The 70,840-nt window shown below is 43.7% G+C and overlaps 1 protein-coding gene across 5 annotated transcripts; it reads left to right on the top strand.

Moving 5' to 3' along the window:
* Positions 1-14,066: 14,066 nt before the first annotated feature.
* On the top strand, positions 14,067-56,241 carry FAM177A1 (family with sequence similarity 177 member A1). Of its 5 annotated transcripts, XM_033188294.1 has the most exons (6): positions 15,248-15,456; positions 15,555-15,675; positions 22,771-22,944; positions 49,752-49,818; positions 51,513-51,610; positions 53,923-56,241. In XM_033188294.1, the coding sequence occupies exons 2-6, from the start codon at positions 15,583-15,585 to the stop codon at positions 54,127-54,129; spliced, it is 639 nt and encodes a 212-aa protein (XP_033044185.1). In that variant the 5' UTR covers positions 15,248-15,456; positions 15,555-15,582; the 3' UTR covers positions 54,130-56,241. The 5 variants fall into 5 exon arrangements, with proteins under 5 accessions (XP_033044186.1, XP_033044188.1, XP_033044185.1 ...); XM_033188295.1 differs by lacking the exon at positions 22,771-22,944 and having other exon boundaries at positions 14,067-15,456; XM_033188297.1 differs by lacking the exon at positions 49,752-49,818 and having other exon boundaries at positions 14,160-15,456.
* The last annotated feature ends 14,599 nt before the right edge of the window (positions 56,242-70,840 follow it).

Below are 70,840 nucleotides of genomic sequence, written 5' to 3'. Positions count from 1 at the left end.
CTGCCGTTGGTCTCCCGAAGTGCTGGGATTACAGGCCTGAGCCATTGCACCCAGTCAATCGTTGATTTTTTTTCTTTTTTCTTTTTTGAGACAGAGTCTTGCTTTGTTGCCCGGGCTGGAGTGCAATGACATGATCTTGGTTCACTGCAACCTCTGCATCCCAGGTTCAAGTGATTCTCCTGCCTTAGCCTCCTGAGTAGCTGGAATTACAGGCATGTGACAACACACCTGGCTAATTTTTTTTTTTTTTTTGAGATAGAGTCTCTTCCTGTCACCGAGGCTGAAGGGCAGTGGCATGATCTCTGTTCACTGCAACCTCTGCCTCCCAGGTTTGAGCAATTCTCCTGCCTCAGTCTCCCTAGTAGCTGGGAGTACAGGCACGTACCACCATGCCTGGCTAATTTTTTATATTTTTAGTAGAGATGGGGTTTCACCATGTTGGCCCGGCTGGTCTCGAACCCCTGACCTCAGGTGATCCACCCATGTCGGCCTCTCAAAGTTCTGGGATTACAGGCATGAGCCACTGCGCCTGGCCAATTTTTGTATTTTTAGTAGAGATGGGATTTCACCATGTTGGCCATGCTGGTCTTGAACTCATGGCCTCAAATGATGTGCCCACCTTCTCCTCCCAAAGTGCTGGGATTACAGGTATGAGCCACCATGCTCGGTCTGTTTTCTGCATACCAAAAATATACTTGAAGAAGTTGATATATTTGGATGATAATAGCTAGTGTATACATCTTCTAAAGGAAAAATAATTGCAAGTATTAGGTTGTCACTATTATATATTAAAAATAATGACCTGACAGGAGTTCAAGACCAGTCTGATCAACATGGCAAAACCCTGCCTCTATTGAAAATATAAAAATTTGCTAGGCATGGTGGCAGACACTTGTAATCTCAGCTACTTGAGAGGCTGAGACAGTGAGCCAAGATAGTGCCATTGCACTCCAGCCTGTGAGACAAGAGCAAAACTCTGTCTCAAAAAAAAAAAAAAAAAAAAAAAAAGGGCCAGGCAAGTGGCTCACGCCTGTAATCCCAGCACTTTGGGAGGCCCAGGCGGGCAGATCATGAGGTCAGGAGTTTGAGACCAGCTTGGCTAACATAGTGAAACCCCATCTCAACCAAAAATACAAAAGAAATAGCTGGGTATGGTGGCATGCACCTAGTAGTCCCAGCTACTTGGGAGGCTGAGGCGGGAGAATTGCTTGAACTCAGGAGGCGGAGGTTGTGGTAAGCCAAGATCGTGCCATTGCACTCCAGCCTGGTCAATAGAGCAAGACTCTGTCTCAAAAAAAAAAAAAATGACTTGAACCCAAAATGAAAGTTAAAAACAATTCATGAGACTGTGACAAAGTTGATTTGGTTTTTGGTTATCTTGGATTGCTGCATGGTTCATTTAGAACAATGGCTTTTAAATAAATTAAGGAATTGAAAATACTGAAATAATTTATTAATATGCCTATTCATTATTGACAGCAAGAAGATAATATATATGGTATTACAGTGTATTTTGAATTAGTATGAACTGATCTTCAGCAAGCAATTGATTTGTAGAAGTAAGAATGAAAGAAACAGTTTTTATGGTGCTAATTTTTTCTGACTCATGTATTTAAAAAAGATCTTGTCTCCAGTAATCCCAGCACTTTGGGAGGCCGAGGCGGGTGGATTATGAGTTCAGGAGTTCAAGACCAGCCTGGCCAACATGGTGAAACCCCGTGTCTAATAAAAGTTTTAAAAAATTAGCCGGGTGTGGTGGTGGGCGCCTGGAATCCCAGCTACTTGAGAGGCTGAGGCAGTAGAGTCGCTTGAATCCGGGAGGCAGAGGTTGCAGTGAGATTGGACCACTGTACTCCAGCCTGGGCAACAAAAATGTGAAACTTCATCTCCAAAAAAAAAAAGAATGCAATTGAGATTTTTTTTGTTAACTTGGGCAGAGATTTTATATCCCACTAGTTTTTCTGCTAAAGACTAGAATAACCCTGTGGAAAATTATATACCATGTTAAAATGATGTATCTTGTGTTCTGCAGAAATCTTATTAAGCTATAGACATTTGACAACAGAGAAAATACAGTTCTCCAAAGTAGTTTCTTATTAAACTGATGCATGCTACCTTTTCTAGGTACACATTTGTGACTCTGTTCTCAGGGTATCAATTTTGCATTTTGACCAAAAAAGGAAATTGAAACCTTTGGCCATAATAACCTTGATAGCTTCAGGCATAGTTTTAAATATTTGTGTGTCTGACACAAACTATATTTTTCAGAAGCAACAATAACAGTAATAAGACAGGCACAGTGACAAGACATTGACACACACCTGTAGTACCAGCTACTTGTGAGGCTGAGGTGGGCGAATCAGTCAATTGCTGGAGTCCAGGAGTTGGTGGTCACAACGAACTATGATCATTTATGAATAGTCACTGCTGGTGAATAGTCACTGCACTCCAGCCTTGGCAACATAGGGAGACCTCATCTAAAAAACAACTGAATGCAGTAGCTCATGCCTGTAATCCCAAAACTTTGGGAGGCTGAGGTGGGCAGATCACTTGAGCCCAGGAGTTCCAGACCAGCCTGGACAACATGGTGAAATTCCACTGCTACAAAATACAGAAATTAGGCTGGGCGTGATGGCTCATACCTGTAAAACCAGGACTTTGGGAGGGCAAGGCGGATGGGTCAGGTGAGGTTAGAAGTTTGAGACCAGTCTAGCCAACATGGTGAAACCCTGTTTTTACCACAAATACAAAAATTAGCTGGGCATGGTGGCCTGTAATCCCAGCTACTCAGGAGGCTGAGGCACGAGAATCACTTGAACCTAGGAGGCAGAAGTTGCAGTGAGCCAAGATCACAACAACACTGCACTCCAGCCTGGGTGACAGAGTGAGACTCTAATCTAAAAAACAAAAACAAAAAAAACCAGAAACTAGCCCGGCATAGTGGTGTGTGCCTGTAGTCCCAGCTACCTGGGGGGCTGAGGCAGGAGGATCGCTTGAGCCTTGGAGGTCAAGGCTGCAGTGAGCCAAAATCACATCACTGCACTCCAACCTGGGTGACAGACCCTGTCTCTAAAAATTAAATAAGTAAATAAATAAAGGACTACTAAAGGTCTAGGATACTTTGTTCAGCTTCCCTTTTTCTTTTTCTGCTAAAATGAGGAAATTGAAAATGTTCTTTAAAATTCTGATTCCATTAGGTCCTCAAATTGGCATTTTAAAAGCTATCCTTCAGTTCTCACAGTTTTTATTGAAGTGATGTTTCACAGCCTAAGTACTATATACCTGTATTAATCTGTTTTGATGCTGCCGATAAAGACATACCCAAGACTGGGTAATTTGTAATGAAAATGAGGTTTAATGGACTTACAGTTCCAGGTGGCTGAGGAGGCCTCACAATCATGGTGGAAGGCAAAAGGCACATCTTACATGGTGACGAGAGAAAGAACTAAGCAAAAGGGGTTTCCCCTTAAAAAACCATCAGTTCTCATGAGACTCATTCACTACTATGAGAATAGTATGGGGGAAACCACCTCCATGATTCATTTATGTACCACCAGGTCCGCAGACTCCCTGGTCCCTCCCAAATATCGTCCTCACATTTCAAAACCAATCATGCCTTCCCAGCAGTCCCCCACAGTCTTAACTGCTTAACTTGCTTAACATTTCAGCATTAACTGAAAAGTCCACATCCAAAGTCTCATCTGAGACAAGGCAAGTCCCTTCCACCTTTGAGCCTGTAAAATCAAAAGCAAGTTAGTTACTTCCTAGATACTATGGGGGTACAGGCATTGGGTAAATACAGCCATTGCAAATGGGAGAAATTGGCCAAAACAAAGGGGCTACAGGCCCCATGCAAGTCCGAAATCCAGTGGGGCAGTCAGATCTCAAAGCTCCAAAATGATCTTTGACTCTTTTGTCATACATCCATGTCATGCTGATGTAAGAGGTGGGCTCCCACAGCCTTGGGCAGCTGTGCCCCTGTGGCCTTGCAGGGAACAGCCCCCCTCCCAGCTGCTTTCACAGGCTGGTGTTGTCTGTGGCTTTTCTAGGTGCACAGTGCAAGCAGTTGGCGGATCTACCACTCTGGGATCTGGAGGATGGTGGCCCTCTTCTCACAGCTCCACTAAGTAGTGCCCCAGTAGGGACTCTGTGTGGGGGCTCCAACCCCACATTTCCCTTCTGCACTGCCCTAGCAGAGGTTCTCTGTGAGGGCCCCGCTCCTGCAGCAATCTTCTGCCTAGACATCTAAGTGATTCCATATATCCTCTGAAATCTAGGTGCAGGTTCCCAAACCTCAGTTCTTGACTTCTGTGCACTCACAGGTTCAACACCACGTGGAAGCTGCCAAGGCTTGGTACTTGCACCCTCTGATGCCATGGCCTGAGTTGTACCTTGGTACATTTTAGCCATGGCTAGAGTGGCTGGGACATGGCACCAAGTCCCAAGGCTGCACACAGCAGGGGGCCCTGAGCCCAGCCCACAAAACCATTTTTTCCTCCTAGGCTTCTGGGCCTGTGATGGGAGGGGCTGCTGCAAAGTTCTCTGACATGCTCTGGAGACATTTTCCCCACTGTCTTGGTAATTAACATTTGCCCCCCCCCCCCTTTTTTTTTTGAGACAGAGTTTCGTTCTTCTTGCCCAGGCTGGAGTGCAATGGCACAATCTTGGCTTACCGCAACCTCTGCCTCCTGGATTCAAGTGATTCTCCTACCTGAGCCTCCTGAGTAGCTGGGATTCCAGGTACATGCCACCACACCTGGCTAATTTTGTATTTTTAGTAGAGACAGAGTTTCTCCATGTTGGTCAGGCTGGTCTCAAACTCCCAACCTCAGGTGATCTGCCCACTGCAGCCTCCCAAAGTGCTGGGATTACAGGCATGAGCCACCACACCTGGCAGCTCCTCATTACTTACGCAAATTTCTGCAGCCAGCTTGAATTTCTCCTCAGAAAATGGGTTTTTCTTTTCTATCACATAGGCTGCAAATTTTCTGAATTTTTATTCTGTTTCCTTTTTAAAATGGAATACTTTTAACAGCACCCAAGTCACCTCTTGAATGGTTTGCTGCTTAGAAATTTCTTCCGCCAGAGGCTGGGCACAGTGGCTTACGCCTGTAATCCCAGCACTTTGGGAGGCTGAGGCTAGCAGATCACGAGGTCAAGAGATCGAGACTATCCTGGCCAACATGGTGAAACCCCGTCTCTACTAAAAATACAAAAATTAGCTGGGCATGGTGGCATGCACCTGTAGTCCCAGCTATTTGGGAGGCTGAGGCAGGAGAATCACTTGAACCCAGGAGGTGGAGGTTGCAGTGAGCCAAGATCATGTCACTGCACTCCAGCTTGGGTAACACAGTAAGACTCCATCTCAAAAAAAAAAAAAAAAAAAAAAAAAAAAATTTCTTCCACCAGATACCCTAAGTCATCTCCCTCAAGTTCAAAGTTCCACAAATCTCCAGGGCAGAGGCAAAATACTGCTAGTCTTTTTGCTAAAGATAGCAAGGGTAACCTTTACTCCAGTTCCCAGCAAATGCCTCATCTCCATCTGAGACCACCTCAGCCTGGATTTCATTGTCTATGTCATTTATCAGTATTTTGGTCAAAGCCATTTAACAAATCTCTAGGAAGTTCCAAACTTTCCTACATTTTCCTGTCTTATTCTGAGCCCTCCAGACTGTTCCAACCTCTGCCTGTTACCCAGTTCCAAAGTTGCTTAAACATTTTTGGGTATCTTTACAGCAGCACTCCACTCTACCAGTACCAGCTTACTGTATTAGTCTGTTTTCATGCTGCTGATAAAGACATACCCAAGACTGGGGAATTTATAATGAAAAAGGTTTAATTGACTCACAGTTCCATGTGGTTGGGGAGGCCTCACAATTATGGTGGAAGGCGAAAGGCACATCTTACATGGTGGTAAACAGGAGATAATAAGAACCAAGCAAAAGGGGTTTCCCCTTATAAAACCAAGGTAATAAGTCTCATGAGACTTATTTGCTACCATGAGAACAGTATGGGGTAAACTGCCCCCATGATTCCATTACTTCCCACCAGGTCCCTCCCACAACACGTGGGAATTATGGGAGCTACAATTCAAGATGAGATTTGGGTGGGGACACAGCCAAACCAAATACCAAAATTAAATCCTTTAATAATTTGAACAAGGGGTCGGACACGGTGGCTTGCACCTGTAATCCCAGCACTTTGGGAGGCTGAGGCAGGTGGATCACGAGGTCAGATCGAGACCATCCTGGCTAATACGATGAACCCTGTCTCTACTAAAAATACAAAAAATTAGCTGGGTGTGGTGGTGGGCGCCTGTTAGTCCCAGCTACTCAGGAGGCTGAGGCAAGAGAATGGCGGGAACCTGGGAGGTGGAGCTTGCAGTGAGCCAAGATCGTGCCACTGCACTCGAGTCTGGGTGACAGAGCGAGACTCCATCTCAAAAGAAAATAAAAATAAAAATAATAATTTGAACAGATTTCCATTTGTTTTTCACTATTGTTAAAATCGACTCCATTTTTTTATATACTCCCAACTTAGACAATACTGTACAACATTGAATTCTTCCTGAATTTTACTATAATGTTAAATATATGTAACCATAAAACTAGGTATAACTTCCTTAAGCTTACAGTACTCATGTAATTATAAGACAACAACGAATTGAGAAATTAAATATCAACAAACTACAAAATGAAGAAAGGGGAAATGAATGACTTTTTATTTATTAATTTTTTTTTTTTTTTTTTTTTTTGAGACAGGGTCTTTGCTCTGTCACCCAGGCTGGAGTGCAGTGGTGCAGTCATGGCTCACTGCAATCTTGACCTGGGCTTAGGCAATCCTCCCACCTCAGTCTCCTGAGTAGTTGGGACTATCAGAGTGTGCCACAACACTCAGCTAATTTTTTATTTTATTTCATTTATTTTTTGAGATGGAGTTTTACTCTGTCACCCAGGCTGAAGTGCAGAGGCACAATGTCAGCTCATTGCAACCTCCATCTCCTGTGTTCAAGTAATTCTCCTGCCTCAGCCTCCCAAGTAGCTGGGACGACAGGCATGTGCCACCACACCCAGCTAATTTTTCTATTTTTAGTAGAGATGGGTGACTGACGCCTGTAATCCCAGCACTTTGGGAGGCTGAAGTGGGCAGATCACCTGAGGTCAGGAGTTCAAGACCAGCCTGGCCAACATGGTGAAACCCCGTCTCTACTAAAATTACAAAAATTAACCGGGTGTGGAGGCATGTGCCTGTAGTCCCAGCCACTTGGGAGGCTGAGGCAGGAGAATTGCTTGAACCTGGGAGGTGGAGGTTGCAGTGAGCTAAGACTGTGCCACTGCACTCCAGCCTGGGTGACAGAGTGAGACTCTGTCTCAAAAAAAAAAAAAAAAAAAAAAGATGGGTTTTCACCATGTTGGTCAGGCTGGTCTCAAATTCCTGACCTCAAGTAATCCACCTGCCTCGGCCTCCCAGCATGCTGGGATTACAGGTGTAACCCACTGTGCCCGGCCCATTTTTAATTTTTTTTGAGACAGAGTCTCGTTCTGTCACCCAGGCTGGAGTGCAGTGGCGTGATCTGGGCTCACTGCAAGCTCCACCTCCCAGGTTCACGCCATTCTCCTGCCTCAGCCTCCCAAATAGCTGGGACTACAGGCATGCGCCACCATACCCAGCTAATTTTTTTTGCAGTTTTAGTAGAGACGGGGTTTCACCGTGTTAGCCAGGATGGTCTCAATCTCCTGACCTCATGATCCGCCTGCCTTGGCCTCCTAAAGTGCTGGGATTACTGGCGTGAGCCACCACGCCCAGCCCTAAATTTTTTAATTTTTTGTGGAGACGTCTCACTGTGTTACCCAGGCTGGTCTTGAACTCTCAGGCTCAAGTTATCCTCCTGCCTTTGCCTCCCAGAAGTGCTGGCATTACAGGCATAAGCCACGCTGCCCTGACAGAAATTAATGATTTAAATGTGATAGATGTCAGTGTTCTGAAACTATCATATTTAATAGTATATAAGATACAAAGGTATATCTATGCCCGATGCATCACAATTTTCTGGGGAAATTTTTTGGAAAAAATTAAGTTCTTTTTATCATGCAATAACTGTGTTATATAAACCATTATTTTGTTCAAGTAAATACAATATGTTACAATGTGAGAGTAAGTCCTAAGTTCTAATATGCAGTAATAATGTACTAATGTTATTAGTAATGTGAAACATAGTATCACGTAACTAAAAAGAAATATAATGTTATATATGAATAATGATAAACAGGTGGCAACAAAACCAGGAAATTTGCTGGAGCTAAAGCCGCATAATATGCTTATTAATATAACAGTAAAATTAATATATTAGTATTTTAGTGAATTTAGAAAATATAAACAGCAAACCATAATATAAAATAAATTTGAATGACTTTATTTTACAGGTAGCTCTGGTATGTATACACATACAAGCAAATATTTCAGTAAAAAGATGGAACAAAGTATTGAAAATTAAAATGTGAAGGAATTTCAACTTGATGCTTATGTAGAGTAAAATATTTTACTATTTGAATACAGAGAGCAGCCAGAGAATTTGAATGAGGTCTAATAAAAACAACCATGTCAGTGACAATCATGGTTAAATAACAATATAATTACTGATCTTCCTCAAGACTTAGGAATAGTTATTGATAAATGAATAGTTATTGGTAAAGCCAAGTAAATGATCATATCCAAAACCAGAAGGCCATCATCATAGCTAAAGTCTATATGATTTGATCTCCTTATCACTATCATTCTTTGGATTCACTAGATTAGTCATCATCCTCAAAATTCTGCCCCAAGTTCTAATTATCACGTTCCAAACATTTAGGGGTGACATGAAGCTTGAACCTAGTACATTCTTTGTTTTTGAGGCATGATTTGTAGGAATGATGAGTTTACACCTCACATGCTGAGGATTAATTTAGACTTTACCTTTAAGTCAGTTGGGTAGACTTTGGCTTATTTTTGTAGCTAATTTTGTAGTTAATGGATGCACTATGAAATCTTGCTATGATAGTTTTCCTCCACACTTTGCCACTAGGGGTAGGTAGGTACTCAGTGTTCAGTAATTCCTCACCTAAGACCCTAAACCCTATTTCTCTTGTACTGGCCTTTATCTGTAATATGGGCATATTTAATACAATATAATTTTTGGATTTTTTTTTTTTTTTTTTTTTGAGACGGAGTTGTGCTCTGTCGCCCAGGCTGGAGTGCAGTGGCACGATCTCGGCTCACTGCAAGCTCCACCTCCCAGGTTCACACCATTCTCCTGTTCAGCCTACCAAGTAGCTGGGACTACATGCACCCGCCACCACACCCGGCTAATTTTTTGTATTTTTGGTAAAGACGGGGTTTCACCATGTTAGCCAGGATGGTCTCGATCTCCTGACCATGATCCGCCCACTTCGACCTCCCAAAGTGCTGGGATTACAGACGTGAGCCACCGCGCCCGGCCAATTTTGGAGTCTTTTAAAGTAAAAATATGCCTTGTAAGCTGGTAACTATGGTATTATTTCCTTTTATTAATGCGGTGCTGACTGCCATACAGGTTCTTTTGAGTTTGACATGCATATGCTACTTTCTGCAGTCCTTTCATTACGTTTTTCTCTCTTCATTTGAAGAGCATGTTGTATCTTTTAGCTTCGCTTGGCTTAAAAGGTTCTCCCATTAGCCTAACACAGTGCATTCATGGTACCACTTGGATCATAAGTGGAAAAACAGCCAAGAAATTGCACAGTAATACTTGTTTGTAAGAAGGATGATTGAGTTGAATCTGACACTAAGAAACTCCCCTACCTGAGGTCTGAGATTCCTCTGACATTGCTGCATATAGGCTTTTCCTTTGCAGCCTGTGACTGTGGATCATTTTTCTTAAGCAAGATATGCTAAAGTTTTGTGAACCTTTTTCCAGAGAGAGGTCTCACATCTGCATCAAGTGAGAACATATAATATCTGCATATTTCCATATTTCAGGAATCACGTTTGCTTGTGTTTTATGCTTTTATATAGAAAGGGAAACTTGTTCCTCAGTTACCCAAAAGAGGTAGGAATTGTTATTGGATATCATCATTGGCCCATGCTTTCTGACCCTGGGAAATCAATTAAGGGGTTCATAATCTCAATTCTGTCAGAACTGGTATAAGAAATAACTGCATGTTTCTTGACATTCCACTTGGTAGGAAATAAGAGTGTGAAACTCGGCTGGGCGCGGTGGCTCAAGCCTGTAATCCCAGCACTTTGGGAGGCCGAGGCGGGCGGATCACAAGGTCAGGAGATCGAGACCATCCTGGCTAACACGGTGAAACCCCGTCTCTACTAAAAAATACAAAAAACTAGCCGGGCGAGGTGGCGGGCGCCTGTAGTCCCAGCTACTCGGGAGGCTGAGGCAGGAGAATGGCATGAACCCGGGAGGCGGAGCTTGCAGTGAGCTGAGATCTGGCCAGAGCACTCCAGCTGGGTGACAGAGCGAGACTCCGTCTCAAACAAACAAACAAACAAACAAAAAAAAACTAGCCGGGTGAGGTGGTGGGCGCCTGTAGTCCCAGCTACTCGGGAGGCTGAGGCAGGAGAATGGCGTAAACCCAGGAGGCGGAGCTTGCAGTGAGCCAAGATCAGGCCACTGCACTCCAGCCTGGGCGATAGAGCAAGACTCCGTCTCAAAAAAAAAAAAAAAAAGTGTGAAACTCTTCAGTTGATGTGTGTCCCTTGTTTTTTTGCAATTTCCTCTTACTGTGTTAAAAAAAAAAACCACGATCTTGCTCTGAGAGGTGAGGCATTCTTAATTATATCTTTAAAGATCAATAATACAATCCTTTCAAGGATTATGTCTTTATTATAATAATTTATCTTTAACAGAATCAATAATATAATCCCTTAAAGGATTATATCATTGCCAGGCATGGTGGCTCACACCTGTAATCCCAGCACTTTGGGTGGCCAAGGTGGCAGGATCACCATGTCAGGAGTTCAAGACCAGTCTGGCCAACATAATGAAACCCCATCTCTACTAAAAATACAAAAAACAGGCCGGGCGCGGTGGCTCAACGCCTGTAATCCCAGAACTTAGGGAGGCCGAGGCGGGCAGATCACAAGGTCAGGAGATCGAGACCATCCTGGCTAACATAGTGAAACCCCGTATCTACTAAAAATACAAAAAAATTAGCTGGGCATGGTGGCAGACACCTATAGTACCAGCTACTAGGGAGGCTGAGGCAAGAGAATGGCGTGAACTTGGGAGGCGGAGCTTGCAGTGAGCTGAGATCACACCACTGCACTCCAGCCTGGGCGACAGACTCCATCTCAAAACAAAACAAAACAAAAAACAAAAAATAAGCCAGGTGTGGTGGTGTGCTCCTGTAATCCCAGCTACTTGGGAGGCTGAGGCAGGAGAATCCCGTGAACCTGGGAGGCAGAGGTTGTAGTGAGCCGAGATCGCGCCATTGCACTCCAGCTCGGGTGACAGTGCAAGACTCTGTCTAAAAACGAACAAAAAAAAAGGATTATATCTTTATATTTGTTACAGATTCTTATTAGAAGACCCTTAGGGTTCTACAGATTTTAGATTAAGATGCATAGCTCTCCAACATTAAAATTACTGAGTCTAGGCAGAGTGTGCAAAGAAAGCTAGTATTTTATGCCTAATACCATACAGAAAATTCTAGGCCGGGCACGGTGGCTCACAGGCTGAGGCAGGTGGATCACTTGAGATCAGGAGTTTGAGACCAGCCTGGCCAGCATGGTGAAACCCCGTTTCTAGTAAAAATACAAAAATTAGCAAGGTGTGGTGATGTGTGCCTGTAGTCCCAGCTTGGGACCTGAGGTGGGAGGATCACTTGAGCCTAGGAGATTGAGGCTGCAGTGAACCAAGAGCATGCCACTGCACTCCAGCCTGGGTGACAGTGAGACTGTCTCAAAAAATATTTTGGTAGATATCATTGGTATATTCTCACCACACACACACACAAACACAAAACCTGACCAAATTTTAATTAACAAAACAAAAAGCTTACATAACATCAAATCTAAAAATTCACATGGTATTTTCATCTGCTTCTTACATATAGAGCTTTAAAGCTTACTAACAGACATTTTTTTTTTTTTGAGACAGAGTCTCGCTCTGTCGCCCAGGCTGGAGTGCAGTGGCCAGATCTCAGCTCACCGCAAGCTCCGTCTCCCACGTTTACGCCATTCTCCTGCCTCAGCCTCCTGAGTAGCTGGGACTACAGGCGCCCGCCACCTCGCCGGGCTAGTTTTTTGTATTTTTTAGTAGAGACGGGGTTTCACTGTGTTAGCCAGGATGGTCTCGATCTCCTGACCTCGTGATCCGCCCGTCTTGGCCTCCCAAAGTGCTGGGATTACAGGCTTGAGCCACCGCGCCCTGTCACTAACAGACTTTTAAAAAGAAACACACTTTACTCACTTCCATCCAAATCTTTCCAAATAACACTCACCTTCGGTGTAGAAATTTCTTGCCTTTCTAACACTTACTGGCCTTGTATTTTTTGACGTTTTCATTCTCAATGGGGCAGAATGGCTAAATGTGTAGGTGGTAGAATCAGACTGCCTGGGTTTCAATCCTGGCTCTGCTGCTTACCAGCTGTGTCACTGGAGCAAGTTGCTTAACCTCTCTGAGACTTTGTTTCCTCATCTGTAACATGTTGGTAGTTACAGTAAGATCTCAGAATTGTTGTGAGGAGTAAGAGTTAATACAAATTAATACAAAGTACCTGGCATATTGTGCTCCATAAGTGAAATCACTACCATGATTTTAGTAACTTCTTCAGCCTGGACAACATGGCGAAACCTCATCTCTACAAAAAATACAAAAATTAGCCAGGTGTGATGGTGCACGTCAGGTACTCAGGAGGCTGAGGTGGGAGGATCATCTGAGTCTGTAGTGAGCCGTGATTGTGCCACTGCACTCCAGCCTGGGTGATACGGTAAGGTCCTGTCTCAAAAAAAAAAAAACTTTATGCTTAGACTCAACCTAAAATGCATTTTTATCACCTTTTTTTCTTGTGCATTATTTTTGATGAAAATATATTGTCCTGTTTGACGGATAACTTAAAAAATATTCTCTATCAAAATATATATATGTAGCTATGTTAAAACCCTAAGAATGTCTTGATTATTTGATGAACATTCCTGTTTATCAAATTTTATTCAGATTCATTTTCCCAGCCTTAAGCAGAAATGGTTCAGTCCAAATTTACCTTTTTGGCTCTATATGTATCATTAAATGATAAATTTAGACTACATTATGTTTTCAAGTAGATAAATTATAATATTTGAATTTATTTTTGTCATAGTGCTACGATACAATTTATGTTACAAAGTGAAAGAAAGAAAAACTTGGCACACTGCCTTAGTGCCTTTTAGTTGAGCTATAACAGTTTGGAAATAATGACAAAAATATAAATGCCCAAAATAAAACCATTAGAATTTCTACGCTTTTATGTTGCTTTGAGTTGTTGATTTGTAATAAACTGCTCTTCAATTGCATATTTGTGTTAAAAATAACTTTTTAGGAAATACTTCCAGTTCAAGTTAGAATATAAGTTGTACTTTGAATTTTCAGTAAACGAAGAAATACATTTGTAAACTGCAAAAATATATTCTGCTTTGGCAACGAAAATTGTAATTTGAGGCCAGGCATGGTGGCTCACACCTGTAATCCCAGCACTTTGGGAGGCTGAGGTGGGTAGATCATGTGAGGTCGGAAGTTCGAGACTAGCCTGGCCAACATAGTGAAACCCCGGGTCTACTAACAATACAAAAATTAGCCGGGCGTGGTAGTGCACACCTGTAATCCCAGTTACTCGGGAGGCTGAGGCAAGGGAATTGCTTGAACCCAGGAAGCGGATGTTGCAGTGCGCCAAGATTGCGCCATTGCACTCCAGTGTGGACAAGACTCCGTTTCACAAAAAAAAAAAAAAAAGAAAAAGAAAATTGTAATTTGATATTTAAGTGCCATTTTGGAAAATAAAATCATGCATTTATGAATATTCCCCAAATTTTTAGTAGTAAAGATTGTTGATTGCCCTGCTTGCCAGTAAGAAGGAAGAGATTTTGAATACATATAATGCAGAACTGTGTTGTTTATGAATGCCAATTCATGAAGTCTTAACAATTGGTTCTTTTTGTTTTCAGTTTATGGCCGAATTTGGTTTTGCTGTTTTGGATTGTCTCAACTCCCTGCTGATAACACCATACAGTCAGATCATGTACTAACTTGTTTACTTCAGCAGCAGCCTAACTTGATTTTGTTACCAGGATACAGAACATTATGGATTTCCAACTAGTTTTTAAAGTGTAGATGGTTTTCAAATGATTATTTGTTTTTCAAATTTTTGTTTTTAGGTTCTAGTTATACAAAGGATAGGAAGTGTACAAGAACATTAGGCAGAGGATAAGGAGAAGAACTTTGACACAGAAGAGAGAGCAATATTTAATATTTGGGCCTGCTGTTGCTATGATGAAAAACATGTACGAGGTCATATAACTTTAGGGAGCATTTCTGAATTAACACTGGTATGAAAATGGAATTTAAAGTATCAAATGAAGGCTCCCATAGCCAAAATAATATATGTTTTGGTTTTGACCCCCACGTATTTGGGAAAACGGTCATGCTAAAACAACAATAAACCATGTACCTGCAGAACCTCAGACTTGTTTGATGTTGAAGTCATGCAGTAACTGCATGATTTTTTACTTTGGTTGAACATTGAGAAAGACGGAAAAAATCTTGGATGCTCCCCCTCTAACATACGCACACGACTTTAAGACACAGATAAAACACTCCTTTCATTTGTCAAGATGGAAGCTTACTACTGCCCTTTGCTCTCCTTCAGGTCTTTTCACTTAACATTTTCTACAGTTATACTTAAGTATTTCAGACAAGAATAAGCAAAAATCACGCCTGGGGCTCTTCTTTCGAGGGTATTTTGGCTGGACTGTCACCCACGTTAGGAATGGAAAGTGCAGCACAAGCCGTACATTTTACATTTTCGGCAACCACATCCCATCACTAGCCTTTGAAGTACGACACAGCTGTCCTCATTTTACAAATGCAGACACCGACGTCCTGCGGGGGTGACTGCCCCGGACGCAGCTGGTGAGGGGCTGCGCCGAGGTCCAGATGCCAGGCTTCAGGTACACGTACCAGGAATGACGTCACAGGCGGTGCCAGGCGGGGATCCACGAGCTCGGGATGCGTGCTTGGCCGGAAGCGACGCCTCGCAAAGCCCCGCCCCGCCCCGCGCGAGCCGGTAGTTGCGCCTCCCAGACTGCAGTCGGCCAGGTCTCCGGGTGCGAGGCCAGGCAGGCTAGGCGAGGCGCGGGCCGGCCCCGCCCCTCAGGCCGGCCCCACCCCTCAAGGCCCGCGAGTCACTTTCCCAGAGACTTGGCTGGGCGCGGCGCGAGGCGGGCGCGGCGGTGAGTCCCAGTTCCCGACAGCCGGGCTCGGCCAGCGACTGGGCGGGGAGGCCGAGGATGGAAGTGGGCTTATCGGCCATTACCCTCTTTCTCGCCAGCGCCAGCAGCCCTGTGGTGGCAACGACGATGGACCAGGAGCCAGTGGGCCGTGTGGAACGAGAAGCCGTCGCAGCTGCAGGACTTGCGGCCGCTGCGGCTTTCGGGGAATCTGCGGGGCAGGTAGGTGGGGCCGCCGACGCTGGCGTCTGGGGAGCCGAGCTGCCTCCTTGCCTTCTCCGCGGGCCGCTCTTTTGGCCTGCCTGGCCGTCCTCCGAGCAGGCCGCCCCCGTTTTGGAGTTCCTCCTCCCTGCACCCCTGTTGCTGCTCAGTGAGACCAGCTTGTGGGAAGGAGCGGCCTCCCACTCACTCACCAACCACTTGGCTGGCAACACAGCAGACTCTAGGGCGTCCTTAGGTTCCGGGGGTGATAGTCCAGCTTCTGGTCTACCAGAGGAAGAAGGAAGGTGTGTCCCCCAAAGGCTGTCCTTGCAGTAGCTGGAAGCCAGGTGAGGGCGGCTTCAACCACTTCTCAGTCTCTTCTAGTGCGAGCGCCTGCCTTGGCATCTGCCCTTTGCCTGGCATATGCCAAACGTTTACCGGCCTTAATTCACTGAATCCTTACAGTAACCGCTCGAGGTAGGTGTTATCCCCATTTCACCCCGAGGCAACTAAGTCTCCGTGCTGCGCCGTCCAACAGAAATAGAATGCAAGCTGCGTTGAAAATTGTGATTTCAAATTTTCCAGTAGCCACGTTTTAAAAAAAGTGAAACCGATGATATTAATTTTAATAGCATATCTTAATCTAATTTATCAAAAATTTCAATCTGTAATTACTATGAAAGTTATTTATTTATTTATTTATTTATTGAGACGGAGTCACTCTCTCCCGGGCTGGAGTGCAGTGGCGCGATCTCGGCTCTGCAAGCTCAGCCTCCGGAGTTTACGCCATTCTGCTGCCTCAGTCTCCGGAGTAGCTGGGACTACAGGCGCCCACCACCACGCCCGGCTAACTTTTTTATATTTTTAGTAGAGACGGGGTTTCACCGTGTTAGCCAGGATGGTCTAGATCTCCTGACCTCGTGATCCGCCCGCCTCGGCCTCCCAAAGTGCTGGGATTACAGGCTTGAGCCACCGCGCCCGGCCCCTATGAAAGTTACTAATGAAGTATTTGCATTCTCTTTTGGAGGGTTTTCTAAGTATTTTAAATCCTGGGTGCATTTTACACGTACAGCGTATCGCAGTTCTGGCTGACCACATTTCAAGTGCGCATTAGCCACATGTGGCTAGCGCTGGTTTAGAGAGTTAAGTCTTCAACTTTTCAGTATTAGACAAAAAGACACTTTGGGAGGCTGAGGCAGGTGGATCACTTGAGGTCAGGAGTTCGAGACCAGTCTGGCCAACATGGTGAAACCCCGTCTCTACTAAAAATACAAAAATTAGCCTGGCGTGGTGGCGCTTGCCTGTAGGCCCAGCTACTCGGGAGGCTGAGGCAGGAAAATCGCTTGAACCTGGGAGGTGGAGGTTGCAGTGAGGCGAGATCCCGCACTCCAGCCTGGAGACAGAGCTAAGACTCCGTCTCAAACAAACAAACAAACAAAAAGTTGCTTGAGTTGCTCATGTGTGTAACTCTTCCCATCCTCCATGAGTATGAAGCTTTTTCAGTAGCTTCGTTTTTGAGACTAAGTACCTGAATGTTAGTAAGAGATTTCCCCCAAACTGTGAGTATATCTCTGTGTGTCTCTTGTAAGATGTCATTTGCATTAACAAAAGCTTATCCAGCCTGGGCAACAGAGCAAGAACCCATCTCTTAAATAAAAAACTAAAAAAAAAAACCCAAAACAAAAAACACAACTTTCCTACATACCAGACTCTACATGGAATTTGTTTTTTCCCTCCTACTTAAGAAGGGATTCAGGGGAAAACATGAATTGATAGGGAAGCCACGTCATTTTCAGTTGAGTTGAGACCTGTTATTGGCGAGTACACTTACACCTAACCTTTGAGTCCACGGTGCTTCATATGTTTTTCAATTTGATTTTTCCTGTTGTTACTAGAATTGTTTTTTTTAAAAATCACTACCTCTGCCCTGGATCTAATAGCAAAGTAAACACACGTGTACTTACATACCAGCTAAGTGTTGTTTGAAGTGAGAGGCTCTTGGATTTGGGTTAGTGATATTATGTTGTTTTCACATTCTTGGTTAACAAATAATTACTTAAACAGTAAAGGAGGCTGTAGAACAAAAGATAAAAATGCACAGGAATACCCCACCACCACCCTTTCTTCATGTTGTCATTCCCCAAAGGTAACTATTAAGTTACCTTAAGTTTTGGTGTAGTCTCTCTGGAATTTTATGATTCAATATTATATATTTCTTATATATATTATTAAACATTAAATATTCTTATTTCTCATTAAACACCAATGAGTTCCATTTTCTCATTTGCCCTTTGTGCTTTTGGATTCACATTCCTGAATCAGAAACATATTTGGGAACTCCAGTTCTATGCCCAGGGGGTTGAGCACAGTAAGAGAGAAGAAGCCAGTGAAGTGGACATCTCAGGGGAGGGAGAGGCCGCTATCTTCCCAAGTTTGGCAGAACTGAGAAATCCCTAGTGCAATGTAGGGAAAGGGAGTAAGAGATAGGAGACAGGGCCAGGCGCGGTGGCTCAAGCCTGTAATCCCAGCACTTTGGGAGGCCGAGACGGGCGGATCACAAGGTCAGGAGATCGAGACCATCCTGGCTAACATGGTGAAACCTCGTCTCTACTAAAAAATACAAAAAACTAGCCGGGCGACGTGGCGGGCGCCTGTAGTCCCAGCTGCTTGGGAGGCTGAGGCAGGAGAATGGCGTAAACCCAGGAGGCGGAGCTTGCAGTGAGCTGAAACCTGGCCACTGCACTCCAGCCTGGGCGGCAGAGCGAGACTCCGTCTCAAAAAAAAAAAAAAAAAAGGAGACAGGATCTAGAATTAGGCCTCCAAACAGGCCATCCAGTACCTGTTGTGACATTCCTTTTTTGTTTTTTTTTTTTGTTTTTAAGACGGAGTCTCACTCTGTGGCCCAGGCTGGAGTGCAGTGGCGTGATCTCGACTCACTGAAACCTCCGCCTCCCGGGTTCATGCAATTCTCCTGCCTCAGCCTCCTGAGTAACTGGGATTACAGGCGCATGCCACCACGTCCAGCTAATTTTTGTATTTTTAGTGGAGATGGGGTTTCACCATCTTGGTCAGGCTGGTCTTGAACTCCTGACCTTGGATTCACCTGCCGTCTCAGCCTCCCAAAGTGCTGGGATTACAGACATGAGCCACTGCGCCTGGCCTTCTGTTGTGACATTCTATCCAGCAGCTTCTCTGAATAGACTTTTAACCAGAATCTCAGCCTCAGTGTTTTTAAACGAGTTCAAATTTCAGTACCACTCAGTGATTGATTTATTTGGCACCTCTGTTACCAAGCACAGTAATGTGCCAGGAACTCTAGGCTGAAAGATATAGCAGTACCTACCCCCCATGTTGCTAATAGCCTAGTTGGGGAAGATGACAAAGAATACATTCCAAGTCTAATATGTGTTTTAAAGAAGTCTGGGTGCCGTGGGAGTATATTTAAAAAATTGCCATTAAAACCAGATCCTGGGCTGGGTGGGGTGGCTCACGCCTATAATCCCAGCACTTTGGAAGGCTGAGGTGAGTGGATCACTTGAGGTCAGGAGTTGGAGACTAGCCTGGCTAACATGATGAAATCCCCATCTCTACTAAAAATACAAAAATTAGCTGGGCATTGTGGCTCACACCTGTAGACCCAGCTACTTGGGAGGCTGAGGCAGGAGAATCGCTGAAACCCAGGAGGTAGAGGTTGCACTGAGCCAAGATCGCGCGACGGCGCTACAGCCTGGATGACAGAGCAAGACCCCTTTTCAAAAAAGAAGAAAACAGATCCTGAGAATAAAGATAAGCACATTTATAGTTTGGTTAACTATAAAATGGAGTAAAATGTTAATTGACATGGTACCTCATAATTTCCTGGTGCTGTGAAACTATCTTTCAGATCTTTGGAGTTTGTTATGGAATTTGCATAATTGGCAGTGAAAATTTTCTTACTTGCAGATTTATAAAATGAAGCATTTGGAAAATTCACAGTGTAACTTTTTTTGTTTTTTGAGACAGAATTTCACTCTGTTGCCCAGGCTGAAGTGTATGGCACGTTCTTAGTTCACTGCAACCTCTGCCTCCCAGGTTCAAGTGATTCTCCTGCCTCAGCCTCCTGTGTAGCTGGGATTATAGGCACGCTCCACCACACCTGGCTAATTTTTGTGTTTTTTTAGTAGACATGGGGTTTCACCATGTTAGCCAGGGTGGTCTTACTCCTGACCTCAAGTTGTCTGCCCGCCTCAGTCTCCCAAAGTGCTGGGATTACAGGCATGAGCCACGGTGCCCAGCCACAGTGTGACTATTATTTGTAATTATTGGATTTCTGGTTCAAGTTGATGTTTGAAAAATAAAAAAAAAGAAAAATATTTAAAAAATATAATTGTTGGGAATTTTGTACCAAATGATTTTCTGGTTCGTTTTACCTGTTAGTGCTTCCTTCATTGCTCTCCACCCCCACCTCCCACGTAGAGGTTGGAATCATTATCCCTAATCTGAAATACTCTAAAATCTGAAGCTTTTTGAGCACTGACATCCCTTCCTTTGCCTGTGTCATAGAAGGAAAAAATTAAGCCAATGAAAGATTGCTAAAGGGAACAGTGAGAAGCCTCTTCTGTCCTGGGGGTGGGATAGGGTGGGGCATGGTGGTATATTGTGAAGGATCTGAGCTCTCTATTCACTGACTGGAGCTGTTGCATTGACATTAGATCCATCCAGTTAGTAGGATGACTGGAGATGTAACTTAGCTCATCTATCTTTCCTTTGCATAGGAAATTAAGGGATCCAAAAAGCAGAGTCATGGTCCAAAAGGAAACGTTGATGTCAGGACAACCATAGTCACATTTTATCTCAAGGGGAAACATGAGACTGGGTAGGGATGGCTATCAGTGCCTGGGAACTGGTGGGTGTTGGGGATGGGTAAAAGAAAGGTGTCCTGGGTGAACTACTTGTTTATTTTTTCATGGACACAATAAATGGCCTGATCTTCCCTTGTTAAGGGCTGGGATTTGTTTGAACCCTCAGGACAGGCTAGAGAGAATTGTGACTTTTTTTCATTTAATACATAGATAGCCTATGTTACCAAATTTTATTTTTTCAGATAGTTTATTATTTTTATTTTTTGAGATGGAGTCTCGCTCTGTTACCCAGACTGGAGTGCAGTGGCACAATCTCAGCTCACTACGACCTCCACCTCCTGGGTTCAAGTGATTCTCCTTCCTCAGCTTCCCGAGTACCTGGGACTACAGGTGCGTTCCACCATGCCCAGCTAATTTTTGTTTTTTTAGTGGAGACAGGGTTTCATCATGTTGGCCGGGCTGGTCTCCAACTCCTGACATCAGGTTACCCACCTGCCTTAGCCCCCCAAATTGCTGCCATTATAGGCCTGAGCCGCAGCACCCAGCCTTATTTTTATTTTTTTGAGATAGTCTGACTCTGTTGCCCAGGCTGGAGTGCAGTGGTGCGATCTCGGCTCACTGTAGCCACCACCTCCTGGGTTCAAGTGATTCTCATGCCTCAGCCTCCCAAGTAGCTGGAATTACAGATGTTTTACCACCATGCCTAGCTGATTTTTGTATTTTTAGTAAAGGTGGGGTTTTGCCATGTTGGCCAGCCTGGTCTCGAACTCCTGACCTCGTGTGATGCTCCTGCCTCAGCCTCCCAAAGTGCTGGGATTACAGGTGTGAGCTACCACGCCTGGCCTGTTACCAAATTTTCATGATCTGCGGTTCAGATCCTGGCTAATAACTAAACTTAGATTTGGGAGGTAAAAGGCAGAGAAGAATCATATCTGTTTTCTAAGAAGGACCTTAGAAGTCCTTCTTAGAAAGGGCTTTCTTAAGAGAAAACAATGTATAAAAATTGTTTTTTCTTTCTTAAGAGAAAACAATGTATAAAAATTTCTCTTAAGTCCTTTCTTAAGAGAAAACTGTATAAAAATAAAGTAGCTTATACTTGCATAACTGGGCAGTACGAGTTCACTATTTTTATCAGTATAATCCTTTCTTTGCAACAGCAATTCAAAGAGCGTTTCCAGTGGTTGAACAGCAGTCATGGGTTTAAATTATGTTTGCTTATAACCATAAGAATCTTTATAGAGAACAAAATGTTTGTACTCTGGACTATCCTAGAGAATTCTACGAACATAGACTCTAATCATGACAGTAGTCCTGTATATGCAAAAAGAATAAAAGCCCTCTTTTGACTACTCCCTTGCCTGCACCTTCTCCCCCATCTTAGTTTCTATCCATGGGGTAACCACTGTTGCCAGATTTTTCTTCACAATTGTGTGTAGTGTACCTTTTTGAAATCTGGAAGTTTAAACTTCAGTCAGTTTTCTTAGGAGTTTAAACTTGAGGCAAGAGGACAATGAAAAGAAGCTGTTCACCATCTCCCACTATATATATATACACACATACATATACATATATATACATACACACACATATATGTATAGTATAAATATATAGGAGTAAAATTTGTATTAGAATTCCAACTCAGGCACAGTTACTCATGCCTGTAATCCTAAAACTTCGGGAGGCTGAGGTGGGAGGATTGCTTAAGGCCAGTAGTTGGAGACCAACCTGGGCAACATAGCCAGACACTGTCTCTATAGAAAAAAAAAGTAGCCAAGTGTGGTGGTACGCTCCTATAGTCCCAGGTACCCAGGAGGTGAACGTGGAAGGATCACCTGAGGCCAGGAATTTGAGATTGCAGTGAGCCATGATTGAACCACTGCACTCCAGCCTAGGCAACAGCCAGACCCTGTCTGGGGGGAAAAAAAAATTCCATAGACTACTATAGTTTAAGAACTTGTGAAATCTTTTTACTATCAGAAATCTCTTTTGTTACATATGTATTACTGGCCAAGACATCTGGAAGTTCAGAGATAAAACACTGATAATCTGCTTTCCAGATTTGGTTTACAAATGGGTTTTATTTGGTCTGCCGTAGTCTTGCCACTGTACTCCACCCTGGGCAACAGAGTGAGACCCTGTCTCAAAACAAACCAAAACTTCTTAAAGATTTGTTTGTTTCTCTACTACAATAAACTTACCAAAAGTTTTTCACGTGTGATGAAAGAAAATTAATCTCACTTGAAACTCTCATTTTCTTAAAATATTGTCGATATAGATGAGTAATGAAAGAGGCTTTGAAAATGTAGAACTGGGAGTCCTAGGAAAAAAGAAGAAAGTCCCAAGGAGAGTCATCCACTTTGTTAGTGGCGAAACCATGGAAGAATACAGCACAGATGAAGATGAAGTTGATGGCCTGGAGAAGAAAGATGTTTTGCCTTCTGTTGATCCGGTAGGTTTGGTATTGATGATTCTTTCCTCAGTGGGCTTTGTTTGATTTATTTTTTTTCCCTAAACATTGAGTGGAAGGGACCTTTTGAGGTTTAAATCAACTATATTCTTATAAAATTATGTATGGTGATTTTGATAGAAAATAATATTTTTACATGATATGGATGGATATATTTCCAGCATTTCAGTAGCCTGAAACAGCTTGTTTTTCAGTGTCAGAGTACTTTGTTAATATGGGTAGATTTAAGATTGATCAGCTGGGCATGGTGGCTGACACCTGTAATCCCAGCACTTTGGGAGGCCGAGGCTGGTGGATCACCTGAGGTCAGGAGTTTGAGAATAGCCTGGCCACCATGGCAAAATACCATCTCTACTAAAAATACAAAAAAGTAGCTGGATGTATTGGTGGACACCTGTAATCCCAGCTACCTGGGAGGCTGAGGCAGGAGAATTGCTTGAATCTGGGAGGTGGAGGTTGCAGTGAACCAATATCGCATCATTGCACTCCAGCCTGGGGGACAGAGCGAGACTCTGTCTCAAAAAAATATTTATCTTACTAAATTGAGTGCTTGAATCCCAATTCCTTTGATCTAAGGACTGTACTGCCATGATAGTTTCCACCCAAAACTTAGGGAGTTGTCAGCTTTTTAAAATATTGCCTTAACAGGAGAATGGCATGAATCTGGGAGGCGGAGCTTGCAGTGAGCCGAGGTCACGCCACTGCACTCCAGCCTGGGCAACAGAGTGAGACTCCGTCTCAAAAACAAAACGAAACAAAACAAAATTTTGCCTCAAGTTTTGATTGGAAGATAGGAATATACATTTCTGAACTTTGTGTGCCTTATCAACTGACTTGGAGAATTTCTAAATTATACAAGATGTGACTATAAAATTATGAGACTAGCTATATATTTATAAAGAAATTTTTATTTATTTTTAAAGAAATGCCCTTCGAGTAATTATTTTGAGAGTCCAGGTAATCACATATTTACTGATTTTCTAACAGGTACTATTTTAGGCGCCAGTGATACAGCAGTGGGTGATATAAATTTCTGCTCTCATATACTAGTGAGAAGACAGGCAGTAAATAAATATGTACGATAATTACCAGGCTAAGAAAAGTGCTATAAAGAAAATTGAGTATAGTGACAGCATAGAGAATTATTTATATTTGACTTTAAAAATGTTATTCATTTTCATCAGATTTGGCTTTAAATATTTGGCTATTAGAAAATCATGCTGGGTGCGATGGCTCACGCCTGTAATCCCAGCACTTTGGGAGGCTGAGTCGGGCAGACCACCTGAGGTCGGGAGTTCAAGACCAGCCTGACCAACATGGAGAAACCCCATCTCTATTAAAAATACAAAAAAATTAGCCAGGCCTGGTGCCACATGCCTGTAATCCCAGCTACTCGGGAGGCTGAGGCAGGAGAATCACTTGAACCTGGGAGGCGGAGGTTACAGTGAGCCAAGATCGTGCCATTGCACTCCAGCCTGGGCAACAAGAGCGAAACTTGGTCTCAAAAATAAAAAATAAATAAAACATAAAAAATAAAAAATGATGAGCAGGTCAGGAGCAGTGGCTCACACCTGTAATCGCAGCACTTTGGGAGGCCAAGGTGGGTGGGTCACCTGAGGTCAGCAGTTCAAGACCAGCCTGACCAACATGGTGAAACCCTGTTTCTACTAAAAATGTAAAAAATTAGGCAGGTGTGATGGCAGCCACCTGTAATCCCAGCTACTCCGGAGGCTGAGGCAGAATTGCTTCAACCCGGGAAGCAGAGGTTGCAATGAGCCGAGATTGTACCGTTGTACTCCAGTCTGGTCAACTAGAGTGAAACTCCATTTCAAAAAAAAAAACAGATTTTCTACACAAAAAAATTCAAAGGATTGTGCAGTATACTCTGAAGGTAGTTCCAAATGCAGGTAGAATATTAAAGAGGTATTTCATGCAATGGAAGAATTGTTGGAATAAATGTCTTCTTTTTAATTACTTTGAAGGGTTAATTCATGTTTATCTGTATATATTTGTGTGTATTTGCTTATGTTTTTAAAAGTCATTGTCTCAAAAGGTGGCCTATATTTACATAGAAGCAGAATAAACACAGTTATAAAAAGAATGTATCTATTACTTTACTAAAGATTTACACCTTTTTTAAACCTTTATTGAGATACAGTTTACGTACTATATAACTCAACCATTTATATTTTACAATGTAGTGATTTTAATTATTCACAGATAATTATGTATGGATGTATATAGCACAACCGTTGCCATAGTCAATTTTAGTACATTTACACCACCTCAAAAGGAAACTTGAGATTTCTAATCAGAATAAGTGAAAGATAAGTAAATAAAAAGAAACCACATACCTTTTAGCTATCACCCCTTATCCTCCATCCCACCTGCCACCAGTAATCTACTTTCTGTCCATAGATTTTCCTACTTTATATGAATGGACTCATCTGTGGTCTTTTACTTATAATGTTTTTAAGGTTCATTTATATTATAGCATGTGTCAGTACTTCATTCCTTTTTATGGTCAAGTAATCCATTATATGGATATGTTATACATTTTATTTATCCATTTGTAGCTATTGGATATTTAGGTTGTTTTTGCCTTTTTTTTGAGACAAGTCTGACTCTGTTGCCCAGGCTGGAGTACAGTGGCATGATCTTGGCTCACTGCAGCCTCCGCCTCCCAGGTTCAAGTGACTCTCCTACCTCAGCCTCCCTACGAGTGGGTGGGATTACAGGCACCTGCCACCATGCCTGGCTAATTTTTTGTACTTTTAATAGAGACAGAGTTTCACCATGTTGGTCAGGCTGGTCTCGAACTCCTGACCTTAAGTGATCCACCCACTTTGGCCTCCCAAAGTGTTGGGATTATAGATGTGAGCCACTGTGCCTGGCTTATTTCTACCTTTTTTGAGTTGTTATGAGTAATGCTGCTATGAACAGTCTTGTACTGGGTTTTGTGTGGATGTGTATTTTCATTTTTTAGGGGTACATAACTAGGACTAGAATTGCTGGGTCATGCGATAACTCTGGTTTTTTTTTTTTTGTTTGTTTTTTGAGACAGGGTCTCTGTCACTCAGGCTGGAGTGCAGTGGCACAGTTGTGGCTCATCGAAGCCTCTGCCTCTTGGGTTTAAGCAATTCTCGTACCTCAGCCTTCCAAGTAGGTGGGATTGCAGGCATACACCTCCATGCCCGGCTAATTTTTGTATTTTTTTTTAGTAGAGATGCAGTTTCACCATGTGGTTAAGCTGGTCTGGAACTCCTGCCTCAGCCTGCCAAAGTGCTGGGATTACAGGCATGAGCCACCGCACCCAGCTCTGACTCTATGTTTAAATATTTGCGGAACTGGCAGACTGTTTTCCAAAGTGGCTACACTAGTTTAAATTCCTACCAGCAGTGTGTAAGGATAATGATTTCTCCACATATTCAACATCACTTGTTATTATGTGTCTTTTTATTTTTTTGTTCTCTTGTGCCTTCGGCTATGTATCTTCTTGATTTTAGCAATCCTAGTGAATGTGTGATTTCATTGTGGTTTTGATTTACATTTCCTTGATGGTCATTGATGTTGAGCATCCTTTCAGGTGCATATTGGCCGTTTGTATATCTTCCTTTGCTTATTTTGATTAGGTTATTTATTTGTTAGTTTTATTTTTATTTTTTGAGATGGAGTCTAGCTTTGTCACCCAGGCTGGAGTGCAGTGGCGTGATCTCGGCTCACTGAAACCTCTGCCTCCCCTGTTCCAACAATTCTCCTGCCTCAGCCTCCCGAGTAGCTGGGACTATAGGAATGCCCCACCACACCCAGCTAAATTTTGTATTTTTAGTAGAGACATGCTTTTACTATGTTGGCCAGGCTGGTCTTTCTTGACCTCAAGTGATCTGTTCACCTTAGCTTCTCAAAGTGCTGGGATTACAGGCGTGAGCCACTGTGCCTGGCCAATTATTTTTTATTTTTTATTGTTATTTTTTGAGATAGAGTCTCGCTCTGTGACCCAGGCTGGAGTGCAGTAGTGAGATTTTGGCTCACTGCAACCTCCGCCTCCTGGGTTCAAGCAATTCTCCTGCTCCAGGTTACCGAGTAGCTGGGGCTACAGGCACATGCCACAACATCTGGCTACTTTTTTTTGTATTTTTAGTAGAGATGGGGTTTCAACATGTTGGTCAGGCTGGTCTTGAATTCCTGACCTCAAATGATCCCCCGCCTCAGCCTCCCAAAGTGCTGGGATTACAGGTGTGAGCCACTGTGCCCAGCCTTCATTATTTTTTAAATGTTCACAAGACTTCTGCTGTGAAGCCTCCTTGGCTTTTCTTTGTGGGTAGTTTTTTTGATTACTAATTCAGTCTCTTCACTTGCTATAGGGCTATTAAGATTGTTCCTTCTTGAGTCAGTTGTGTATGAGTTTGTGTCTTTCTAGGAATTTGTCCATTTTATCTGTTATCTAATTTATTGGCATATAGTAGTATTTTGTTATGATTCTTTTTATTTTTCATAAGGTTTATTTTCCTTTTCTTTTTAGATTCTAGTAATTTTGGGTGTTTCCTCTTTCTTTTTTGGTCAGTCTAGCTAAAGGTTTGCCAATTTTGTTGATCTTTTCTGAGAACCACCTTTTGGTTTCATGATTGTTGTTTTTCTATTCTGTATTAATTTCTGCTCTTGCCTGTATTCTTTCCTTCCTTCTGTTTGCTTTAGGTGTAGTTTGTATTTCATTTTCCAGTGTCGTAGGGCAGAAGGCTAGGTTATTGTTCTTTCTTAATTGGGTGTTTACGAATACAAGTTTCCCTTTAAGTACTGCCTTAGTTTTATTCCATAAATTTTTGTTGTTCTTGTTTACAAATGGGGTCCTGCTATATTGCCTAGGCTGGCTTCGAACTCATGGGCTCAGGTGATCCTCCTGCTTCAGCCTCAGAAGTAGCAGGGTTTACAGATTTGCATCACCATGCCCTGCTTCCCATAAGCTTTTGTATGTTATATGTTCTTTTTTTTGAGACAGAGTCTCACTCTGTCGCCCAGGCTGGAGTGCCCTGGCATGGTCTTGGTTCACTGCAACCTCTGCCTCCTGGGTTCAAGCAATTCTTCTGCTTCAGCTTCCCGAGTAGTTGGGATTACAGACGCATGCCACCATGCCAAATTAATTTTTTGTATTTTTAGTAGAGACAGGGTTTCACCATATTGGCCAGGCTGGTCTCAAACTCCTGACCTTAGGTGATCTGCACGCCTTGGCCTCCCAAAGTGCTGGAATTACAGGTGTGAGCCACTGTGCCCGGCCTATACCTTCATTTTTATTTAAAGTATTTTCCTTTTTTTTTCTTTTGATTTTCTTCCTTGACCCATTGGTTATTTAGAAGTACGTTGTTTACTTCCCACATATTTGTGAGTTTGTCTGTTTTTTTTCTTTTATTGATTTCTGATTTCACTCCATTCTGATCAGAGAACATACTTTATGTTATTTGGCCCTTTAAATTTACTGACCTTTGTTTTATAGCCTGCCTAGTAGGTGGTCTGTCTTAGAGAATGTTCCATATGTACTTGAGAAGAATGTATATTCTTTTGTTGAAAGTATTGTTCTATAGGTGTCTGTGAGGTCTAATTGATTTTATAGTATTGTTCAAGCTTTCTGTTTTCTTGCTGATTGTCTGCCCAGTTGTCCTATTTATTATTGTTATTTTTCGAGACAGAGTTTCACTCTTGTTGCCTAGGCTGGAGTGCAGTGGCGCAATTTCAGCTCACTGCAACCTCTGTCTCCCAGGTTCAAGTGATTCTCATGCCTCAGCCTCCCAAGTAGCTGAGATTACAGGTGTGCACCTGGCTAAGTTTTGTATTTTTATTTTATTTTATTTTTTTTTTTGAGACGGAGTCTCGCTGTGTCGCCCAGGCTGGAGTGCAGTGGCGCGATCTCAGCTCACTGCAAGCTCCGCCTCCCGGGTTCCCGCCATTCTCCCGCCTCAGCCTCCCGAGTAGCTGGGACTACAGGCGCCCGCCACTGCGCCCGGCTAGTTTTTTGTATTTTTTAGTAGAGACGGGGTTTCACCGTGTTAGCCAGGAGGGTCTCGATCTCCTGACCTCGTGATCCGCCCGCCTCGGCCTCCCAAAGTGCTGGGATTACAGGCTTGAGCCACCGCGCCCGGCCTAGTTTTGTATTTTTAATAGAGATGGGGTTTCACCGTGTTGGCCAGGATGGTCTCAATCTCTTGACCTCATGATCCACCCACCTTGGCCTCCCAAAGAGCTGGTATTACAGGTGTGAGCCACTGCGCCCATCCGCTATTTATTATTAAAAATGAGATATTGCAGTCTTCAGCTATGATTGTTGAATTGTCTATTTCTCCCTCTCTTTCTGTCAGATTTGTTTCATGTATTTTGGTATTCTGTTATTAAATTAACTGCATATGTATTTATAATTTCATATCTTCCTGATAGATTGACCCCTTTATCATTATAAAATGTCCTTCTTTACCTCTAGTTACATTTTTTGTTTTAAAGTCTATTTTAGGCCTGGCATGGTGTCATGCCTGTAATCCCAGCACTTTGGGAGGCTGAGGCAGAGGGATTTCTTGAGCCCAGGAGTTTGAGACCAGCCTGGGAAATGTAGTGAGACCTTGTTTCTACAAAAGATAAAAAAATTAGCCATGCGTGGTGGCACACACCTGTGGGCCCAGCTACTTGGAGAGCTGAGTTGGGAGGATCGCTGGAGCCCAGAAGGTTGAGGCTGCAGTCAACTGTGATCTCACCACTACACTCCAGTCTAGGTGACAGAGTAAGATCTTGCCTCAGAAAAAATAGTCTGTTTTGTCTGCTACTGATATTGCCATGTAAGCTTTCCTTTTTTTTTTTTGAGATGGAGTCTCACTCTGTTGCCCAGGCTGAAGTGCAGTGGCGTGATCTCGGCTCACTGCAAGCTCCGCCTCCCGAGTTCACGCCATTCTCCTGCCTCAGCCTCCCGAGTAGCTGGGATTACAGGTGCGTGCCACCATACTCAGCTAATGTTTTCTATTTTTAGTAGAGATGGGGTTTCACCATGTTAGCCAGGATAGTCTCAATCTCCTGACCTTGTGATCCACCTGCCTTGGCCTCCCAAAGTGCTGAGATTATAGGTGTGAGCCACCGCGCCTGGCCAGTGTGAGCTTTCTTATAGTTTGTTTTGTATATCTTCTTCCATCCCTTTTACTGTCAGTCTGTTTGTACTTTTTAATCTCAATTATCTCTTGTAGGCAGTATATAGTTGGATCTTGTTTTTTTAATCCAATCTAACAATCTCTGTCCTTTGATTTGGTTGTTAATCCATTCATATTTTATGTTGATTTAGTTGGATTTACCTCTGCCATTTTACCTTTTATTTTCTATGTCTCATGTCTTTTTGCTCTTTTCTTTTCTACTGTTATCTTTAGGATTAAGTGAATATTTTCTACAGAAGCATTTACTTTTTTTTTTTTTTTTTTTTTTTTTGAGACGGGGTCTCGCTCGTCGCCAGGCTGGAGTGCAGTGGCGTAATCTCGGCTTGCTGCAACCACCGCTTCCCTGGTTCAGGTGATTCTTCTGCCTCAGCCTCCCAAGTAGCTGGGATTTTTGTGTTTTTTACTTTTTGTATTTTAGTAGATGGGGTTTCACCATGTAGGTCAGGCTGGTCTCGAACTCCTGACCTCGTGATCCATCTGCCTCAGCCTCCCAAAGTGCTGGGATTACAGGCGTAAGCCACCATGCTCCGTCAATTTTGTGGTTTTAATAGAGACAACCAAGCTGGTCTTGAACTTCTAACCTCAAATGATCCACCTTCCTTGGCCTCCCAAAGTGCTAGGATTACAGGAGTGAGCCACTGCGCCCGGCGGTTTTTTTTTTTTTTTTTTTAAGATGGAGTTTCACTCTTATCACCCAGGCTGGAGTGTAGTGACGCGATCTTGGTTCACTGTAACCTCTGCCTGCTGGATTCAGGTGATTCTCCTGCCTCAGCCTCTGGAGTAACTGGGCTTACCGGCACGTACCGCCACTCCCAGGCTAATTTCTGTATTTTTAGTAGAGATTGGGTTTCACCATGTTGGCCAGGCTGGTCTGGAACTCGTGACCTCATTTGATCCACCTGCCTTGGCCTCCCAAAGTGCTGGGATTACAGGCATGAGCCACCGCGCCTGGCCAGTTTTTGTTTTGTTTTTAATAATTTCTGTCTCTTTTTTGGTACTCTCTACTTGATGTGATACTGTTATACCTTCCTTTATTTTTAATTTATTATTTTCTTAGGTCTTCAAATATTTTTAAAAGCTATTTGATTTTTTTTTTCTGTTAAATCCAGCATCTTGTCACTCTCATAGGTATTTTTTGTTGCCTGATTTTTTTTTTCCTGTGTGTGGGTCATACTTCTCTGTTTCTTTGCATGTCTCATAATTTTTTGTTGGAAACTAGATATTTTAGATTATATATTATAGCAACTCCGGGTACTGCACCCCCACATCTTGTCATTGTTATTTGCCTATTTGTTTAGTGACTGCTGTGTTGTTTTAGTGAAGTCTATTCTCCACTCCTATTCTTTCCTGCAAATTAGCTAGCCTACAGTTTAGCCTGTATTTTTATTGAATCTAAGAATCTTCTCCCAGTTACAGTAGTCCCCCCTTTATTTGTGGTTTTACTTTTTTTTTTTTTTTTTTTTGAGATGGAGTCTTGCTCTGTCGCCTAGGCTGAAGTGCAGTGGCCAGATCTCAGCTCACTCCAAGCTCCGCCTCCCGGGTTTACACCATTCTCCTGCCTCAGCCTCCTGAGTAGCTCGGATTACAGGCGCCCGCCACCTCGCCCGGCTAGTTTTTTGTATTTTTTAGTAGATACGGGGTTTCCCCGTGTTAGCCAGGATGGTCTCGATCTCCTGACCTTGTGATCCGCCCGCCTCGGCCTCCCTAAGTGCTGGGATTACAGGCTTGAGCCACCGCGCCCAGCCGGTTTTACTTTTTGTGGTTACCCATGGCCAGTTGTGCTCTGAAAATATTAAATGGAACATTCCAGAAATAAACAATTGATAAACTTCAAGTTGATCACCATTCTGAGTAGCATCAGAAAATCTCATACTGTCACACAGAATACCTCCATCAGAAGAAGAAGGGTGAATACAGTACAACATGATATTTTGGGAGACCACATTCATGTAACTATTATTACAGTGTATTGTGATAATTATTCTATTATTAGCTATTCTTAATCTCTTACTGTGACTAATCTATAAATTAAACTTTATCATAGGTATGTGTATATAGGAAAAAACATAGTATAGGGTTCAGTATTATCCGCAGTTTCAGTCATCCATGGGAGGTCTTGGAACACAGCCCCTGCAGATAAAGGGGGACCACTGTACCTTTTGCTGCAATCTCCAGTGTTTTTGAGAACACCCTTAGCTTTGGACTTTTCTTAAGTGTGTTGCAAATGAAGTCAGTTCCTTTGGGAAGAGATTAGGAGTTGTCTGTTTTGTTTCCTGTCCTGGCTGGCTCCTCTACCCCAGCCCTGCCCTTCTGCCTCTCAGGGCAATCTCTGAGCCAAGGTTTTGAAGCTGGGGTTGGGGACAATGGCTCATTTCTGTCTGAATAACACCTTCACTTTAGGAGCTGAGCATTTATGGGAGGTGGGGTTAGTAGCTTTAAGTATTTTTGACTTGCCTCTGCTGGTGTAGAACCATTGCTTTATGAACTAGGTAAAGGTGCTCAGGGCCCTGGTGTTCTCAGTGGTGCCATGCTCAAGGTAGAGCCTCCATTCTCTGAGTGGAGCTGGTAGAAGAAAAGATCACCCCCTGTCAACCACACTTTACTGGAAATTGGCCTCAGTAATAGATGAGAAGTGCTGGTTAATATTCTGTTTCTCCTGAGAAGAAAACCCAACTGGAAGCTGAGGGGAGGGGGATCCCTGTATTCTTGGCCATACCAGTCTGAAGTGTAGTTTCTGCCTTCCTTTGCTGGGAGGGTGCTGAGAGGGAGTGGTCTTATTTAGTTCAGTTACCATAGACGTTTGCTTTTCTTACCAAAGTTTCATAGATTTTCTTGAATAGATGTTTGGTCATTTATATGCCATTAAGACCATTTCCAGGGGCTTTAAATGTTTATTTATTTATAAATTTCATTAGTTTTACTGAGAAGTGGGTCCAGAGTTCCTCATGCTGTTATGATAGAGATCTATATCCACTCTTAAAATCTTTAATGACCATGTATATAGCATATGCATGTTGGAATTTCCCTGAATTATGAAGCTCAATCCAACAGATCCCTGAGTGATAAGAAACCTGTTTATATTTTCTTTACTGAGAGGTACCATGAGACGTCAGAAACTTGATTTTTAGTTCTGGTTCTGTCCTGTAGCAGTCACCTTGATTTGACAGAGACTTAACTTTCATTGTAAAGTTCCGTGATTACAAAGAAGAAAGATAACTTGCCTCACCTATGTGTAGCTGTTTTTAAAGATTAAATTAGATAATATCTGTGAAAACTCACTGAAAAGTGACTTGGCTGAGCACAGTGCTTCATGCCTATAATCTTTGCTTTGGAGGGCTGAGGCAAGAGGATTGCTTGAGCCCAGGAATTCAAGGCTGCAATGAGTCATGATCATGCCACTGTACTCCAGCCAGGGCAACAAAGTGAGACCCTGTCTCAAAACAAAAAAAAAGAAAGAAAAGAAAAATAACTAAGAACTATATACATATATGGTAGTATTAATTAATAAAGCAAATAGAGCAAGTAGCACAAGAAATTTTACTTGAGGTTTTTTTTTTTTCTTTACTTGAGGTAATTTCAGAACTCCATTCAAGATTGAAACCTCATAACTTATTTTTAAAAATTTCTCTATAGTTCCTATTTAGTATCAATTAAAAAAAGAAAAAGGTTGGGCATGGTGCTCCACGCCTGTAATCCCAGCACTTTGGGAGGCCGAGGTGGGTGGATGAATGGCAGGAGAATGGCTTGAACCCGGGAGTTGGAGATTGCAGTGAGCCAAGATCACGCCACTGCACTCCAGTCCGGCAACAGAGCGAGACTCCATCTCGGGGGAAAAAAAAAAAAGATCTAGTCCTATATTCATATTTTAGTATCATTTTAGAGTTTATAAAATTGATTTGTTTTATGACTCCAGTTTTGAAATAGCAGTTTTAAAGCTTTAAAATTATATTTGCCCTTTGGGGCCAGGCATGGAGACTCTTGCCTATAATCCCAGCACTTTGGGAGGCCAAGGTGGGTGGATCACTTGAGGTCAGGAGTTTGAGACCTGCCTAGCCAACATGGTGAAACCCCATCTCTACTAAAAAAAAAAAAATACAAAAAATTAGCCAAGCATGGGGGCGGGTGCCTGTAATCCCAGCCACTTGGGAAGCTGAAGCAGGAGAATCGCTTGAAGCCAAGAGGTGGAGGTTGCAGTGAGCTGAGATCCAGCCATTGCACTCCAGCCTGGACAACAAGAGTGAAATGCCATCTCAAAATTAATTAATTAATTAATTAATTTTCTCCATAGTTCCTATTTAGTATTATTTTCTTTTTTTTTTTTTTTTTTGAGACGGAGTCTTGCTCTGTCGCCCAGGCTGGAGTGCAGTGGCCGGATCTCAGCTCACTGCAAGCTCCGCCTCCCGGGTTTAAGCCATTCTCCTGCCTCAGCCTCCCGAGTAGCTGGGACTACAGGCGCCGCCACCACGCCCGGCTAGTTTTTTGTATTTTTTAGTAGAGACGGGGTTTCACCATGTTAGCCAGGATGGTCTCGATCTCCTGACCTTGTGATCCGCCCGTCTTGGCCTCCCAAAGTGCTGGGATTACAGGCTTGAGCCACCGCGCCCGGCCTTATTTTCTTTTTTAAATAACAAATCTAGTCCTGCACCCAGATTTAGTATCATTTTAGAGTTTATAAAATTGATTTATTTTGTGATTCCAATTTTGAAATATCAAGTTTAAAGCTTTAAAATTTTATTTTTTCTTTTGGGCCAGGCACAATGGCTCTTGCCTGTAATCCCAGCACTTTGGGAGGCTGAGGTGGGCAGATCACTTGAGGGCAGGGGTTTGAGACCAGTCTGGCCAACGTGGTGAAACCCTGAAACCCCATCTCTACTAAAAATACAAAAATTAGCTGGGCTTGGTGGCACGAGCCTGTAATCCCAGCTTGGGAGGCTGAGGCAGGAGAAGGGCTTGAATCCAGGAGGTGGAGATTGCAGTGAGCAGAGACCGCCCCACTGTACTCCAGCCTTGACCAGAGGGAGACTCTGTCTCAAAAAAAAAAATCCCTTTTTGTACTTCATGCATTTAAGAGAGTGCAGTGGTGCAATGGGGCAGGTGCGGTGGCTCACACCTGTAACCCCAGCGCTTTGGGAGGCTGAGGTGGGCAGATCACTGAGGTCAGGAGTTTGAGACCAGCCTGGCCATCATGGGGAAACCTCGTCTCTATTAAAAATACAAAAATTAGCTGGGCGTGGTGGCACGAGCCTGTAATCCCAGCTTGGGAGGCTGAGGCAGGAGAAGGGCTTGAATCCAGGAGGTGGAGATTGCAGTGAGCAGAGACCGCCCCACTGTACTCCAGCCTTGACCAGAGGGAGACTCTGTCTCAAAAAAAAAAATCCCTTTTTGTACTTCATGCATTTAAGAGAGTGCAGTGGTGCAATGGGGCAGGTGCGGTGGCTCACACCTGTAACCCCAGCGCTTTGGGAGGCTGAGGTGGGCAGATCACTGAGGTCAGGAGTTTGAGACCAGCCTGGCCATCATGGGGAAACCTCGTCTCTATTAAAAATACAAAAATTAGCTGGGCGTGGTAGTGTGCACCTGTAATCCCAGCTACTCGGGAGGCTGAGGCAGAATTGCTTGAACCTGGGAGATGGAGGTTGCAGTGAGCCGAGATCGAGCGACTGCACTCCAGCCTGGGCAACAGATCAAGACTTTGTCTCAAAAACACAAACAAAACAGTACAGTGATTTTTTTTAGGCAAATATGAGCTGTTACTATACTGTCAGTTGGTAGCTTTATGTGAGAGAGGACATTTTACTTGAATTCTAAGTAAAATTTTCACAGAAAAACCTAATGCAGTTCATGAAGAATATATAATTAGGAAATATGACTATACATGTTGACTAAATTAACTGAGATAGAATAATAATTATTTAAGTGTTTAGCAAAAAGAGATACAATTTACAATTTATTTCTCTGATTTTTTTTTTTTTTTTGAGACGGAGTCTTGCTTTGTTGCCCAGGTTGGAGTGCAGTGGCGCCATCTCTGCTCACTGCAAATTCCGCCTCCTGGGTTCACGCCATTCTCCTGCCTCAGCCTCCCGAGTAGCTGGGACTACAGGCACCCGCCCGCCACCACGACCAGCTAAGTTTTTTGTATTTTTAGTAGAGACAGGGTTTCACTGTGTTAGCCAGGATGGTCTTGATCTCCTGACCTTGTGATCCGTGCGCTTTGGTCTCCCAAAGTGCTGGGATTATAGGCGTGAGCCACCGCACCCGGCCTATTTCTCTGATATTTTTTTTATAGCTGCCTGAATTGCAAATGACTTCATCTGGTTTATTTTTTATGTACGCCCATGTTAATATTAGTCTGTCATCATTTTTTTTTGTTGTTTTTTAATGCTGTAGCTTAATGTAGAATTATATTCATAAAGTAAACTTGCAGGTGGTTTTATTTCCCTTAAATAACCATAATATTTTTGGAGGGAAACCTTTTTTTTTTTTTTTTTGAGACAGAGTCTTGCTCTGTTGCCCAGGCTGGAGTGCGGTGGTGCAATCTCTGCTCACTGCAGGCTCCGCCTTGGAGGGAAACTTTAAATATTAATAGAATACATTATGGTATAACCATATTGTATTAAACCATAATGTATTCAGCCACTCAGGAGATTTTTCCATTGAATCTTTTTTTTTTTTGGCCAGACAACATTCTCATTTCTGTTCAGAAAAGACTTTCTTTTTTTTTTTTGAGACAGAGTCTTGCTCTGTCGCCCAGACTAGAGTGCCGTGGCCGGATCTCAGCTCACTGCAAGCTCCGCCTCCCGGGTTCACGCCATTCTCCTGCCTCAGCCTCCCGAGTAGCTGGGACTACAGGCGCCCGCCATCTTGCCCGGCTAGTTTTTTGTATTTTTTAGTAGAGACGGGGTTTCACCGTGTTCGCCAGGATGGTCTCGATCTCCTAACCTCGTGATCCGCCAGCCTCAGCCTCCCAAAGTGCTGGGATTACAGGCTTGAGCCACCGTGCTTGGCCAGAAAAGATTTTTAAAGCTTAAAACTAACCAAAGACTCCCACCTGAATAGTTTTTTCCATTTTTCTCTGGCAAGATAGGCACATCTTAAATGCCATTTAGGGAAGTTGCGAGCTAAGTATTTGATTACTTTTTGAATCCTTTTATATAGACAGAATGGTGCTCAGGCAGAATATTCTTTAAATAAAAATGTGTTATCTGCTATGCATTTCCTTCAGCTTCCACCAGCAATAGATGGCTGTTAATTTTGTTTTTCATTAATGTAGACTTTGTTTTAAAAGGTATAAGAAGCAATTTTTTTTTGTTTGTTTTTTTTTTTTGAGATGGATTCTCATCCTGTCGCTGAGGCTGGAGTGCAGTGGTGTGATCTTGGCTCACTGCAACCTTCACATCCCAGGTTCAAACGATTCTCCTTTATCAGCTTCCCAAGTAGCTGGGATTACAGGTGCCTGCCACCATGCCCAGCTAATTTTAGTATTTTTAGTAGAGACAGGGTTTCACCATGTTGGCCAGGCTGGTCTTGAACTCCTGACTTTGTAATCCACCCACCTTGGCCTCCCAAAGTTCTGGGATTACAGGCGTGAGGCACTGCACCCGGCCTAGAAACAAAGTATTAAAACCATTGTCTGATAATATGAAAATCGTAGGAATTCCAATCTTTTTTTTTTTTTTGCTTTTTGAAACAAGGTCTTGCTCTGTTCCCCAGGCTATAGTACAGTGGCATGATAATGGCTCACTGTAGCCTTAACCTCCTAGGCTCAAATGATCTTTCCACCTCAGCCTCCTAAGTAGCTGTGACTACAGATATAGGCCACCTCACCTGTCTAATTTTTGAAATGTTTTGTAGAGATAAGGTCTCATTATGTTGTCCAGTCTGGTCTTGGACTCCTGGGCTCAAATGATCCTCCTATTTTGGCCTCCCAAAGTGCTGGGATTACAAGCATGAGTTCCTGGCCTCAAATCCATTTTTCTTGTGTCATTTAAAGTAGTAAAAGAACATCTTGATGCCAACTTCATGTATATATTTAAATGCTATTGTTATAGTTAATGGAATGTATGGAATGTATACGTAGTAGAAGCTTTTGAATCATTTTTCTGTTTTTTTTTTTTTTTTTTTTTTTGAGGCAGAGTCTCGCTGTGTCTCCCAGGCTGGAGTGCAGTGGCGCTATCTCGGCTCACTGCAAGCTCTGCCTCCCAGGTTCATGCCATTCTCCTGCCTCAGCCTCCTGAGTAGCTGGGACTACAGGTGCCTGCCACCACGCCTGGCTAGTTTATTGTGTTTTTAGTAGAGATAGGGTTTCACTGTGTTAACCAGGATGGTCTCGATCTCCTGACCTCGTGATCCACCTACCTCGGCCTCCCAAAGTGCTGGGATTACAGGCTTGAGCCACCGCGCCCGGCCCTTTTTTCTTTTTTTTGAGACGAGTTTTGCTCTTGTTGCCCAGGCTGGAGTGCAATGGCGCGATCTCAGCTCACTGCAACCTCCGCCTCCCGGGTTCAAGCGATTCTCCTGTCTCAGCCTCCTGAATAGCTGGGATTGCAGGCATGCACCACCACACCTGGCTAATTTTGTATTTTTAGTAGAGACAGGGTTTCTCCATGTTGGTCAGGCTGGTCTCAAACTCCCGACCTCAGATGATCTGCCTACCTCGGCCTCCCAAAGTGCTGGGATTACAGGCTTGAGCCACCATGCCCAGCCCATTTTTCTGTTTTTATTAAACATATTTATTGCCTCAAGTACTTACCATTTATTCTTCCTAACTGTAACATTGAGCTCTTTGACCAGCATCTCCCCGTTTCCCCTTAACCCCTAGCCTCTGGTAACCACCATTGTGCTCTCTGTTTCTGTGAGTTCAGTTTTGGATTCCACATAAAAGTGAAAACGTGGTATTATGCCTTTCTGTGCCTGGGTTATTTTACTAGGATAATGTCCTCCAGGTTCATCCATGTTGCACAAATGACACAATTCCCTATTTTTAAAGGCTGAATTGTATTTCATTTTGTATATATGTCACATTTTCTTTATCCATTCATCTGGTATGGACACTTTGGTTGGTTCCATAATGTGGCCATTGTGAATAATGATATAACAAACATGGGAGTGCAGATATCTCTTTGATATACTGATTCCAATTCCTTTCAATATATATTCAGAAATTGAATTGCTGGATTATATAGTAACTGTGTTTTTAGTTTTTCGAGGAACCTCCATCCTGTTTTCCAAACTCCTGTGCTGATTTACATTCCCACCAACAAGTGTACCTGGGTTCCCTTTTCTCTACATCCTTGCCAACATTTGTTATCTTTTATCTTTTTGATAATATCCATTTTGACAGGTATGTGGTGATATCTCATTGTGATTTTAATTTGCCTTTCCCTAATGATTAGTGATGTTGAACATTTTTTCATATATCTGTTGACTATTCATATACCTTCTCTTGAGAAGTATCTGTTCAGTATCCTTAGCCTAGTTTTTAATTAGGTTGTTTTTTTGCTTTTGGGTTGTTTGAGTTCTTTACATATTTTGGATATTAACCCCTTAATCAAACGTATGGCTTGCAAGTATTTTCTCCCATTCCACGGGTGGTCACTTCACTCTGTTGATTGTTTCTTTTACTGTGCAGAAGCTTTTTATTTTGGTGTAATCCCATTAGTCTGGTTTTGGTTTTGTTGCCTGAGCTTTTGGGGTCAAATACAAAAAAGTATTGCCCAGACCAATGTTATATAGTTTTCCCCTATGTTTTCGTCTAGTAGTTTTACATGGATAGTTTTTCTAATACATATTTCAGAATCTCCATTGGTGGCAATAAATGTTTTTTATTGTATAAGTAGAAAATCTTTTACGTAGTGGAATATGTTAACAGATGATTGGTGTCTTAATGTTAGAGCATTTTGATAACAGGTAACCATAAAACTACTCTAATCACCATATCCTTTCTCGTGTTTGTGGACTAGGCATCATGTGAAGTTTCTGTTTGCTCCTGCAGATTTACTCTCTACTCTTCTGCATGCTGCATTGTACTTTGGCATGTATGCACTGTATTAGTAGACTCCTTTGTTTTCTGGCTTTCTGTTGAGTTTTGCCAATGTGAGCCACCAGCAGGAAATTAGAGGGCAGGGAATAAAATGAGGTTGTGTTATTTACTCTTCACCATTCAGATTCTCGGATTCCTTCCTTGTTATATGGCATGAGTAACTGGATTTTCTACTAAGGCCACAGCTACTATTGAGAAGCCTTCTCCATTTGGGTATTCTCCTGGGGTTCCCGGTAACTGCCCTCTCTTTTTACCCTTTCAGATATTGGGTTTGTGATAGTCCATTTTGTGCTGCTATAACAGAATACCACATACTGGGTAATTAATAAAGAACAGAACTTTATTGGCTTACAGTTGTGGAGGCAAGGAAGTCCAAGATTGAGGGACTGGCATCTGGCAAGGGCCTTCTTGCTGCATCATTGAACATAGCAGAAGGCAAGGGGTTGAGAGAGAGACAGAGAGAGAAGGGGACAGAGCTCATGATTTTATAACAAACCCACTTCCTTAATAATGGCATTAATCCATTCATGATGCTGGAGCCGTCATGGCATGATCACTGCTCATTCAGTCCCAGCTCCCAACACTGTATATTGTTTCCAACACACGTTTTTTAGGGGACACATTTTAACAGCAGCAGGGATATTAATGGTTTTTTCAGTGCCGCTAGCCCTGGGGTACTATTCTGTTCATTGTTGGAAACCCTGTCCACATCTTTGTAGATAATACCCTATTAGACAATTTAAAAAGTTTTTTTTAATGTGTATAGCCTAAATCTCACCACTGCTAGCCAATTTGAATGTATCGTTTGGTTTCCTGCCAAGACCAATACAACAGCCAATGCTTATACATTGGAGTACTTTTTAACAACTGAACACAAACCTGGCTTCACTTAATGTTAAGAACAGACTTTTTCTGTTTCGTTTTAATACATCATAAATATGGTAAGACAAAGGAATTTTGAAAAGGTCCTGTATTTACATAGTACATTTGTAAAACAGACTCAATTTTTAAAACCCTGATATTTAAGATAAATATCTAAGATTAATACTCCTGGCATATAATACTAATAGAGCATAAGAAGTGGAGGCCTGTGCTAGACGTGGTGACTCACACCTGTAATCCCAGCACTTTGGGAGGCCGAGGCGGGTGGATCACGAGGTCAGGAGTTCAAGATCAGCCTTGCCAAGATGGTGAAACCCCATCTCTACTAAAAATACAAAAATTAGCTGGGTGTGGTGGTGGGTGCCTGTAATCCCAGCTACTTGGGAGGCTGAGGCAGAGACTTGCTTGAACCCGGGAGGCAGAGGTTGCGGTGAACCGAGGTTGCACCACTGCATTCCAGCCTGGGTGACAGAGCGAGACTCCATCTCAAAAAAAAAAAAAAAAAAAAAAGGAGTGGAGACCTAGATCTTTTTATAATCTTATAGTAACTCACTTCAATTTTACCTTAGATGTACCTTAAGAATAAACATATTTTCTCTAATTATCTTACGTATTAATTTAGTTTCAGTTAATATTCCTCAAATATGTGTATATTTGTGTAAGTTTATATATATATATTTTAAAAATATTGTTATAGGCGGCGGGGCGCGGTGGCTCACACCTGTAATCCCAGCACTTTGGGAGGCTAAGGTGGGCAGATCATGAGGTCAGGAGATCAAGACCATCCTGGCTAACATGGTAAAACCCCATCTCTACTAAAAATACAAAAAATTAGCCAGGTGTGGTGGCATGCACCTGTAGCCCCAGCTACTCAGGAGGCTGAGGCAGGAGAATCGCTTGAACCCGGAAGGCAGAGGTTGCAGTGAGGCAAGATCACGCCACTGCACTCCAGCCTGGGTGACAGAGCGAGATTCCATCTGGAAAGAAAAGAAAAGAAGAGAAGAGAAGAGAGAAAAGAAAAGGTTAAGAAAATTATAAGGAAGAGAAAATATATTTACTGTTCATTAAGTGGAAAGTGGATCATCATCATAAGTCTTCTTCCTCATTGTCTTCACATTGAGTAGGCTGAGGAGGAAGAGGAGGGGTTGGTCTTGCTGTGTTAGGCATGGCAGGAGGTGGAAGGGGAGGTGAGAGAGAAAGGCATACTCGCTGTAACTTCATGGAAATACATAGTAATTTCTGTCTGACTTTTTTATACTTTTCATTTCCCTAAAAAATGTTCTATGTGGTAACAGTTCTTTTCCCACCATTTGCTTTAGTTTCACTCCCTGTATAGGAGGGTCCATGTTGTAAAAGAAGTCAAGTAGTCTTGAAAAAGCAGAGCCCTTCTGCCAGATTGTCTAATGTCAGTTTCTTTTCTGGCACTGCTGCTTTTACATCTTCTTCATCATCTGGCAATGGTTTGGAGGCACTCATCTCTATCAAGCCATTTTCTGCTAATATCTCTGGTGTGTCTGTTAGCTCTTGAATTTCTCCAAGATCCAAATTTTGAAACCCTCCACCCCCCAGCCCACCTTTCTTTTCATATCTACCATATCTTTCATGATTTCATTGATTGGCTCTGTCATAAATCCTGTGAAGATGTGCACAACACTTGGACACAGTTTTCTTCAGCAGAAATTTGTTTTGTGTTTGATGTCTTTCACAACTTTTTCTGTAACAATGGCATCTTCAGTGGTGTAATCCTTCCAGACTTTCATGATGTTTTCTTTATTGGGGTTCTCTTCTCTTTTTTTTTTTGAGACAGAGTCTCGCTGTCACCCAGGCTGTAGCGCAGTGGCGTGATCTTGGCTCACTGCACCCTCCATCTCCCAGGTTCAAGCAATTCTCCTGCCTCAGCCTCCCGAGTAGCTGGACTACAGGTGCACGCTGCCACGTCCGGCTAGTATTTTGTATTTTAGTTAAGATGGGGTTTCACAATGTTGCCCAGCCTGGTTGCAAAACCCTGAGCTCAGGTAATCTGCCCGCCTCAGCCTCCCAAAGTGCTGGGATTATAGGCGTGAGCCACCGCGCTCAGCCCACGGTTCTCTTCTATAGCGTCAACAGTACTTCCCATAGAGTAATGTGTGTAATGAACCTTAAAGGTCCTTATGACCCCAGATCTAGAGGCTGAACTAGAGATGTTGTGTTCAGGGGCAAGTACAACACTTTGACGCCTTCAGTGTTGAACTTATGGGGTTCTGGGTGGCCAAGAGCATTGTCCAATAACAAAAGAACTTTAAAAGGCAGTCCCTAATTAAAAGAATACTTTCTGACTTCAGGGACAAAGCATTGATGGAACCAATCCAGGAAAAGGGTTCTTGTTATCTAGGCCTTGTTGTACAGACAAAAGCCTGGTAACTGGTGTTTATCTTTTTCCTTTAAGGCTTAGGGGCTAGCAGCTTTATAGGTAAGGTAATAATAATAGTAAACCGGACTGCATTTGTACAAAATAGTAGAGTTAGCCTATCCCTTTCTGCCTTGAATCCTGGTGCTTGCTTCTCTTCCTTACTAATAAATGTCTTTTGTGGCATGTTTTTTCAGAATAGGCACTTTGATCTCCATTAAAAACCTGTTCTGATAGATATCCTTACTTCTCAATGATTGTCTTAATGGTGTGTGGGAACTCATCTGTTATCTTTTGGTTGGCAGAAGCTGCTTCTGTTGTTTTGTTGACATTTTAAAAGCCGAACTTCTTTCTAAAATTATCAAGCCATCCCTTGCTGGCATTAAATTCTCCAGCTTTAGATACTGTGTTAGGGTTCTCCAGAGGGACAGAACTAATATATGTATATATGAAAGGGAGTTTATTTATTTTTTTTGAGACAGGGTCTCCCTCTGTTGCCCAGGCTGGAGTGCAGTGGTGCAATCTTGGCTCGCTGCAACCTCCGCCTCCTGGGTTCAAACGATTCTCCCATCTCAGTCTCCTGAGTAGCTAGGATCACAGGCATGTGCCACTATAGCCCAGCTAATTTTTGTATTTTTATTTATTTTATTTATTTAGAGACGGAGTCTTGCTCTGTTGCTCAGGCTGGAGTGCAGTGGGTCAATCTCAGCTCACTGCAACCTCCGCCTCCCGGATTCAAGCGATTCTCCTCTCTCAGCTTCCCTAGAAGCTGGGATTACAGGCGTATGCTACCATTCCTGGCTAATTTTTGTATTTTTAGTAGAGACAGGATTTTGCCATGTTGGCCAGGCTGCTCTTGAACTCCTGACCTCAGGTGATCCAGCCACCTCAACCTCCCAAAGTTCTGAGATTACAGGTGTGAGCCACTGCTCCTGGTCTAATTTCTGTATTTTTCGTAGAAATGGGGTTTCACCATATTGGTCAGGCTGTGCAAGGGAGTTCATTCAAGATAATTGGCTCACATGATCACAAGGCAAAGTTCCACAATAGGCTGTCCACAAGGTGAGGAAGAAGGAAGCCAGTAGTGGCTCAGTCCAAGTCTGAAAGCCTCAAAACCAGGGAAGCTGACAGTGCAGCCTTCAGTCTGTGGCTGAAGGCCTGAGAGCCCCCAGCAAACCACTGGTGTAAGTCCAAGAGTCCAAACGCCAAAGAACCTGAAGTCTGATATCCAAGAGCCAACGGAACAGATGAAAGCATCCAGCACAGGAGAAAGATGAAAGCCAGAAGAGACTCAGCAAGCTGGCTTATTCCACTTTCTTCTGCCTGCTTTGTTGTAGCTGCACTGTCAGCCCCTTGGATGGCGTCCACCCACATCAAGGGTAGGTCTTCCTCTCCGAGTCCACTGACTCAAATGTCAGTCTCCTCTGGCAACACCTTCACAGACACACCTAGAAACAATACTTTGCCAGCTATCTAGGCATCCCTCAATCCAATCAAGTTGACACCTAATATTAATCATCACAGATACTTTACTGTCCTTTTGCTTTAAGCTGTCATAACTCTGCTTTTTCTTGAATCATATTAGTCTATAGCTATGCCTTTCTTACAAGCAGTCCTGCAGCACATAAAAGCTGCATTTTCAATACAAGATAAAAAGTTGGCCATGCACGATGGCTCACACCTATAATCCCAGCACTTTGGGAGGCTGATGTAGGTGGATCACTTGAGGTCAGGAGTTGGTGACAAGCCTGGTTAACACGGTGAAACCCCGTCTCTACTAAAAATATAAAAATTAGCCAGGCATGGTGGTGGGTGCCTGTAATCCCAGCTGAGGCAGGAGAATTGCTTGAACCTAGGAGGCGGAGGTTGCAGTGAACCAAGATTGCACCTTTGCATTCCAGCCTGGGTGACAGAGTGAGACCCTATCTCAAAAAGAAAAAGAAAGAAAAAAAAGATATTTGGCAAAAAGCGCAAGGTTTTCGTGCCTACTGGCACAGCTACAGGAACAGCTTTACAAATTTCCTTTTCTTTCTTTCTTTTATTTTTTTCTTTTTACAATAGTCCTTACACTGGATTCATGTATCTTGAAATGGCAGGTAGCCACAGCTGCAGACCCCAACCTTTGGTATATATCAAGCAGTTCACCTTTTTCTTGTAATGTCATGACTGTTTCCTGCTTCTTGAGAGCACTTCCAGCATCAGTTATGGCGCTTTGTATTAGTCCTGTGGTGTTATTTAAGGTTTGTAGTATTGTACTAAACATGTTGAAAATTATGTAAGAACCACAAGAGATCAATTTTTACTGTGATTTACAATTTACTGGAGAGATGAACTGCTCACCTAGAGATGATTAATGTCACATGGCATTTTAAGCAAATACAACCCTTGAGCTCACTGCAATAGCAGCAGGAGGTGGCTAAGAAATTATAGTAGTATATTATGTACTGCAGTTAATTTTATGCAGTTATTTTTTTTTTTTTTTGAGACAGAGTTTCACTTTTGTTGCCAGGCTAGAGTAGAATGGGGCAATCTTGGCTCACTGCAACCTCCACCTCCTGGGTTCAAGCGATTCTCCTGCTTGTTCAGCCTCCCGAGTAGCTGGGTTACAGACGCCTTTTGTATTTTTAGTGGAGATGGGGTTTCGCCATGTTGGTCAGGCTGGTCTCAAACTCCTGACCTCAGGTGATCCACCCGCCTCAGCCTCCCAAAGTGCTGGGATTACAGGTGTGAGCCACTGCGCCTGGTCCATGCAGTTATGATTTAATACTATATCTTTATGTTTGAATACATTTCTCTTGACTGCAAATGGCACAATGTAATGTCTGTTTGTGCGGGTAAGTTTTGATAACTCTATTATAAAATTAAAAATTGCACATATTTTTATGGTAATAAATGATAAACTAGTGTCTACATTTATGCATTCACAGCATACTTTTTATTGATTTTTTTGATATTTCTGGTCTATGGGTTCATCTGAGTTTTTAAAAATTGTTACAAATTTTCAAATAATGTTTAATATATTTATTGAAAGAAAATCCATTAATAAGTTGATCCACACAGTTCAAACATGTGTTGTTCAACTGTATGCTTTCCTCCAAAGCATGCCTAGTCCTTTTCTAAATAGTTTTTTGGCCTTATCACGTATTATGTGTTATTGAAATTGGTTCCTTTCCTTGTACTCCTGCCACTGTTTCCATTTGCTGTAAACCATAAGATCAGAGCATCTTAAACAGAGCCACTAAAGTAACCCTTGTCCCACATAAAAGACGCATCCTGCTCTGAATGTAGAAGATATAGCGGATTTTATCCAGGGTGTCAGTAATACATAGTTTTTTCTTGGCTGAATCTGTTTGCTTGGACATTCGTTCTTCAGTAAGTAGAGACAACGGAGCTGCATTACTTTGTCTCTTGAGGCACAGTATCACAGAAACTGGCGTATCTACTTTTTATGGCACTGCTGTGTTATGTTGATTTCTGTTTTCACCCATACACTCAGTCTTTTTTTGTTTTTTTCTGAGACGGAGTTTCACTCCTGGTGCCCTTGAGTGCAATGGCGTGATCTCGGCTCACCACAACCTCTGCCTCCCGGATTCAAGCAATTCTCCTGCCTCAGCTTCCCGAGTAGCTGGGGATTACAGGCATGCGCCACTATGCCCGGCTAATTTTTGTATTTTGAGTAGAGATGGGGTTTCTTCATGTTGGTCAGGCTGGTCTCGAGCTCCTGACCTCAGGTGATCCACCTGCATCAGCCTCCCAAAGTGCTGGGATTACAGACGTGAGCCACTGCGCCTGGCCCCATCCACTCAGTCTTAACAGATATTCTTGTGTTTGCCTTTTTAATGCCCTTTTAATCATTAGTATATATAAGAAGATTACGGATAAGTTTTTTTCTTTCTCCCCTCCTTGGAAGCCATATTAAAACAATTATTGTCCAGACACAGTAGCTCACTCCTGTAATCCCAGCACTTTAGGAGGCTGAGGCGGGTGGGTCAGTGGGGCCGGAATTTGAGACCAGCCTGGCCAACATGGCGAAACCTCATTTATACTAAAAATACAAAAATTCGTGCAATTGGTGCATGTCTGTAATCCCAGCTACTCATGAGGCTGGGGCGCGATAATCAGTTGAACCCAGGAGGCAGAGGTTGCAGTGAGCTGAGATGGCGCCACTGCGCTCTAGCCTGGGTGACAGAGTGAGACTCTGCCTTAAAAACAAAAACAAACAAACAAAAAAACAAACATTATTAATGCATTTGATTCATTGAAGGCTTTATACTATGTTTTCTTTGGATAAACATATTGGTACAATGAAGCATGCCTTTATCACTGGCTTCATCTAGAAAGGCAGATAACATCTGTTTGGCAAGCTTCACAAAATTCATTTGGAATTACAGAACCAAGATTAACTATGTAGGTGTGCATTGTGGATTGCATTTTGCCAGTGGTCCTGGCTTACCAAATATGCACTGAGCTTATCTTGGGTTCTACGGTCTAGCCCTTTTTTAAGACTTAAAGAAGGGATGCAGTTTCAGCTTTCTACCTATGACTAGCCAGTTTTCCCAGCACCATTTATTAAATAGGGAATCCTCTCCCCATTTCTTGTTTTTGTCAGGTTTGTTACAAAAATTAATTCAAGATGGATTAAAGACTTAAATGTTAGACCTAAAATCGTAAAAACCCTAGAAGAAAACCTAGGCAATACCATTCAGGACATAGGCATGGGCAAGGACTTCATGACGAAAACATCAAAAGCAATGGCAACAAAAGCCCAAATTGACAATTGGGACCTAATTAAACTAAAGAGCTTCTGCACGGCAAAAGAAACTACCATCAGAGTGAACAGGCAACCTACAGAATGGGAGAAAATTTTTACAATCTACCCATCTGACAAAGGACTAATATCCAGAATCTACAAAGAACTTAAACAAATTTACAAGAAAAAAATCAACCCCATCAAAAAGTGGGTGAAGGATATGAACAGGCACTTCTCAAAAGAAGACATTTATGCTGCCAACAGACACATGAAAAAATGCTCATCATCACTGGCCATCAGGGAAATGCAAATCAAAAACACATACCATCTCACACCATTAGAATGACAATCATTAAAAGTCAGGAAACAACAGGTGCTGGAGGGGATGTGGAGAAATAGGAACACTTTTACACTGTTGGTGGGACTGTAAACTAGTTCAACTATTGTGGAAGACAGTGTGGCAATTCTTCAAGGATCTAGAACTAGAAATACCATTTGACCTAGCCATCCCATTACTGGGTATATACCCAAAGGATTATAAGTCATGTTGCTATAAAGACACATGCACACATATGTTTATTGCGGCACTATTCACAATAGCAAAGACTTGGAACCAACCCAGATGTCCATCAATAATAGACTGGATTAAGAAAATGTGGCACATATACACCATGGAATACTATGCAGCCTTAAAAAGGGATGAGTTCATGTCACATGAATGAAGCTGGAAACCATCATTCTGAGCAAACTATCGCAAGGACAGAAAACCAGACACCGCATGTTCTCACTCTTAGGTGGGAATTGAACAAGGAGAACACTTGGACACAGGATGGGGAACATCACACATTGGGGCCTGTCATGGGGTGGGGGAAGGGGGGAGGGATAGCATTAGGAGATGTACCTAATGTAAATGATGAGTTAATGGGTGCAGCACACCAGCATGGCACATGTATACATATGTAACAAATATGCATGTTGTGCACAGATACCCTAGAACTTAAAGTATAATAATAAAAAAAGACTTAAAGAAGCAAACAAAACTTACCTTGCCACTTATTTGTCCCTTAATTTCCCACCATTAAAAGCTCATTTGATGTTCCCTTACATATCCTGCTTAATTTCTCTGAACCTTAATTTCCCTGCTATAGCATAAGTATGTCAGTTGGCGTCCTTAAGTTTCTTTCTATTGACTGAACACCCTCTCTGTGTTGTATTTACAAATAGTGGAAATGAAAATTTAGCAAGACAGGAGAAAGGAAGGCTCTGGATTATCAACTCATTGCAGACTGCGATTACCAACTCCATTTCAGCAGCTGCATCTTTTTTTGATTCTTCTATGGGCTTAAGGTGGTGGTAGTTATATGGGTGAATGTAAAATATCTTTGTGGAATTTTAACTCTAAAGATTTTAAATTGTTGATTGGATTGCAGTCTCTCTGTAGTACTGCCTATACAATATTCTTGGTGCCTACCAAGTATTTGACTACTTCATTCTGGCCTAAATATATGGAATGAATTTAGGTATGACTGTCGCTAACCTGATTTCTTGTTGCAGACAAAACTTACCTGGGGCCCATACTTATGGTTTTACATGCTTCGGGCTGCTACATCAACTCTCTCAGGTATTGCTTTTCTGCTTGAATACTGTATAATTGCTGTAACATGCTTCAGCAACAGGAGCTTTGCTAAATAGGATGTTTCCAAACTGAAGGAGAAACAGTAGGGAGTTAATCACTGTCCTCAGGAGCTAGCTAGCTTTGGGAGATAGTAACCTAACTTGTACTTCACATTAAAACATTCTTCAGCTTCCAGTATAGTTTTTTTTTTTTTTTTAAGGAATGAAAAATGACTATATTAGTTTAGATATGGTTTTCAAGTTCTTAAACCCTTTCTTTTAACAGCTATTTTGCTGCTTTGTCATTTGGTTTCCAATTGATAACATTCTCAATCTGTCTCACTGCTTATTCTAAAGCTTGTATTACAGTTAATTTATATTTGTATATCATTAATATTTCATTTCTTTTTCTTTTTCTTTTTTTTTTTTTTTGAGACGGAGTCTCGCTCTGCCGCCCAGGCTGGAGTGCAGTGGCCGGATCTCAGCTCACTGCAAGCTCCGCCTCCTGGGTTTACACCATTCTCCTGCCTCAGCCTCCCGAGTACCTGGGACTACAGGCGCCTGCCACATCGCCCGGCTAGTTTTTTGTATTTTTTAGTAGAGACGGGGTTTCACCGTGTTAGCCAGGATGGTCTCGATCTCCTGACCTCGTGATCCGCCCGTCTCGGCCTCCCAAAGTGCTGGGATTACAGGCTTGAGCCACCGCGCCTGGCCAATATTTCATTTCTTTAACTGAGATGTGACTAAGTCATATTTGAAGGAAATGAATTATCAACTTATAACTTAATAATGCGAATTTAAAATATAGGTTTTAAATTAGAAAGCTTTCTTCTGTTTCCATTTTTAACTCCCTCATAGCTTTTTATCACTTTCTGCTTTTTAATTAGAGCTAGTTGTCAATAGTAATTGATTCAACAAACATTTACTGAGCACTCAATATATGCTAGACAGGTTGGTGTAATGGAAAGAGCATGAGCTTTAGATTCAGACCTAGCTTTGAACTTTGGATCTGCTTTATCAATTTGGGTAAGTTCTTTAACCTCTCTACGCCTAACCTTTCACAGTGCCTGGCACATGGTAGGCACTCAGTGAGTGTTATACTACAAGCCATTCCCTTCCTCCAGCCCAATGATATCCCAGCTTTCTGAGTATACATTTTTCTTTTTTGAGACAGAATCTTGCTCTTTCATTGAAGCTGGAGTGCAGTGGTGTGATCTTGGCTCACTGTAACCTCCGCATCCTGGTTTCAAGCTATTATCCTGTCTCAGCCTTGTGAGTAGCTGGGATTACAGGCATCCACCACCATGCCCAGCAAATTTCGTATTTTTAGTAGAGATGAGGTTTCAACATGTTCAAGCTGGTCTTGAACTCCTGACCACATGTGATCTGCCTGCCTTAGCGTGAGGCATGAGCCACCATGCCCGGCAGTATACACTTTTCTTAAAGACATAGACATATAACAGATATACCTAGTGATAAGTGTTCTAATACACATACGAAAAGATTTGCTGGGAGTTCTGAAGCCACCAATACTTCTTGAAGAAATCAGGGAAGATATAGAGAAGAGAGATATATTAGGTTTTTATAATCTCCTTGAGAGCAGGAACAGTAACTCTTGTATTCCTACAGTGTCTTACACATAGACAGTGCTCAAGAAATGTTTATAGAATTATCTAAGTGTTCTAACTTTTGTATCTTCAGTGTGTGACTTCCTTGGAGAGAAGATTGCATCTGTTTTGGGTATCAGCACCCCAAAGTACCAATATGCCATTGATGAATATTACCGGATGAAGAAGGAAGTATGCCTCCTTTTTACATTTTCTTGATTCAGTTCGGTATGCCATGGACTTGATGGGTTGCATAATGAGCGGATGTATTTTCTAACTGCCCAACATATAGCTCTCTTATGCTAGGCATTTCATTCTAGAATCATTAATTTCTTTTATCAAAGTAACATACATGTAGGGACATGGATGCAGCTGGAAACCATCATTCTCAGCAAACTATCGCAAGAACAGAAAACCAAATACTGCATGTTCTCACTCATAGGTGGGAATTGAACAATGAGATCACTTGGACACAGGAAGGGGAGCATCACACACTGGGTCCTATTGTGGGGTGGGGGTGGGGGGAGGGATAGCATTAGGAGATATACCTAATGTAAATGATGAGTTAATGGGTGCAGCACACCAACATGGTACATGTATATATATGTAACAAACCTGCACGTTGTGCACATGTACCCTAGAACTTCAAGTATTAAAAAAAAAAAAAGTAACATACATTTTGGAATTCTTTAAAACTGGAATTTCCCTACAATCTCTGTGCAAAATAAGCTAGATTTCATTGTCTCAGTGCTATGTGAGATGCCTTATATACATTATTTAATCTTCACACACCTCTTTTTGGATTATCATTCTAATTCTAAGATGAAGAAACAAGATACTTAGAGCACATGGACTAGATGTAGGACAAGTGGAGTGGGTTCGACACAGACCAAGTACAGGAAATGTGTATGTGCCAGGTGTTAATGCACAAAAATTTGAGGGCGGTTTAAAAATAGTGAGGTCTTAAGGTGAGAGTGAAGTGAATTTTGTCTTAAAAAATAAAAGCCTTTAGTGCTTAAGAGCATGGGCTCAAGAACCAAAGGGTTTGAATGCAGAATCTATTCTGCCACTTAAAACTTTGTAACCTTGGACAGAACACTTAACCCCTCAATAAGCCTCAATCTCCTCATCTTTGTAATGAGAATTGCAGCATGCATGCTTGGGGGCTGCTCTACAGATTAAATACATTAATATATAAAATGTTTGGAACAGCACCTAGTGTGTATTGGTGAACACAACAAATACTGGCATCTGCTATTCTTCAGGTAAATAGAGGGCAGCAATTCAGGTAAAGCTAGAATGTAGAGGCATGAAGGTACATTGTTATGGTTGGGGAAATGGCAAAAATATAATAGTTTATTGTCACTGGGGCATAAGGTACAATGTGGGAGTAACAGGTAATGAGCCTGGAAAGGTCAGCTGACTTAACATTTGTTATATGGTTTCAAACCTGTTTAATGAACAGATAAGTACTTCTTAACACCATAAGCCTTACTTAGAGCCTCATTACCTCATCTGGACTATTATACTAGCCTCCTAAATGGCGTCTCTCTATTCTCAAGCAAGCCCCAGAGTAATCTTCTGGGGCTACTCACTGTGTACTGACTACCTGTTCTGCAGGGTCCAATACAAATGCCACCTCCTCAATGAATTTAGTAGTTCTGCAACGAGAAATTATTTACCCTTTCAAAATCTCTACATCTGTCATAATACTGTTTTTACATGTCTTAACTTCCCTACTAAGTTGTAAACTTCTTGAGGGAAGATACTGCCTTATCTATGTATTTGGTGCTTATGGGAAAACTAACTATGCTATATATCATTTAGTAAAGGAACCAGCCTATTCAACCGAATAGACTGACACCCTACAATTGAAGTGATACAGTTGAAGCTAACTTTTTATTTAGCTTAGACTTAATGAAAGAAATATAGTCATTGTCAAAGTTAATTCAGGTCTCATCTAAGTGACATAGTGCTGGACGCTGTTTTAAAAAATAACCTCTTTTGGGCTGAGTGCAGTGGCTCACGTCTGTAATCCCAACACTTTGGGAGACTGAGGTGGGTGGGTCACTTGAGGTCAGGAGTTTGAGACCAGCCTGGCCAACATGGAGAAACCCTGTCTCTACTAAAAATGCAAATATTAGCTGGACATGGTGGCAGGTGCTTGTAGTCCCAGCTACTCGGGAGGCTGAGTCAGGAGAATTGCTTGAGCCTGGGAGACAGAGGTTGCAGTGAGCCACTGCACTCCAGCCTGGGCGACAGAGCAATACTCTTTCTCAAAAAACAAGAAAAAAACTACTTTCCTTAAAATGTTTTACAGTAGTTATTTTGATTAGAGAGCAGGAGAAGGGAAAATATGTCTTAATTAGACCAAACTGAATTGAACATGACACTTTTTTTTTTTTTTTTTTTTTTTAAACATAAGCTGACAGTGGGGAAAACAGCACTATATACCTTTTGGACTTTCATATTTCAACTATTCTTGATGTTGCCCCCTTTTTTAGGAAGAAGAAGAAGAAGAAGAAAACAGGATATCTGAAGAAGCAGAAAGACAATATCAACAGAATAAATTGCAGACTGATTCCAATGTTCAGACGGATCAGCCAGAGACAGCGATATCCAGCTCATTTGTGAATGTCAATTTTGAAATGGAGGGAGATAGTGAAGTAATTATGGAAAGCAAGCAAAATCCAGTCTCTGTCCCACCGTAAAATGAAATGACTATCAAGCTTTAAACTCTTAAGTTTTTTTTTTAATATAGAAACTTTCACATTTTTTATTCAGTGGGACTTCATACAATTATTTATATTTTAAATTATTAAAATATCTGGAAAGGGAAAATGTTTCTTCATTTTTAGGATCTATCTAGCAAAAGCCAGATCTGAAATTCAGATATTTGTACTGTTTTTACTGTGCATAGAATTAGTGCTTTGGTTTTAAAATGATCTTTTAAAAACGTTAAGGACATCCTAGAGCCTTAATAGTTAAGAAGAGTTAAATTATCAAGCCTGTCTATTTGTGCGTTTGCTTTTTTAAAAAAAGGTAAGTTGCTGATTAAGTCTAATTGTAATTGATAATTCCATAGTCTTAGATGAAAATGAGGATATTTTCTTCTAGATTTTCTCATGTTATGCCATGCCTTTATATATCTAACCATTAATTTACATTAAGGATGCTTCACCATATAATAAAAGGAGCAAGATGGAAGCACTTTGAATTTTCTTTCATTGAGAATAACTTTTATGTAAGATTCTGTATTTATAACACCAGATATTAAGATAGGCTTCCATTTTTTAATGCAAGCCACTTAATCTTGTATTCTATTTCAGGACTCAAATAACTAGCTTTGAACATAAAATTAAAACACTACTTATAGAATAGATTTATTAATGTTAAACCTAGTGAATATCCATGTGGCATCCTGGTTATGTTATCCGTTCAGCATTCATCCTATAGAAAAGTGGTTTGGAGGAGATTGGGGGATAGTGGGACAGGTACAGATTTAATCCATCAGGAGCAATTAGATATTGTATAAGGTGTAATGATAGCCTAACGAAATTACCCGACATTCATCATTTAGAAGTAGCAACAGTGAAGACTAGACAGTTTACCTGAATTTGTTTGGCCACTCCTCTACCTACTTGGTTATTTGTAAACCTTATAAAGGTATATATTGTGAAGCTAATTTTGAAAATATTCCTAAATATGGCCGGGTACGGTGCTTATGCCTGTAATCTCAGCACTTTGGGAGGCCGAGGCGGGTAGATTACTTGGGTCAGGAGTTTGAGACCAGCCTGGCCAATGTAGTGAAACCTCATCTCTACAAAAATACAAAAATTTAGTTGGGTGTGGTAGTGCACGTCTGTAATCCCAGTTGCTTGGGAGGCTGAGGCAGGAGAATCACTTGAACCAGGGAGGTGGAGGTTGCAGTGAGCCGAGATTGCACCACTGCACTCCAGCCTGGGCGACAGAGAGAGACTCCATCCTGGGGGGAAAAATATATATATATATACACACACACACACAATTTCTAAATGTGTGTATAGAACCTTTTATCAGTATAACATTGATTTATAATTAAATGTGGGTGAGGAAGAATGTGTGGAGTATTTCAGAAATTTTGATCTTAAAACCGTTTTCAGAAACTTAAAACTGTTAGAAATTAAGTTATATTAATAGCCTTCTAGACAGCATTAAGTTTTCAATCTTAATATATCTATATAAAATATAGTGTCTGAAAGTAACATCATCAATATAGTGGGTCTGTAATGGAAATCTGTGTCAATGAACATGAACTGAGTTCTTCAACTACAGGTCAAAGGATAATTAAACTTTTCATTAGGAGTGTTCAGCTACATGGATTCATGGAATGGTGGTTCATAGTAAGTGATAGTAATCTTTTTATTCATGGGTGTAAACCGTTTATAACTGAGTGCTCAAAAGATTAATCTTTTGATTATATAATGTCCCATGAATTATAGTTTACCAATAGTTCTAAAACATGCTAACCTAACCTTTTCCTTCTAATTTAACTTCATTCGAGATAGTACCTCTCACTCACAGATACTTACTTGGTTATCAAGTGAAGGTAGGTATGTCTAAAAGTCATCTTTTGAATCCTCTCTCCCTAGAGGTAATAGTATCTAGAGTTTACTCAGAACATTTTATGATTGTAATAAAAGGAAGTAGTGGCTTATGGAGGTTTTGTTTCTTGAATTTTACTTTTGCTACTTGTCCAATAGTGGCTAGTTTATCAATACAGTTATTCACTGTGCCTTAAGTTTATACTGTTTATGCAAACTATAAAATTTCCCATAAATGTATTCAGTGGTTTGTCTTATTTTAAGCTTCTTTCACTCACTTTTTCCTACTTCCTTTTCAGTCCTTTTAAGAATTCCAGTTCCAGCTGCGTGCTGTGGTCCACGCCCATAGTCCCAGCACTTTGGGAGGCCGAGGTGGGCGGATCACCAGGTCAGGAGTCTGAGACCAACCTGGCCAACATGGTGAAATCCCATCTCTACTAAAAATACAAAAATTAGCTGGGCATGGTGGCAGGTGCTTGTAATCCCGCTGCTCCGGAGGCTGAGGCAGGATAATCGCTTGAGCCTGGGAGGCAGAGGTTGCAGTAAATGGAGTTTGCGCCATTGTACTCCAGCCTGGGCGACAGAGTAAGACTCCCCAGGAGGCCTCAGCCAGATCCTGCGCTCAGCCTGCTGCTGGGCGGCCTCTCTTGTCTCTCTTGTCTCTCTCGTAGTCCTCCTGCGCCTCCTCCTTCTCGGGACCTGCATCCTTCTTCTGTGCTCCCTGGCAAACCACACCTGGGATGTGGGAGTTCAGGCTCTCCAGGAAGCCGTTTGTTCCCCTCTGAAGAGCGCCCCCCTTGACTGGCCGTGAGCAGCTGTAGTGGATTGCAGGGAAGGGAGGTGGATGTTCCTGTAGAGACGCCGGGGTCTTACCTGGGGAGAACGGAGCCTGCGCTGGGCAGGCCGCCCTCCTGAGGAAGGGGACGGGGCGGGAGGAGCCTCTCGTGGACAAGGGGCCCACCTCTTGCCCTCCTTCTCTCTCTCCCAGTCTGTTGTGAGGGAGGGCGGGGCCCAAGGTGATTTCTATGCAGATCTTCAATTATCCAGGCTGTGAAACAAATAATTCTGTTTTTAAGATCAGAGGAAATCTTTTGTCTGCCTATTTTTTTATTTTATTTTATTATTTTATTTTATTATTATTATTATTATTATTTTTTTTTTTTTTACTTTTTTTGAGAAGGTGTTGCCCAGGCTGGAGTGCGGTGGCGCGATCTCAGCTCACTGCAACCTCCACCTCCCGGGTTCAAGCAATTCTCCTGCCTCAGCCTCCTAAGTAGCTGGGATGACAGGTGCCCGCCAACACATGCGGGTAATTTTTGCATTTTTAGTAGAGATGGGGTTTCACCATGTTGGCCAGGTTGGTCTTGAACTCCTGACCTCAAATGATCCACCCACCTCGGCCTTACAAGGGATTGGGATTACAGGCGTGAGCCACCGCGCCCGGTCCATCTGCCTCTTAGTTAGAACATGTATATTTAATGTTTTAAATTTCTCTTTTCCGGGTCAGAACCGTAGCGTTTCTTTTTCGTAGTGTTGCTATGAATGTCCTTTATGATTAGGAGACTGGGCTGGCTGCCCACTGGAGAGTGGTATCACTGGGTCATGGTCACCATCTGCCCCAGCAGGGTGCAGAGTGTTTAGAGTCTTTCCTGGGCGTAGATACCCTTTTGTCTGACGTTCAGATAACACCAATCACCATACTCGGTGAATCAAAGAGATCAGAGCTGGGAACGGTTAGTGCATATCCACCTCTCCCGAGAGTGTTCACGCCTCTTCCACGCGGGGCTAGGCTGCTGCTGAGCCTGGTTCTACTGGCTGTGGGTGTGGCCTCTTTCCTCAACCACAGCCATCGCAGGCCTGCCACAGTTTTGATTCTTCTAGAAGAGAATGGGCAGGCAACACAAGAGAAACAAGATATGTTAGATTTGAAACCTTTAAAAATTATTTCCTCAAACATTGTGTTTATTTTTTGCCCATACCTAATTTGATAGCAATTTAGAAAAGATTAAAACGAAAAAAAATTTCCCTTATGTTAAGTCTTTGAAAGGCATCTAACTTAGTTTTCATACAATTATTGTCTCTTTGGAGTCATACTTTATTGGTTTCAGTAATGTCTAACAAGTACACCGGCATAAACAGAATTAGGAGCAAACAGCTGCTTCGTGATTATAGTTCAGCTCAGGGGGCCCAGCTGTAGGGGTGCAGCCTGTGCCTGTCTGTGCGCCAGTGGGGCAGGTCACCTTGAGCATCTGGGAGTGGGTAAGTGAAGTCTGGGCAAGGCAGCATCCACACATCTGTGTAGTTCTCACTTTGTCCACGTTATCCAGCAATGCCACAAATTATCAAGTAAGTGTTCTCCAAGTGCATATTCAGTTAGTGTTTGGAAAGTGCATAGGTACCTCATACAGCACCTTCAGGAGGAGCTAGGAGCTCAGGAATGAGAGCAGGTGTGAGGCCTGTACTCTCTTTGCATAGATAAAATATACATGTGCATATCTGAGGCCAGAAAGTTAGATTGGGGCCAGAATGTGGAAGTCCTTACCTGTCGGTTACTAGGGAGCCACTGAGGGTTACGGAAAGAATCACGCTTCTGATGTGCGGCATGCCGTGGGGTGGGGGTGGGGGTGGGGGCGGGGGCGCGGGGGCAGACAGAGCAGTCTCATACAGGGCATTCGCCCTGGCCAGAGGAGGAGAGAAGGCAGCCAGTGAGCTGAGCGATACGGTGCCTGGGTCAGGAGGGGAAGAGGGAGTGCAGGAAGGCGGATGAAGCTGCGAGTCTGCACCCCGTCGTCGGTGTTGAGCTTTGCTGGAAATCAGGAGGAGAAGCAAGTGTGGATCTGACTCGGAGATACTTAGAGACACCACTGCAAGCTGCGAGTTTGGAAATACAGGAAGAGGCTTGGGGAAAATCTGGAGCAGGGTGCATTTGGGAGCCTCTTAGGTAGAAGTGCAGGTCAAGTAGCCAGTGTGTGAGGCGTACATGTCTGGAGGGAGGAGGCCAAAGGAAAGCCCACGTTTGGAAATGGAGGAAGGGTTGGAAGACCCAGAAAAGGTCCTGCTTAGAGTCCAGAGAAGAGCTGGATGACGCAGTTCGCTAAAGCCCAGAGCCGAGAGTTTCCAGGAGAAAGTCCCAAGTGTTGCTGAAAACCAGCGGGCAGGACTCCAGTTGGAGCCTGCGAGGGGAGCCTGGGTGCCCTGATCCCTGAGAGCAGCCAGAGCTTGGGGGTCTCAGCGGAAGTGGGTGGGAAGTGCAGGGAGCAGGTGGAGATGGTCCTTCAAGGCCTGGTGCTTCACACGGGCAGCCAGCCGTGGACCAAGACACAGCTGGAGAGAGGCCTGAACCCAGAGCGTCTCCAGGAGGAGGAGGGAGCCAGGAAGGGCAAAGGTATCCGGAAGAAACGGGGCAGGCATGGAGCCAGGTCCCCAGGGAGGCTGCAGTCTTCTTTCTCTGTTCATGGACTGGTTGTTGGTTATTTTGAGTTCTCAAAGCCATCCACTCGACGTGGTCCAGAGAAAGTTCCCAGGGGTCTCAAGCCCGGAGCAGGCCTTATGCTTTTCGGAACACTGCGTGTTGCCTCAGGGTTACCGTCAATGGCTAATTCTAGCGTGTCTTTTGTTGAAGTCTGCAGAAGAGCCTCAACCAGCACCAGCTTTTGAAGAACTTATAAAACTTGTGTTCTTCTGATTCTGAGATTTTTGCCTGAAATGCCTCGTACATTTTTAACTAGGTGTTAGCACTTGTGTTAACGGCATTTGGAGCTCTGTATTTTTGTGATGTGCTAGCTCTGAGGATGTTTAAGATTAGATTCCTAGAAATCAGATTATAGGAGCTCTCGGCCACGCTTCATGAGTTATGTTTTGACCCCTCATAGTGGATCCTGTTGCGGTGGCTATTCTTAGTATTTGTGGAACACCTGACTCCTGATGCTAGGAGAATGTTATTTGTTTTCTTTGTAAGCCTAAAGTCTAATGACCTTGTAGAGTCTTTATACCCGTCTCTTATAAATCAACTTTAATATACTTGAAAGTGTCCTCATTGTGCCCTTGAAAAGCAGGTGCACATTTTAAAAGTCATCCTTTTAAAATCCTTTTCTTCAGCCTGTACCCTTTGTCTGTTTTGTTTCCTTCACTGCAACATCATGAAACGGACAAGGGCTAGAATCTGTTTCATACAGAGAACTTGAAACAAGGACAAGGACTAGAATCTGTTTCATACACAGAGCTGAACTGTGCTGAGCGACCTGCTTTGCCTACGTCTGTTTCCGTCTTGAGAGGGAACCCAGGCCTCTTGACTTTTCCTTTTGTACATTTTCAAAAAGAATATTTTTTCCTCTCTTGGGTCCATTCCACTTTGGGATTCTCTCCTAAGGCTGTTTCTTTGCCTTCCATTTTGACAACTATGATTTAGTTTCCGAGATGATGAAAGGGTAGTGGACGTCAGGAACCTCAGACCAGTTGCCCATTTTAGGACAAGAATTATTTAGATCTTATAGGATGGAAAAATCGAAAGTGCCATTTTCTGGCTCTTTGGAACTACTGTTGAATTTGTATTGGGGTTAAGCGACATCATAGAAGAAAATAAGGCATTTAGGTTTTAGGTCAGGTGTGAGTTGAAGAGGTTTTAAGTTCTTGAGAACATAGGCTAAGGGAGAAGAAGGAGGAACGGAGGGTGGAAGGTTGCCCATAGTGAAGGAGGCAAGCCCAGAGAAAAAAGAGAGTAGAGACACAGAAGGAGTTCGGGGGTTCTTGCCCTCCAGAAAAGCAGGAAAGGGGTTGGGGAGTGGAAGTAATGGACTGGGGCGCAAAATTAAGAGGTCGGGGTTCTTGCCCCTCCCCCAGAAAAGCAGAGAAGGGGTAGAAACAGGGAGAGAAGGGTTTGGGGTGCTTGTCCCTCCCCCAGAAAAGCAGAGAAGGGGTAGAGACAGGGAGAGAAGGGGGTCGAGGTGCTTGCCCCTCCCCCAGAAAAGCGGGGCTTGCCACTAAGAGTGAAGGACCAAGGGAGGCGTCCCTGCAGCGTGGTCAGACACCTCTGAAACGTGGGTAAGTAATCAGAGAGGCGTCCCTGCAATGATTAAACACCAAGGGAAGGCTGCCTTCCCCAGTCTATGACCCGGCGCCGGCGTTTTGGGTTCGTGGATAAAACGTGTCTCCTGTGTCTCTACCAGAAAATGAAAGGAATTGAAATTAAGAGAAGGGAGAGATTGAAGGGTGGCGCAAAGATTGAAAGGAGAAAGAGGTCGAGCAATAGTGAGAGAGGTTGGAGAAGATGGTAAAAAGAGGCTGCTTATCCAATTTAAAATTGGTGAGATGTTCCTTGGGCTGGTTGGTCTCCACCAGAGGTCGTAAGTAGATCTTTCTCACAGAGCAAAGAGCAGGAGGACAGGGGATTGATCTCCCAAGGGAGGTCCCCTGATCCGAGTCACGGCACCAAAATGACATGCGCATCTGTGTGAAGAGACCACCAAACAGGCTTTGTGTGAGCAACATGGCTGTTTACTTCACCTGGGTGCAGGCGGGCTGAGTCCGAAAAGAGAGTCAGCCCCCTTCCATTTTTTAAAGCAGTAGTTATTAGTAGAGCCTACTGCCATTTCTCCTTGAGCTCCTCACAGTGGATGGTAAGCATTTGCTTTATTAAAGCAAAGTTCCATGCTCTTTGTGCTAAGTCTCCTCTGCCTATCTGTGAGAGGCTAGAATTGGGATCGACCCTCAGCTGTGCCAGAGCCTTGGTACATGTCTCAGTTCTGGAATCTACTCTGTGCTTGTTGCCTTCCATCCACCGACAGCCGTCTGTCTTCCTGTCACTCCTTCAACACGGAGTCCAGCAGTGTGCACACAGGTGAGCCTGTGTGAATGCTGGTTCTGTAGGATCTTATCAGGACCTTAGTCATCTTTTCACTAGGAAACCAGACACTGCAGAGGACTTACAGAAAAGCCCAAAAAAGCCATATCAATAGAATCATAGAGACAGAATTCTGTAACCATAGGAAATGGCATTGATTATCATGAAATGTGCATTTATGTGAGGCATAGTAAAACATCACATTTCTTACTGGGTAAGAGCTTGGAAAAGAGATTATGAAAGTATAACTGACTCTACTCTTGTATCGTGGAACATGGTAAAATGATGCAAGGTATTGTATAGAATGGAACAAACAGAATAGAATTATATAGAGTAGCGCAGAATAGAACAAATAGTATAATGTTATATAGGGTAGCATAGAATAGAAGAAACAGTGTAACATTATGTAGTATAGTACACAATAGGACAAATAGTATTACATGGTCTAGAATAGAACAAGTGGGATAGTATTGTAGAGTACACAGTTGAACTAATGACGTAGTATTTCATAGCGTAATACAGTCTAGATTAGAACACACAGCATAGTATTAATATTACGTAGTGTGGTGTGGAATAGTAGAGTTGCATGGCACAGAACAGAGAGGATAGTGTTCTGTAGCACTGATGCAGGAGTTTTGCTCTTTAGCTCAGCTGGGTCCAGGTTCTTGTCTCATGATCAGGAAGAAACAGGCATAGGGACATCGAAGAGTGAGTGCAGTGGAACTTATTAAGCTAAAAGTTAAGCTCTCAGCGAAAAGACGGGTCTTGAGAGCAGGTTGCTGGTCGCCCCCTTCCCAGTTGACTACAAGGGCTTTTATATAGAAGCTGATAGGGCTGGGCTCGCTGTCTAAGGAGCAAATTTCTGATGGTTCCACCCCATTCCCCCGTGTGCATGGGGACCCTTAGTCTGCTATGAGCATGTTTAGGTGAGCCCCCCGTGCAAGTCCCCCTATCTGCACAAAACATGGGCTGGAGGCTCTCTGGGACCCTTCCCTTACTGTCTGCCTAAAGCAAGCTGGCTAACTCCTTTCCGTATAGAAGAAAATAGAATAGAATAGAACAGATAGTACAGTATTTTATAGTATAGAATGAAGATGTAGTATTCTATCATAGAGAATGGAATAGTATAGAATAGAACAAACAGATCGTACTAGTGTAGTATAGAATAGTAGCCTCATGCAGCACGGAGCAGTGTTGTGCTCCCTATGTACAGTGTGTAACCACCAGGAGAGCGTTCTTCAGTGGGGCGTCCCTGGCCCTTCATATTTCTTTGGTTCTGCGGAAATGAGGAGAGGGAGTTAAGAGAGGGGGAGGAGGTTGGCTTTCTTACTTTTAAGGTGCTCATTACTTCTTGGGGATCATTTGATGGTCCCCTTTGGTAGTATTCTGTGAAGCAGTCTCTGTATTCTGTGTAGGGTGAAATGTGGAGCAGTCTGTGGACTCTGTAGGGTGAAATGTGGAGCAGTCTGTGGACTCTGTAGGGTGAAATGTGGAGCAGTCTGTGGACTCTGTAGGGTGAAATGTGGGGCAGTCTGTGGACTCTGTAGGGTGAAATGTGGAGCAGTCTGTGGACTCTAGGGTGAAATGTGGAGCAGTCTGTGGACTCTGTGTAGGGTGAAATGTGGAGCAGTCTGTGGACTCTGTAGGGTGAAATGTGGAGAAGTCTGTGGACTCTGTGTAGGGTGAAATGTGGGGCAGTCTGTGGACTCTGTAGGGTGAAATGTGGAGCAGTCTGTGGACTCTGTAGGGTGAAATGTGGGGCAGTCTGTGGACTCTGTGTAGGGTGAAATGTGGAGCAGTCTGTGGACTCTGTAGGGTGAAATGTGGAGCAGTCTGTGGACTCTGTAGGGTGAAATGTGGGGCAGTCTGTGGACTCTGTAGGGTGAAATGTGGGGCAGTCTGTGGACTCTGTAGGGTGAAATGTGGGGCAGTCTGTGGACTCTGTAGGGTGAAATGTGGAGCAGTCTGTGGACTCTGTAGGGTGAAATGTGGAGCAGTCTGTGCACTCTGTAGGGCGAAATGTGGAGCAGTCTGTGGACTCTGTAGGGTGAAATGTGGAGCAGTCTGTGGACTCTGTAGGGTGAAATGTGGGGCAGTCTGTGGACTCTGTAGGGTGAAATGTGGGGCAGTCTGTGGACTCTGTAGGGTGAAATGTGGAGCAGTCTGTGGACTCTGTAGGGTGAAATGTGGGGCAGTCTGTGGACTCTGTGTAGGGTGAAATGAGGTGTTTTATGTAAATAGTTGTCTCATGCCTGGCACATGGCAGAGCCTCCGTGGATCTTGCCGTCAGGACCCCTCTGATAACTTCTCTACAGTGCCCTCCACACTATAAATACCACAAATTGGCCGGGCGCGGTGGCTCAAGCCTGTAATCCCAGCACTTTGGGAGGCTGAGACGGGCGGATCACGAGGTCAGGAGATCGAGACCATCCTGGCTAACACGGTGAAACCCCGTCTCTACTAAAAATACAAAAAAAACTAGCCGGGCGAGGTGGCGGGCGTCTGTAGTCCCAGCTACTCGGGAGGCTGAGGCGGGAGAATGGCGCAAACCCGGGAGGCAGAGCTTGCAGTGAGCTGAGATCCGGCCACTGCACTCCAGTCCGGGCGACAGAGCGAGACTTCGCCTCAAAAAAAAAAAAAAAAAAAAAAAAAAAAAAAAAAACCACAAATTGTGGGAAGTCCGGGCCTTTTCAAAGGCTGGGTTTCATTTTAACAAAATTGGAATGCCCTGCATATTTGGAATGGCCAGATCATCCTGCACTTTTGACTTCACCTGTCCAGCTGGGTACACCTCCCTGCGTGCTGCCAAGGTTTACGGCAGAATTCCCTGACGCCACTACCCTCACTGCCTGCACCTGAATCTGCTGTGGGGTCATTTCCTTATTGGACTTGTCTGGGGACCTCCTGAGGGGTGGATGGGTCAGGACTGGGTTATCTGGGGAAGGTGTTCACGGCATTCATGTTTGCAGTCTGTGTCCCTGTTGGAAGAGATGCTTTTAGCACATCCGTTAATCCAGATATGATTAGCAAGGGGTGTCTCTCTCAGGTAAGAGTTGGTGCATCTCTGCTGAGCTACTTCTGACTTCATCCTTTGTCAGGTCTGTTACAAAGAGAACTTCGGTTTCTCAAGGTTTAAGAATTAATGTCAAAGAGCAATTTAGTGTTCTTTTTGAGTCACCAGCCTTGCTGTGGATGATTCATGAGTCCTTGGTGGTTAGGGCCACAGCACAATCGGTGGGCCGTCTGTTCCCCACCCTGGTGGATACTTTCTCACCCAAAGAAATGTATTCTGTTAACATGTCTCAATTAGAATATTTTAGTAGGAGACAGAGTTATGGCTCTTGTTTTAATTTGTAATAGATGATTACTGTAGCAGGGTCAAGGTTGAGACTTGCAGTGTAGCTCATGGAAAACATTGATTAGAAACACCCAAAATATATCACCAGCTTTGTTGCTGCAGCTCCAAGGGACTAGGAATGCAAATCTATTTTTTTCTTTTGTTATTATTTATTATTTTTGAGACAGAGTCTTGCTCTGTCACCCAGGCTGGATTGCAGTGGCATAATCTCAGCTCACTGTAACCTCTGCTTCCAGGGTTCAAGAGAATCTTGTGTCTCAGCCTCCCGAGTAGCTGGGATTGCAGGTGCCTGCCACCATGCCCAGCTAATTTTTGTATTTTTAGTAGAGACGGGGGTCTCACCATGTTGGCCAGGCTGGTCTTGAACTCCTGACCTCAAGTGATCTGCCAACCTTGGCCTCCCAAAGTGCTGGCATTACACACATGAGCCACTGTGCCTGGCCTGTTTTTGTTTTTTTGAGACAGAGTCTTGCTCTATCATGCAGATTGAAGTGCAGTGTCATGATCTTCGCTCACTGCAACCTCCACTCACTGCAACCTCTGCCTTTCAGTTCGAGCAATTCTCTTGCCTCAGCCCTCCTAGTAGCTGGGATTACAGGCATGTGCCACCATGCCTGGCTGATTTTTGTATTTTTAGTAGAGACAGGATTTTGCCATGTTGGTCGGCTGGTCTTAAACTGTTGGCCCCATGTGATCCGCCCGCCTTGGCCTCCCCAAGTGCTGAGATTACAGGCATGGGCCACTGCACCCGGCCCTGTGTTTGACTCTTAAATCTTCTTTTTCTTTTTAATATTTCTCTTTCTGGACGGCCACCCAGTGGATATGGAGGAAGAGTTCACAGATGTCCGTATTACATTTCTTTCTTAAATTAGCCTCCCTTGAACACTGCTATAGGGTACAGATGCATGAAGGGCTGAAAGGGTGGTTGCATCCCAGTAAGTGTGAGCGTGGAGCTGGTCTGTGAGACCCCGGTGCTGGTGAAGGCACCCGTATGAGATGGCCTGGGATGGGGGTGTGCAGGGCCCTGACCGTGGCACACACCCTTCAGCTTTGATGTTTCAGGCCATTGCTCTGGTCATCAGTGAGCAGAAGGTCTAACAGCAGTGATATTTATCACTAGCTGTGTTGGCCAATGTGTTAGGAGGGTGAACCTGTTTGACTTAAGCTGTTTGACGGGTTTGCATTTAAATAGACACCTGGTGACCTGGTGCCTGGACGCTTGCTCTGTGACCTGCTCCACATCGCTTCTCCCTCTGGTATGCATTAGATGAGATGGGCGTGTTTAGGGTGGTGTGGCCCTAGACTGGAATGCATTAGAAGTGCAAACCCTGCCTCACCCCAGATCTGCCCCACCCCAGTGTGACTTTTGGAGGTGGAGGCCCAGCATCCTTCACCTGCCCTCCAGGTGGGCCTGAGGATGCTGAGGTTTCAGTGTGCTGCTTTGCTGGCACTCCAGCAAGTCCTGCTTAAAGAGGCCAGGATCTGAAATGGCAGGTTACCAAATTGTATAGCAGAAAAATATAAATGTTTCTTTAGAATGGGTGTAGGAAGAAAAATGATTTCCTTCACCATATCTGGAAAAGATTTCAAATGAGCAGGCACTATTTGGAATTATTAGTGGTCTCCTGTATTTCTTATCTTTTTTTTTTTTTTTTTGCAATTAGCAATAATTTGTTGTGAATGATCTTGGACCTATTTTCCGCTTCTTTGTATAGGAAGAGAGACAGAATGAAAAGTCTCAATGTGCCAGATGCCATGTAATGAAGTCGTGGGGTTAACATTGTTGATTATTACGTAACATCACATTAATTGGAACATATTCACACGTGTCCACAGCGTGTGTGTGTGCCCAGTACGATAAGCACATTGGGTTGGGGTCGCTGCTGGTTCATGCAGCCCCTCTGGGTGGTGCTTTCTCTGTGACTTGCCCAACACCGTTGCTGCTGCCTCTGTTGGAGTTCAGCCTGGCCAGCCTTGCTGCCACCAGGTTCTCGGGGCCTATGCACCCTCTTCCCCGCGCACACCCTCTACCCCGCGTGCACCTTCTTCCTGGGGCACACCCTCGTCTCCGTGAGCACCCTCGTCCTCCGTCCTGTCCACCCGGGGTCTGCTGTGTGTTTCTCCTCACCCCATGCCCGCCTCTTGCTGTGAGCTCAGTTTATTGAGGTGCGGTGAGGAACCAACAGAGGGGAGCAGTGTCCCAGCTTGTTAGGGCAGGAGGGAGCCTTGGGGATCTCTTCCCCAGCTCTGGCGACCCACCCTTCGCGATGTAGTGCTGGGGAGAGAGGTGAGTTCTAAAGGTAAGACCGCCGTGATTTCCTGAGTCTTAATTACCTAACACTGGGTCATCTGCCGTGTCGCCTCATCGAAGGGCACCTCTAGAGACAAAGCAAAGCCTCTGGTGGCCGTGGGCGGGGTGGCCATGCCTGTCTGTGGGTTCTGTAGAACCTACCTGGAGCCCCTCCAGCCGTGGGGATGTTCAGGCACTTGCCGCCTGTGGGAGGTGTGCGTTAGCCGCGTGGTAGGTGCGGACGCCTGGAGGGACAGGCACAGGCCCACAGGCGTGGTGAGTGTGGGACATGTAGCCGTGTGGGGACGTGTGGAAGGACAGGCACAGGACCACAGGTGTGGTGGGTGTGGGAGAAAATGCACAGAGTGCCCAGCAGATGCCGTGTGGTCAGCGGAAGCCGTGAACACAGGCCGGGCTTGGGAGACACATTTGGAAATACACTTTAAGCAACATCAGGCCGGGCGCGGTGGCTCAAGCCTGTAATCCCAGCACTTTGGGAGGCCGAGTCGGGTGGATCACGAGGTCAGGAGATCGAGACCATCCTGGCTAACACGGTGAAACCCCGTCTCTACTAAAAAATACAAAAAACTAGCCGGGCGAGGTGGTGGGCGCCTGTAGTCCCAGCTGCTCGGGAGGCTGAGGCAGGAGAATGGCGTGAACCCGGGAGGCGGAGCTTGCAGTGAGCCGAGATCCGGCCACAGCACTCCAGCCTGGGCGACAGAGCGAGACTCCGTCTCAAAAAAAAAAAAAAAAAAAAAAAAGAAGAGAAAACCAAACACCGCATGTTCTCACTCATAGGTGGGAACTGAACAATGAGATCACCTGGACTCGGAAAGGGGAACATCACACACTGGGGCCTATCATGGGGAGGGGGGAGGAGGGAGGGATTGCATTGGGGAGGTATACATGATGTAAATGATGAATTGATGGGTGCTGACGAGTTGATGGGTGCAGCACACCAACATGGCATAAGTATACATATGTAACAAACCTGCACGTTATGCACATGTACCCTAGAACTTAAAGTATAATAAAAAAATAAAATAAAATAAAATAAAATAAACATCGCGATGTTGCATTTTGATACCCAGGTAAAACAGCAAAGTTATTTCAGATGCAGACACAGACCCTCGGTGAGGTGGGGGGCTGATGGCAGGAGGTGGACCACCGACCCTGTAAGGAGGGCGTGGTCTGTTCGAGGCTGAACGAAGTGCACATGATTGCATGTACCACAGAGGTCCCTCTCGTGAAGTCCTGGAAGGGTCCATGTGGCTGAGCCGTGTGGTCTGTCCATGATGTCCGGCAGGAGCAGAGCTTTCAGGTGCAGCCTTGCTCTTGTGTGCACAGCCCTCAACGGTCTCAAAAGTCTGAGGCTTAAAGCAGGCTTGGGGTTTCCTTACACCTCCTGGACGTCTAATTTGCCTGGCAAACATGTTTTTCTTGGGTGTAAAGGTGAAGGAGTGGGTGACTCTGGTGAAAGTGTACTAATTACTGCACTTCTGGGTCAGTGGCGCTTGGTTGAAGACACTATCTGCCCTGGATGGACATCTCTGTGGTGGTGAGAACCGGTGGCTGGATGTCGCGGGGTTGCCAAGAAAATGCCAATTTTTTCCTTTTTCCTCAGTAACAACACCCTACTTTGTTTAGGGAAGCAGCACACCCAGCTGAAAATCCAATTCTCTTGTTCGGTGGAGTGGCTGGTGACACAGGTCCAGATGCTGGGATGCTGATGGGGGGTCCTGGAGTGGGAGGTGTCAGGAGGCTTTCCCAACCCACAGCAGCCCTGGGCCATTGTCTGGCCTTCTTGCCCAGGGCATGACACCTGGAGGTAAAGCAGCTTCAGGGGCCCGAGGGCCGGAAGGCAGAGTCTTGGCGTGTGAGGCAGGCCTGGGCCAGGCTCCTCGGAGGATGTCAGAGACCTGCTGCCCATGCAGGGACCACCCACCTCTGAGGCCCACGCAGATTTTCCTCCGTAGCCAAGTGAAATCCTGGTACGGCGAGTGAGGCAGTCAGAGGCACCTTTTGTTGAAGGAGGACAAAGCTGGAGAGAAAGAGGTTTTCCTAAAGGCACAAGGTGCTGATTCTGCGTTAAGGATAATTCCTAGGAGTGTGGTTGCTGGTGGGTAAAAAACTGTAGCCAGAGAATAAATGGGAATGGCCCTTGCTGGTATTTAACTGGTCCGAACAGTTCCAGTGAAAAGAACATTTCGGACACAGAAGTTTTCATCCTGCCTGACAATCAGCGTGACCGTGGGCTGTTCCATCCTTCCTGGGCGACAGTGAGAGGGTCTCAGGCCCTTCTGGCCCTGTGCTGGCATTTTCCCAGGGTGTGTGCCCCATCCCGAATAGGCTGGAATGCCTCTGGGTGCAGCTGAGCCTCTTGAAAAGGGAAGAGACATGTGATGTGCTCTGGCTGAACAGGAAAATGAGGGAAGACAGGGAGACGGGCCTGGAGGTGAGGAGCAACACTGGGGACAGAGGATGTAGGGTAACACCAGGGACAGGGGGACGGAGGGTAATGCTGAGGACAGGGCCATGGAGGGTAATGCCGGGGACAGGGGATGGAGGGTAACACCACTTCTCCAGGTGCCTTTGGGGGATGCTGTCGCCTCTCGCACCCCAGAGTGAAGTCAACAGGATTCTGTCCCGAGGAGCCCCAGAGCCTGGCAGCTGGGATTGTCCCTGTATGAACCACCGTTCACTAGCTCTGCACTGTGGGACAGGCTCCCTGGTATTTCCACCCTGGTTTCCCATCTGGACAGTGGGACCCTGAGTGTCCCCGTCCCAGCTGCGCCCAGAGCCCTGGACTCCAGCATGTCATCGGCACTCGTTAGCGTTTCTTTTGTTGTGGTCCGTGGACGAAGTGGCTCTCTCTTTGTGTGTTCACAGCCCTCCTGCTCACTTTAGCTTCGGGAACACTTTTTACATAGCTTCGTATGTGGGGAGGACTCGAGTGATTAATCGAATGTTTCATCAGGTGCAGTTCTTCTGTTTCCCAGTTTTGACACAACATTTGGTGAAATTTCCAGGGACTCCTGTGGTCAGCCTCACGGTTTCACTCTGTCACTTTCTAATGCAGTATTCTTTGGGAGTCTTTTCAATTAAGCGCCATCATTTAAAAATAAGTTTTATAATATGCAGTTTCAGGTTAATTCTTTACCTTTGTGTCTCAGGCAGTAGCTACATACCTGTGAGTAGTCAGAAAGGTTCACGCAGTTTTCCAGGGCGGCCTTTGCATTTACTAGAACTATTAAGAGCTCGTTCCTGCTTCAGCCGCAATTGACACGCAGTGCGCGTGAGGCCGTGCGTGGCTTAGCGTCTCCTGCGGGCTTAGAGGTCACTTTTGTTCTTC

The sequence above is a fragment of the Trachypithecus francoisi genome, unplaced genomic scaffold (genome assembly GCF_009764315.1).
Source record: "Trachypithecus francoisi isolate TF-2019V2 unplaced genomic scaffold, Tfra_2.0 Lachesis_group3, whole genome shotgun sequence".
Lineage (NCBI taxonomy): Eukaryota > Metazoa > Chordata > Mammalia > Primates > Cercopithecidae > Trachypithecus > Trachypithecus francoisi.
This window is presented reverse-complemented; position numbering and strand designations above follow the sequence as displayed.

Bases quoted from the DNA above. Each gene is read 5' to 3' on its own strand.
- FAM177A1 (XM_033188295.1), top strand. From the start codon at position 15,233: ATGCGTGCTTGGCCGGAAGCGACGCCTCGCAAAGCCCCGCCCCGCCCC. The intron at 15,457-15,554 runs GTGAGTCCCAGT...CTTTCTCGCCAG, and splicing joins GGCGCGAGGCGGGCGCGGCG to CGCCAGCAGCCCTGTGGTGG. The intron at 49,819-51,512 runs GTATTGCTTTTC...TTGTATCTTCAG, and splicing joins TGCTACATCAACTCTCTCAG to TGTGTGACTTCCTTGGAGAG.